The sequence below is a fragment of the Notolepis coatsorum genome (assembly GCF_963971535.1).
Source record: "Notolepis coatsorum genome assembly, chromosome: 14".
NCBI classification, from domain to species: Eukaryota; Metazoa; Chordata; class Actinopteri; order Aulopiformes; family Paralepididae; genus Notolepis; species Notolepis coatsorum.
In genome coordinates, this window is record NC_140178.1 from 78,390,226 (window position 1) to 78,462,314 (window position 72,089).

Here is a 72,089-nt window from a genome sequence, read left to right on the forward strand (position 1 = left end):
ATGGTCTCCAGACCAAGGCCTTCTGTCGCCTAGGCGGCTAAACAAAGGACCCTAGCCTGGGGCCGGTTTCCATAAACTTTGTCAAGTAGCCCCCATAGCACTAACAGACAAGTGGAGCCCGCCAGCAAACACTAGTCACCCAACCTGGAACGCACCGCTTCTCACAACAGCGGCATATCCGACAGTTCAGCTGTGGCCTGACAGGTTTCACCCCAACAAACACAGCAAGGAACTGCAGTTGAGAAGCATGCAGCGGCGTGCTCCCAATACGAAAACCGGTGGAGGGTTTTTAGAATGATCATCATCTTCCAGACACTCCAGTACGAAGACAATATCGCCGTATTTTCTCGAAAATAGTGAGAGAGAAAATAAAGATATGATGTCAACGTATCCTTGTTTCCCAAAGCTGCTCCTAAACCTTTCTTCCATCATGGTGTCAAGTGTGGGGATCTACCGAGGCACTTCTTCCTTGTGGTGAAAGCGAGAAGGAGGAGAGCAGGTGACCACACACCTGCTTATGAAGGTAAGCTGATGAGGGGTGTGGTCAGACTAATACTGGTATTAGAGGTACATTTGTGGTTTATTCAGTACGCGTGCACGTACGCGAGATAGTGCAGTGTGATGCCAAGCTAAGCCACTAACGATACAGAACTATTACCAGTATGGTATTATTAGAAGAGACAGAAGGCAGCTCTGTGACCTAAACTATTTAATCATTTTAATAAACAACAACAATAATAATAGCCTAATAATAATAATATGATGACAACGCCGACGACGATGGCGACGATGAAGAATAAGAAAGTGATTTTCATAGTTTCTTCTTCGTCATCATAATCATCATCACCATCACCACCACCCACTGGCATCAGTAGCCTCCCTCTGTTTATCCCTGTGTCTGCTATAGTGCCGGGTGCTCAGTGTCCACAGCAGAGTTACAAGTGGTGCCGTGACATGCTGTGATCAGTGCTTTCAGCTGCTACGCCCCAAAACTGTGGAACACTCTCCTGCAGGTCATTAGGACAGCACACTCGGTTGGCACTTTTTAAAACCAGGTCAAAACGTACCTTTTTAAACTAGCTTTTAAATAAATTATTATCTTTATTTTATTGTCTTATTTTTCTTTATTTCTATTATTTTTACTTAAATATTTTATTATAATTTGTATCATTATTTTATGTCATTTTTTATTATTTTATTTGTTATTCACCAATGTCTTATTTAAAAAAAAAATCTTATTGTTTACTATCTAATTTAGCTATGTTATTATTATAACTATTAAATTTTTCGGTCTTTATTATTATTTTATTTGTAATTATTTGTATTGTCTTATGTTATTGTCTTATGTTATTGTCTTACTTTTCGTCTTATTTTAGCTATTTTTACTATCTTATCTAGTTGTTTTATTCCCGTTTTTATCATTTTAATGTCTTTATTATTTAATTCATCTTTTTTTTTATGTATCCTTTTGTTTTTCATTTTTTCTGTAAAGCACTTTGAGCTGCAATCTGTAGGACTGATGCTATATAAATAAAGCTATTATTATTTTACATTTATTTTAATTTAAATTAAATGTATTTAATTTTAAGACTTTAAAGAATGTCATATTATTCAAATGGGAGCTAAATATATTATACTTTATTATTACATTACATTATATTATAATATATAACACTACATTACATTATATTATATCATACATATTATTTATATTATTCAAATGGACCTCAAACAGGTTCCGTTGTGATGTATGATTTCATAATCAAACATTCTACAACATTTGTTTATCTATTCAACAATTCTCTCAGAAGATCTCAGATCTCAGAAGACATGTTTAGGAAGCAAAATATAACTAAATCTCAAAATCAACAAAAAAAGTATATTTGCCTATTCACCTGGGGTGTCTCGCCTTAAACAAGAACTGGAGAGCATGGACTGGTCAGATGAGCTCAGTGGTACACAGGTTTAAGAAACATGGCTTGGATTCAAAACCAAATTCACAACAATACTTAACAACATGGCACCACTAAGAACCACCAGGGTTCAAAATCGCGCTGAGCCATGGATGCACACTGAAATACTAACCACTATGAAAACCAGAGACAAAAAATTCATAAAAGTCAGACAAAGCTTTCCAAAAGCTCAAACAGTGAACTCCAAGCCCACATGGCTGAACTAAAAATGCAAAGAAACAGACTAAGAAATGACGTAAACACCATGATCAAAACCGCAAAAAATAACAAGGCCACTGGCCATGACAACATCCCCTCCAAATTCCTCAGAGACTCAGCAGCCGCCATCACCCCAGTCATCACACACATAATAAACCTCTCCATAAAACAGGGACATGTCCCCAAGGACTTCAAAATTGCGAGAGTGACCCCTCTGCACAAAAAGGGCAGCAAATTAGACCCAGGCAACTACCGTCCTGTTTCTATTCTTACCTCCATCTCGAAAGTCATGGAAAAGATAGTCTATGAACAGGTCGAAAAGTACCTAGCGGAAAAAAATCTAATCTACAAATTCCAATCTGGCTTCAGAACATCCCACTCCACTGACACATGCCTTCTCTGTTTGAACGACCACACAAGAGGTGGACGCAAGCAAATACTGCGGCATGGTCCCGCGGGGGGGCGGGGACGCTCTCTCATTGATGGTACACAGTGTGAGAAGAGCATTTATGCAGGTGAACACCAGAAAGGCTGCTGGCCCAGATGGAATAACAGGACGCATACTTATCAAATCAAATCAAATCAAATTTATTTATAAGGCCCGACAACACACGTTAATGTCCCCATGGGCCGTACATGTCTTCTTTAAACAAGTCAAGAAGAAAACATAACAATAAGTCAAGAACAGAACAAGAACACCATAAGGTCCAACAAATTTAAAATAAATGCAAATAAATGAAAGAATGCAAGCACTCCCAAACATACCCCACGAGAAGGTAAGGAAAAACTCACTAAAACCTAACAATAGGGAAAAATGCTCCACAGGCAGTGTGGAGGAGAGAAACCTTAGAACGGCCATTCAAGGGGGGATCTCCCTTCTTAGATGTCGGTGATAGTAGTGTTGCAGACTAACAGTTTGTAAGCATGCACTCAAGTGTGTAGTGAAACACAGAGTCCTGTGCTAACCAGCTAGCCCCTGTGTTCACCACCATATTTAATCGATCCCTGGCGGAGTCAGTGGTCCCTGCCTGCTTCAAGATGTCTACCATTATCCCGGTACCAAAGAAATCCTCCCCAACAGGTCTCAATGACTACAGACCGGTGGCACTCACCTCTGTGGCCATGAAATGTTTTGAGAGGCTGGTCAAGGATCACATAAAGTGCCTCCCTCCCCAGTGATATGGACCCATGCATTTGCATACAGGCCAAACAGGTCCACTGATGATGCGGTCTCCCAAGTACTGCACAGCACCCTCTCTCACCTAGACCACCAGAAGGGGGGCTATGTGAGACTGTTGTTCATTGACTACAGCTCAGCGTTCAACACCATAGTCCCCACCAGACTGGTGGACAAGCTGATCGAGCTGGGTCTGAGCTCCGCTCTGAGCGCCTGGATACTGGACTTTCTGAGTGAAAGGCCCCAGGCGGTCAGGGTGGGGGGTCAGACCTCCAACACCATCACCCTGAGCATCGGGTCCCCCCAGGGCTGTGTTCTGAGCCCCCTGCTGTACTCACTATACACACATGACTGTGTGGCCAAGTTCAGCTCCAACTCCATAGTGAAGTTTGCGGACAACACAGTGGTGGTGGGGCTGATCTCGGACAACGACGAGAAGGCCTACCGGGAGGAGGTTGAGGTACTGGAACGTTGGTGCCAGGACAACAGCCTGCTCCTGAACATTGGTAAAACCAAGGAACTGATCGTGGATTTTTAGGAGAAGACAGCAGGAGACACACACACCACTGAGGATAAACGGGGCTACCGTGGACAGGGTGAGCAGCTTTAAGTACCTGGGGGTCCACATCTCAGAGGATCTGACATGGACAACACACATAGACTCAGTCGTAAAAAAAGGTGAAGCAGCGCCTCTACCACCTGAGACAGTTAAGGAAGTTCAGAGTATCTGGGAAGATACTCCAGTCTTTCTACTCCGGAGCTGTAGAGAGCATCTTGACTGGAAACATCACTGCCTGGTATGGAAACAGCACGGCACAGGACAAGAAGGCCCTACAGAGAGTGGTGCGCTCAGCCGAGCGTACCACGGGTATTGCACTACCACCCCTGCAGGTTCTATACAACAAGAGGTGCAAATCCAGAGACTGCAGAATAATGAAAGACCCTCACCACCCCAACAACAGCCTGTTCATGCTGATTGATTGATTGAAAAGTTTATTAACAGATTGCAGAATGGGTACAGTACAGTACAGCTCAATACATACAATTGTTAAGGGGATGCAGACCAGAGAAAGACTTTCGTCTTGTTTACATCAGGGTCCCCCATTTTCAATTCATCATATGACACACACGACATACAGATAGACAGTACTGCTACATCTATACATTTATGACATACCAGATTTGCAAATAGAGTACTGTTTGTGATACATACAAAATCCAGAAACAGAGTGTATATACATTTGGCATAGAAACTGTACATTGGAGGAGGTTGGGTAGGTGGGGTGGGGTTGGGTGGGGCTGTACATTGGAGGTGGGGGGGGGACACTGTACACTGTACATTGGAATACTGACATACATTTGACATAGTAACTGTACATTGGAGGAGGTTGGGTAGGTGGGGTTGGGTGGGGCTGTACATTGGAGGTGGGGGGAGGGGACTGTACATTGGAATACTGACAAAGCCATACTTGGTCATTACTGTACAACTGGGTTAGGACATTTGTAGGGGCCAGTTTCGAATTGCAGTCTCCCGTAGGTGTTCTTTGAGAGTGTTTTTGAAAGTGGGTAGTGATTCACATTCCTTTACAGCTTTGGGTAGGGCGTTCCACATTGATGTGGCATAATTGCGAAACGTGTTTAGTCCCTTGTTTGAGCCGAATCTGGGTTTTACATGATTTGTGGAGCTCCCTCTGGTGTTGTGATCGTGGTATTCACTGACCTTTGGGAAGTATTTTGACATGTACATGGGTACCTTGGTCGTGTGTATCTTGTAGACCAGGCCCATTGCAAGTTGCTGTACTCTGTCGTCTACTCTAAGCCATCCTAGGTTGGCAAAGTGGGCAGGGGTGAGGTGGGTTCTAGGAGTCAGGTCAAGCAGTAGTCTGACTAGTTTGTTTTGAGGTGTTTGTAATTTGGTTTTTAGTGCCTTTGAGGTGCTTTGGTACCATGCGGTGCAAGCATAGTCGTAGTACCCTTGAATGAGTGCTCCTGCCAGAGTCTTCAGGGTATTCTTGTTTACCAGAGAGGAGATCCGGTACAAGAATTGAGTTCGTTGGTTGACTTTTTTTATTACATTGGATGCCATTTTGTCACAGGAAAGATTAGCCTCTAGGATGGAACCCAGGTAGGTAATTTCATCTTTCCTTGTGACAATATTGTCACCCACTGTAACTGAGAAGCCGTCGGTCTTGCTGAGTTTGTTATTTGAACCGAAGAGAATGGACTCTGTTTTGCCCATGTGTAATGATAGTTTGTTGTTGGCGAGCCATATGCAGATTTTGCCTAGTTCCGAGCTGAGGGTTTTTTCAACCTGTAACTTGTTCTTGTCAGAGACCAGCAGGGCTGAGTCGTCCGCAAACAGGAACAAGTTGCAGTTCCTGCTGCGGTCAGGCAGACGCCTGCAAACACCAGCTACTAGGACAGAGAGACGTCGGCTCAGCTTCTTCCCCCAGGCCATCAGAGCCTTGAACACACACAAGCACACATGAGCACACACACGACACACACACTGTACACGCTCACACACTAGCAGCCACTTTAACATGAGCAAACACACACTCATGCTGCACACGCTCACACTTATGGTCACTTTACAAAAGGAAAGGTCACTTTAAGAATAGTATAGTATAACTTGAGATTGTATAATATAGCATTGTATAGCAGTGTACATAAAGACCCAGTGCCATGATCATCCGTAGCTAACAGTGTATTGCACTACCACAGGACCTAGCATGTCCTACCATGCTCTGTAAATAACTCATGTACATATACCGATATGCCCTACTTTGTTTACTTGTTTTATTGCACAATGTCGTTCTATTGGATTCTATTATATATTACTATTGTATTATGCACATAGTTGCGGGCAAGACCCCCCGCATTTCATTGTATACTTGTATGCCATGACAAATACAACTCTTGACTTGACTATGGTCATGCTGGACCTACAAAAGGCCTTTGACACTGTCAATCACTCCATTCTGATTGACAAGCTAAAAGCAATGAGCTGGATGCAATCCTACCTTGAGGGGAGAGAACAGATGGTGGAGGTAAACGGTACTCAACCCCCCCCCCCCCCCCTCACAGTGAGCTGTGGTGTTCCACAAGGAAGCATACTAGTGTAGAAGGGTGGATTATCCCTGCTTGTGGGAGTATAGTAGTACACAGACACTGGGTAGTAGGATACTATAGTATTGGACCTATATATGTACCCCCGTCTTTGGCCCGGAACGTCGTTCTGGAGGGCTTGCAGTTGGAGTGGATGGGGCCCAGGATTTACTAACCTGGGGATTGGTACTCTGGTCTCCCTCGCCTTCCAAGGCGGTCAGCAGTAACTCCCCACACACCCTCACTCCCTCAGTACCTCCGACAGCCCTCCCACACCCAGTGACTGTCAGTTCAATAGTATCATTGGGCTTCCCTTTAAGCAGTACCCTTCCTTGACCACCTGTATAGACCCTTCAAATGCTATTCTGTAAATGGGGTGTAAGGGTTAAATAATTATGCAGTCACAATATTTACCCAGAGGTTAGAATAGCAAATGGAACTCAAAGAAAGAGACCCACACAATGATCCCAATTAGGTCTACTTTAGTGAAGCCTGGGCAGGTTATACATTACAACGTTAACTCTTAATATATGGCACCGGGTGCTCTTGTTATCAATGTAGGGGAAGCTCTTCCCACCATAAGCACCGAGTGCTCAATACATTAAACCACCCCGCTTGTACTGGGGGAACCCAGGCATAGAATGTAGACACATTGGGCATTCAAGAATCAAATAAACAATTAACAAAATAAACCAATAAATGTGGGCCCACGTTACCAAAGAAAACCTAACCTAAGCCGGCTTAAATTGTTTGGGGTACCCCTTAGACACTGGTTGTTAGCGTTCACTTCAATGGACGTTGCTGTTGATACACGTGGTACTGTTAGTACTTGGCCAAGATGGCGGACCCACTCTTGTCACCGCTAGTCCGGATGACAAGATGGCGTCGGCGATCCGCGAGCACAGCCAGCAGGCTGGGCGAACAGCAGGCAGTGGTTAGCTGGCAGAGCTTGCTGTATGGCGTCCTCTGCTGGTGGGAAGAGGCGTCCTCTGTACCGTCTGGGAAACGTCCACCGCTGCTGTTGCTGGCTTGCTTCTGTCGCGCGAGCTAATACTTTGGCTACCTTAAACACAGCTAAGCTTTGGGTCTCGACGCACCCTCCTGCTATTCGGTTACACTGCTAACGCAACGTGGCTGGCTATACCACCGGTCTCTTCAGCGCCTCGCGCCCGGTAGTCTACTCAAGTCAGACGGAGCCGTTAGCAGCATACTACTATACCGCACACAGTAACTACTATAACCCGATAACGTTAGACGTTAGTCTCGTTAGCTCTAGAGACGTTAGTCCTTGGGTTCGGTTTCTCTTACTCACACACTATTGCTGATACTTCTAGGATAACCCGTCACTAGCAAGTATGTCTCATCACCCGCCGCTCGCTCCGACGGGGCTCTCCTTCACTGACTTCTTCAATGGGGCTATTCCAAAGCACACGCCCGTTGTGGCTGCGACCGTTCACGGCCAAGTCCAATGCCGAAGAGAACTTCCTGTTCCCCTCGCCTCCAGGTAATTCCCTCTTCCTCGTTGCTTGCTTCTCTCCACTGCTCCACCTGCCACCACTGCCACTCCGCCCCCTGCTGGCAACCTCCACTGGTCCCACGCAAGGACCGCTCCAGAAAGGGAAAAAGGGCTCAATGTTATTGCTAGTAATCCATACTGCATCTGGAGAAGAGTAGTTCAAGTTTCTTTAATAGTTGTCATACAGAAGTACAGAATACTTTTATACAAAATGCTTCTTACTGTTACGCTCCAGAGACTGTGCTAGACAAGATAAGTATGAAATAAAATAGTATAGCATGTAAAATAGAAGTAAAAATAGAGGTCACAGTGTTCAGTATAGACATATGTACAATGTTCGATGCAGAATAGAAGTAACTGAGTTACCATACAATATACAATATACTATGCAATGTACTAATATACAATACTATATAGTGCAAAGCAGAAATGGGATGCGGTACAATTTAGGTACAATTTACAGTAAGGTGTACGAGTTGTAGTGCAAATCCTTTACCAATCAATATAAAGTGTGTTTAGGTGATCTAGAGAGTGGGTGCTGCCGTGTGTTGTTTGTTTAAAGTGAGTGTGTGCGTGTGTGTGCTGTGTGCATTTGATGGTTGTTGCTTAGTGTTTATTGTTCGTTGAGCAGCCTGATGGCCTGGGGATAGAAGCTTCTTCTGAGTCTTTCTGTGCTCGCCTTAAGACTCCGGTATCGCTTGCCTGACCGCAGCAGTTCAAAGAGGCAGTTGTTCGGGTGGCTGGAGTCCTTGATGATTCTCTTAGCCTTACCCCTGCACCGCTTGTTGTAAATGTTCTGGAGGGTGGGAAGCCCCCCTCCAATTGTGCGTTCGGCTGAACGTGTCACTCTTTGTAGTCTGCTACGGTCTTGTGCAGTGCTATTCCCAAACCAGGAGGTGATGTTGCCCGTCAGGATGCTCTCTATTGTACATGAGTAGAAGTTCTTTTTTTTTTATATTTTTTTTATTATTGCAAAACAAAAATTATTAAAAGTCAGTACTCAACACATAATGCATAATGAAACTATCAGTCAAGGTGGTTAAAATTACATGCAAGTACAGAAACAAGATAAAACAAAAAGAGTCTATAATAACATTTTAACCGTATACAGTGTATATCCAGCGAAATTACAATTATATAAATGTTTATATAGAACATACCCCTAATACCTATTTTCTAAACCCCTACACACATATGCTCCAGCTCGAACCCCCCCCTCCCGGACCCCTCCTTGGATAGTACCTCCATTATCCCTCACTCCTAACCAGACACTACCATTATAAGCTAGCTTTTATTCTCTCCACCACTTCTACCCACATTGACATTTTGGATTCATTGAGACCCAGAATTCTTGCTGTAGATATTTCTTGATATATCACATCGAGATATGTAAGAAACCAAACTTTCCGGCACATTTTTTCCGGTTGAAACCAGCGTGATGCGATCAGCTTTTTAGCTACTGTGATACCCGATAAAACCAATCTCTTTAGCTGTGGATTCACTGCAAACTCAAAAACATCATTCAATAGTAATACCGAGGGGTGTACAGGTATATTCCAAGATACGAGTTTTGATAATTGTTGGGACACATCTTTCCAGAATGCCTTAACTGGTGGGCAGTCCCAATACATGTGCATAAATGTCCCTTCGTCCCCATTTGTACATTGGGAGCATTTGGAGTCTTGTTTAAGCCCCATTCTGCACAGTCTTATAGGAGTCAAGTATGTCCTGTGAATATAGTTCAGATTGATTTGTTGATGATCCGGGTTCCTTGATGTAAGTCGGACATTTGCCCAGGCTCCTTGCCAATCAAAGTCATTTTCCAGGTCTGGTATATCCCTCCTCCAGACAGTGTCTAGTTGAAGGGTTTCATACGAGGACGTTAGTAATTGATAATAAAAACCTGATACAAAACCTCCCAATGTTTCACTTTCATAGAAAAATTTGTGGTATCTGTGGTGTTCAACTGGTATGTGTAATGGAACACTGTGAGACCTCAAACATAGTCGTAACTGTATGTAAAAAAGCCATGTGGACTTGGTGAGGTTAAACTTTGTGCATATTTCGCCATAACTACAGATGCCCTGGTTATTAAAAATATCCCCTAATGAGTGTATGCCTTGCTCTTCCCATATAGGGAATCTTATAGGGCGTTTTCTCATTAAGAGTGCATTGTTATTGAATATGGGAGTGTGATTATGCCATTTTTGAGGGTTAGGATATTTTTTTTGTGTTTCCCGCCATGTTCTGATTGCATGGGTAATTATGGGGCCAAATTCCCGCTCACAATGCTTGATTGAAAGTTTAGTGTGTGCTATGTCTTTCAGTCTCTGTGGGGCTACTATGTTTTCTTCCAATTCTCTCCAAGATACCAAAGCCTGGGGATCAAACCATATTTTCAATGGTCTTAATGTGAAAGCCTTAAAATATTGTAAAAAATCTGGAACTGCCATGCCACCGTCTGCTTTATTTCTCTGTGCGGTGGATCTTTTTATGCGAGGTGGTTTGTTATTCCAAATAAATTTGTATGTGGAGGATTGTAATCTTTTCCAGTAGCCCTCTGGAGGAGGTAACGGTAGCATTGAGCTGATGAAGTTGATTCTTGGTAATACATCCATCTTAACTATTGATACCCTTGCCTGTACTGAGTTTTTAAGTTTTGCCCACCTGTCCAGGTCGTCTTTGATTTTGTTCTGTATTTTTGTGTAATTGTGCTTCACCGTTTGTCTTATGGTGGGAAATATTTCCACACCCAAGCATCTAAAATGTTTAACCATGGGTATCGCACCTGGGAGGGTTGTGTCTTTTTTTGCACGGATGTTAATAGGAAGGAAAGCCGACTTCGGCCAATTTATTTTAAATCCAGATAAATCACCAAAGTTCTCTATCAACTTGAGTAGATGCGGCAATGTGGTGTTCTTAAGGATCTTCTGACTGACTTGGAACTTCCTTAGGCGCCTGAGGAAGTAGAGGTGTTGTCGTGCCTTCTTCACAACACTGTCAATGTGTGTGGTCCATGTCAAGTCCTCGGATATGTGGGCTCCGAGGTACTTGAAACTGTTCACTCTCTCAACCGGTGCCCCGTCGATGCTGCGGGGGCTGTAGTCCTTGACCCCCGACCTCCTGAAGTCCACAATCATCTCTTTTGTTTTGCTAACGTTCAGGGAGAGGCAGTTCTCCTGACACCACTGTGACAGATTCTCTACCTCTTCCAGGTAGGCCCTCTCGTCGTTGGCAGAGATCAGGCCCACCACTACTACAATTTGATGATTGTGTTGTTGTTCCGCTGTGCCACGCAGTCATGTGTGTACAGGGAGTAGAGGAGGGGGCTCAGAGCACAGCCCTGGGGGGCCCCTATGTTGAGCGTGATGGATGAGGAGGTGCAGTTGCCTGCTCTTACCACCTGGGGTCTGCCCGTCAGGAAGTCCAAGACCCACTGGCAGAGGTCATAGTTCAGTTTGGAGGGGACTATGGTATTGAATGCTGAGCTGTAGTCGATGAACAGCATTCTCACATAGTTCCCCTGCCTCTTGTCCAGGTGTGATGCTGCTGTGTGCAGCACATGGGCTATGGCGTCCTCCGTGGACCTGTTAGGGCGGTATGCAAATTGCAGGGGGTCCAGGTTGATGGGGAGGGAGGAACAGATGTAGCCCTTCACTAGCTTCTCAAAGCACTTCATGGCTATGGAGGTGAGAGCTACAGGGCGGTAGTCGTTGAGGCAAGCGGGCGTAGATTTTTTGGGTACAGGGATGATGGTGGACTTCTTCAGACAGGTGGGGATGACAGCCTGTTCTAAGGACAGGTTAAAGATGTCAGTGAATACCGGGGCCAGTTGGTCGGCACAGACTTTTAGGACGCGGCCGGGGATGCCGTCCGGTCTTGCTGCCTTCCTGATATTCACTTTTTTAAAGGTCCGCCTCACCTCATGCTCTGTTACCCTGAACACTGAGTCTCCATCAGCAGACCCCCCCCCCCCCCCATTGCCGTGGCTTGTAGGCTGGTGTTGTTATTCACAGCCTCAAACCTCACATAGAAGGTATTGAGATCATTTGCTAGGGAGATGTCACTGTTCAGTTTGAGGGAGGTGCCTTTGTAATCTGTCATTGTTCTGAGGCCCTGCCACATACCTCTAGAGTCAGCCTGTTCAAACTGAAGTTCAACTTTATCCCTATAATGCCGTTTTGCCTCTATTACTGATTGATTGATTGATTGAAAACTTTATTAACAGATTGCAGAATGGGTACAATACAGTACAGCTCAATACACACAATTGTTAAGGGGATGCAGACCAGAGAAAGACTTTCGTCTTGTTTACATCAGGGTCCCCCATTTTCAATTCATCAGGACATATATGACATACATGACATACAGATAGTCAGTACTGCTACATCTATACATTTATGACATACCAGATTTGCAAATACAGTACTGTTTGTGATACAGAAGGAGTCAAGAAAAGGGAGTATATACATTTGACGTAGAAACTGTACATTGGAGGAGGTTGGGTGGGGGGGGTTGGGTACATTGGGATATTGACAACCATACTGGGTAATTTACATTGGAGGTGGTTGTGGGGGGGGGGGGCACACTGTATAAACAAGCAAAACTGTACATTGAGGGGGGGGGGGGGGGGGGGAGACACTGTACAAACAAACAAAATTGTACATTGGACTATTGACAAAACCATACTAGGTAAATGACTGTACATTGGAGGGGGTTGGGTTCGGATATTTACAGGGGCCAGTGTTGAATTGCAGTCTCCCGTAGGTGTCCCTTGAGAGAGGTTTTGAAAGTGGGTAGTGATCCACATTCCTTTACAGCTTTGGGTAGGGCGTTCCACATTGATGTGGCATAATTGCGAAACGTGTTTAGTCCCTTATTTGAGCCGAATCTGGGTTTAACATGATTTGTGGAGCTCCCTCTGGTGTTGTGATCGTGGTATTCACTGACCTTTGGGAAGTATTTTGACATGTACATGGGTACCTTGGTCGTGTAGTGTATCTTGTAGACCAGGCCCATTGCAAGTTGCTGTACTCTGTCGTCTACTCTAAGCCATCCTAGGTTGTCAAAGTGGGCAGGGGTGAGGTGGGTTCTAGGAGTAAGGTCACTTACACACATACTTTCAAAACCACTCAAAGAACACCTACGGGAGACTGCAATTCGAAACTGGCCCCTGTAAATGTCCCAACCCCCCCACCCCCTCCTAATAGACAGTCTCCTCCCCCACCGTATGTATATATTCTGTTAGGATCTATGGGTAACAGTACTGTATATTTGCATATCGTATGTCACAAATGTAACAGTACTATATACCTGTATGTCATGTATGTCCCTATGCCATGATGTCATATATGTTGTGTATGTCATAAATGTCACTATGAATTGAAAATGGGGGACCCTGATGTAAACAAGACAAACGTCTTTCTCTGGTCTGCATCCCCTTAACAATTGTGTGTATTGAGCCGTACTGTATTGTACCCATTCTGCAATCTGTTAAATAAAGTTTTCATTCATTCGTTCAGAACATGAACTTGTCATGTGTCCTCCCAACCACTGCAACACGAGACAACAGAACATGAACTTGTCCGCCCTCTTGTTGCAGTGGTTGGGAGGACATGACAAGTTAATGTTGAGACAACAGAACAAAAGATGTGACAGACTATGTTATGTGCGTCCTTTCACAGGCGTTGCTACTTCTCTGGCTACTTAGGCGAAAAACGCAAATCGTTTTGAGAAGTGATAAAACCTTTATTTAGTAAAAAATAAGTTTCCACTGCGATTGATGGGTTTACAAAAATGTGCGCTTTATTTGAACAGTAGCTAGTCTATCTCTGATGGACAATTTGAACAGAATGAAGAAAGATCCTGAATAGGACAGGACCGAAGTTTGACAATATTTTAATCAGCCTTCATAAAATGTTTACAAGTGTATTTTACATGTTAATCTTACAAAACGTTTAGACATGACACATTCTAGCACAAATAAGCATAAAAAAAACCAACACACAAATCACAATTCTATACCGTTTTATATTACAAATGCATATTAACAAATCATTCTTTCAAAGCACCAGAAGAATATGCTGTACAAAAAAACAAATGTTAGTCAGTTAAAGGACAATGCCCGTTTTTGACATGTGGGTCCCAAGTCATTCTCGTCTCGATAGAAATTGTATTTCTTCAAAATCTTTTACCACCCCCTCATGATTCTCTACTGCCGTTTGCTTCCTGTGCATCTGAAAATCTATATTGAACACCAAATAAACCCACAAAAATCATACTAGTAAAATGCTATGTTGATACATTTGGCAATGGTGAGAAGAACAAAAGAAAAAAGCTACCACATATCAGTAATATACAAAACTATAAAAATTATGAAAAGAATATGACATCAATTTTACATCAAGAATGACCTGGTATCCACGTATCAAAAACACTGGTATTGTCTTTTACATTTTAAACTAAATCTTCAATTATGCATTTGTGCCTGCTCGTCAGTACACATTCTATGCTTATTGATGCCATTATTTCCGAAGCTGGCAAACTTGATTATGCTTTGGGATAAACCACTTGAATCCATGCACCTCGCTACCCAACTACACATCTATCCTGCCAGCTCGTGTCATTCCTAAATCATGACATCGAGAAGCCTAATATGGCAGCAGTGATTCAGGTTGCAGCCAGATGCCCCATTCCCGTGCCCTGCATACACTCAGCCACTTTCCCAAAGGGCAGTGAATGCTGTTTTACACACCAATTCAAGACAAGAGAGTTTTTGACTGGGTTTAAGGTTTGGTGGTGCTGCGGGGAAGTCATGGTAGCTTCTGGGTGGCGGTGCTGCAGGAGAAGTCATGGTAGCTTCTGGGTGGTGGTGCTGTGAGGAGAAGTCATGGTAGCTTCTGGGTGGTGGTGCTGCAGGAGAAGTCATGGTAGCTTCTGGGTGGTGGTGCCGAGGAGAAGTCATGGTAGCTTCTGGGTGGTGGTGCCGAGGAGAAGTCATGGTAGCTTCTGGGTGGTGGTGCTGTGAGGAGAAGTCAAGGTAGCTTCTGGGTGGTGGTGCTGTGAGGAGAAGTCATGGTAGCTTCTGGGTGGTGGTGCTGTGAGGAGAAGTCATGGTAACGTTGTGGTTTAGGGGAAATCTTCAGCCAGGCGTTGCAACATACTTTTGGGGAGGCTCAAGTGAATGGCATCCAGGTAGTGGAGGAACCTTGGGAGGAAACAAAATGTCTCATTACAGATACATTTTAGGACACACTAAACATCACCTTCTACGTATCTACATAATCTCCACCAGACTCTTGACAGAAATGGTGCTAAATAGCAACAAATATCCCTAACCTTATCTCCTTAATGATATCTCTCTCCCTCAGTCTCTGGAGCTTTGTCGGTTAGGTCAAAGGCGTTTCAGAATCTTTAGTGAATATAATTTTCTATAATGTCACTGCTCCAACTGGCTCCACTTCATTGATTTATTTTCTTTTTGAGCGTCGATGGGGTGCTATCTGCATTGTCCAGGCAACTAAAATCGACCTGTAAGTAGAACTAAGCTAACGCTAACTTCACTAGCGTTATAACCAGACAGAATTGGCTGTCAGCTACTGACTCTCTACAGTACAAACGATTATTTATTAGTAACCCAACACATCTAAAATTGAGGAGAATGAGGTGGTGGTTATGTGAACCAAAGACATACTGAAATACCTTTGGTCTAACCAAGTGTTATGTCACACAAAGAAATTTGACTATTTATTTAGGAAATGAATACGTTAATTTCACATACTTCTCCAACCGTACCCAGGAACCCTGCAGCATTCAAAGCCCCATAAACATTTTTTATTGACTAAGGTTGCATGCATGCATTAGGTCACTGGCATGCACTGCAAAGTCCTTGTTGCATTTTAACACATAAAAGGGTGCAACACATTACTGCACACCGCAAACCACACAAGTTTCTAGATGCTTATAGCCATGCATTTATGAGTCAGCTAGTGGGTGCAACATCTTATCCTTCTAGTCTCCGTGTCTAACAACGGCAAACTGGTTTGGTTTCCATCTACTCACCTCCGCTTGATCTTGCCCTGCTCCTTGAGCTGCTCTGATCTGCAGATGGTGCGTAGGGTGGGGAGGTAGTCCAGGGCCACTGCAGGCCTGTTCCCCCACACTCCTCTGGACAGCAAGGTCTCCACCACCTCCCTCCTTCTCTGGAGCAGTCTGGGACAGAGAGAGCCAAAACCTCCGGTCAAACTCCAGTCCGGGACTGAATGACACTTTTACATACTGTAATTACGAGTCATAAATCGACATGATATGATATATATATATATATATATATTATTTTTTTTGTAGCATTTTTACAGCTTTATTGGTCACGCAGGACCGACAGAGGAGAGGGCGAACGGGAGGAGAGGTGGGGAGGACATGCGACAAATAACGACGGGAGCTGGGATCGAACCCGGGTCGGCCGCGTAGGTGCGCGAGGCACTATGGTATGCGCCACGAGGGCGCCCCGATAAATGATATTTTAACAAATTGATTATTCTTTTCATGCAAGTCATCAGAATAACTTTAGTAACTGGACAAGGTTAAAAATGTATGCACAATTGTTCAAAGTTCCACCATGTAATCTATGAGTACTCCCATCACAGAATGTGAATGAATACAAAAGGCCTTTTCTAGTGTATCCTGGTGATTTCTAAGATGGCCTCTATAGAACCTTGATCATTGTTGGAAATGAGCAGTGCGTTTGGTGTGTAGACTGTGCACAAGACACAGCTGCCACAGGGAGGTTCAGCTTTGCCACATTGGTTTCTGAGTCTTACACTCAACAATGGTGTTCACACAGATGAACATAAAATCTAAATGTTCTACCGCAGCAATTTTAAGGTGTACCTGCCAAAGTGACCACTCAGGCATGTAGCCCGAGTGGTTTTAAAAATGGGAATTGACCATATTCACACGGTAGCCACTTTGCTCTTATGTTATGCACAGGTTGCAAATATGGTCAATGGCCCCTCTATCGAGACATAATCTGTGGCTTCCAGTGTGAGGAGATCAAAACTCACTTTGGTTGACAGGGGCCGTCCTGAGTGAGACTGAAGCCTTCTATGTGTGGAGCCACAGGGAGGGTCAGTTCTGCCACTGCCTCCTTCCCCACCTCCCCCTCTAGTTCCTGGGCTTTGCTCCAGGCCTCCTCCACCGTCGCCCTACACCTGCGGAACCCCAGCGCCTCCACACCAGCCTGGATCTCCACCGCCAGCTCCCCCACCGCCCAACTCCCTCTGCCGAACTCCACCCTGGGCTCGTCCGCCATCCCATCTCTCACTTCTGCGCCACCCGAGAGGCAGAATGTCCTGTGTGGGTCGCCCCCTGGAGGGGACGTTGTGCGGAGGAGTAAGTTGGAGTCCAGGTAGGACATGTGGTCCAGGAAGTCGGCTATGGAGCCGAGACAGAGAGAGACTGGGACACTCTTCTGCCTCTGCTCAGGGGTCAACGGTTCCCTCTTTATCTTCACCGGAGCTGGAGCCACCTCCACATCTTCACCCTGAGGCCCTTTGACCACCACCTCCTCCTCCTCCTCCTCCTCCTCCTGAGGAGCACTCTGTGGTTCTTTCAGAGAAAGGAAGCAGTCCTCAGAGTCTGACAGGGTGTCCTGGTCTTGTAGACAGTGCCTCCTCTTCTTCATCCTCTTGGACACTTTGACAGGACTCTCGGCATCAGAGTCCTCGGTCACCTCTGCTTCCTGCGGCTCCCTGGTGTGGGGTTTCAGGGCGTCGGGCGTCAGGCCTGTAGAAGGCAGCTCCCTGGTGTGGGGCTGTGGGCCTGTAGAGGGCAGCTCTTCTGGCTGGACACTAGGCCGGTCTTGTGGTGTGGGGGTTGGGGTGGTTAGCTTTGTGAGCGGTAAAGGTAGAAGTGTCTCCATGTTAGAGTAGAGCAGGTCCACTCCTCTTCTCCTGCTGGCTTTCAGTAGTTCCCAGTTTGCCGCCTCCTGAACTGGACACTGGCTCTGGAAACGCAACACATTACGGTTATGGCTTTGTGACACACAAGTATAGCCCACATATATTCACCAGGACATGACATGTCTTTTATTGGACTTGGATTCCAACACACTAACCGTTTAACAGCCAAGTCATGAAGCTACTTGTTTGTCCCCTCAGCTACCTTAAATTCACCCCGTCAACCCCAAGCTGTCATGCTAAATATCATCAATGAAAAACTAAATATTCTCTTTTCTCTGGTAAATGAATTCCAAAAGTGCCCTTTTCTTGCATTTGGGCTTCAGGATGGCATTCTCGTGACGTTACCTTTCTACATAATCGTTCTGTGGTCTTAGAAAGACCGCTCTCATAAAGTAGTCTAGGACAGCACTCAATTTGACTTTTTACTGTGACAAGTAGTAGTTAAATTAGGGCTGTCAGTTTATCACTTTAATTAGATTGATTAATTAATTACACAGCAAATTATCGCATTATGAAAATGAACGCAAAATTAATAAAAACATTTTATTAAATTGTAATCTCATTCATTCCATAAGAACGTAGAATAAACATTTATACTTTTTTTTTATGGTCCATTTGCATGTTCTTGGTATCTGATTCTAGGGACATCTATGGATCTCAGGGAATGTATTCCCAGTGTCAGAAATACTGTGTCTGTTACTAGGCGTAAGTAATTTTTTTTTATCTTTGACTGTGAATAACACCATGCTAAAATTGACCAGACCTGAGAAATCTAAGCAAATTAATAAAGGGAAGATGATTAAACAAAATGTTTTGTAGATACAGTACTGAATTCTGCCATCCGGACACATGCAATTTGAAATATGCATGTATGCATAGAATATAGATTAATTCATTACAAATCCTGTAATTAATTAGATAAATTTTTTAATCACCCGACAGCACTGGTCTAAATGTGAGTTTGATAGAGAGCCTAGCGTTACCTTGAGCAGGTCCTGCATTTCCTTCTCAGGGTCTACATTCAGCAGGCCAAGCATGCTCTCAGTGCAGCCGCTGTCACAGGGAGGTAACGTCACTTCACACACAGACCTGTCTGCTGCCTCTCCAGACTCCTCTGCTTTTGGTTTAGTGTCTGGGGCTGAATGAAGGAAATGGGAGGGAAAAAAATAATGATTTGGTTATTATATTCCATAAAAGTCCCTGGCAGCTGGTGGCTTCGTTAAGGTTAAGTCCTGCAGTCCCTTGTTAAGGTTAACGTTAACGAGGGCCTGCAGGACTTTACATCACAAGAGCCTGCAGGACTTTACATCACGAGGGCCTGCAGGACTTTACATCACGAGGGCCTGCAGGACTTTACATCACGAGGGCCTGCAGGACTTTACATCACGAGGGCCTGCAGGACTTTACATCACGAGGGCCTGCAGGACTTTACATCACAAGAGCCTGCAGGACTTTACATCACGAGGGCCTGCAGGACTTTACATCACAAGAGCCTGCAGGACTTTACATCACAAGGTACTGCAGGACTTTACATCACAAGAGCCTGCAGGACTTTACATCACAAGAGCCTGCAGGACTTTCCATCACGAGGGCCTGCAGGACTTTACATCACGAGGGCCTGCAGCACTTTACATCACGAGGGCCTGCAGGACTTTACATCACGAGGGCCTGCAGGACTTTCCATCACGAGGGCCTGCAGGACTTTACATCACGAGGGCCTGCAGGACTTTACATCACGAGGGCCTGCAGGACTTTACATCACGAGGGCCTGCAGGACTTTACATCACGAGGGCCTGCAGGACTTTACATCACGAGGGCCTGCAGGACTTTCCATCACGAGGGCCTGCAGGACTTTACATCACGAGGGCCTGCAGGACTTTACATCACGAGGGCCTGCAGCACTTTACATCACGAGAGCCTGCAGGACTTTCCATCACGAGGGCCTGCAGGACTTTACATCACGAGGGCCTGCAGGACTTTCCATCACGAGGGCCTGCAGGACTTTCCATCACGAGGGCCTGCAGGACTTTCCATCACGAGAGCCTGCAGCACTTTACATCACGAGGGCCTGCATGACTTTACATCACAAGAGCCTGCAGGACTTTACATCACGAGGGCCTGCAGCACTTTACATCACGAGAGCCTGCAGGACTTTACATCACAAGGGCCTGCAGCACTTTACATCACGAGGTACTGCAGCACTTTACATCACGAGAGCCTGCAGGACTTTACATCACGAGGTACTGCAGCACTTTACATCATGAGGGCCTGCAGGACTTTACATCATGAGGGCCTGCAGGACTTTACATCATGAGGGCCTGCAGGACTTTACATCATGAGGGCCTGCAGGACTTTCCATCACGAGGGCCTGCAGGACTTTACATCACGAGGGCCTGCAGGACTTTACATCACGAGGGCCTGCAGGACTTTACATCACGAGGGCCTGCAGGACTTTCCATCACGAGGGCCTGCAGGACTTTACATCACGAGGGCCTGCAGGACTTTACATCACGAGGGCCTGCAGCACTTTACATCACGAGAGCCTGCAGGACTTTCCATCACGAGGGCCTGCAGGACTTTACATCACGAGGGCCTGCAGGACTTTACATCACGAGGGCCAGCAGGACTTTCCATCACGAGGGCCTGCAGGACTTTCCATCACGAGAGCCTGCAGCACTTTACATCACGAGGGCCTGCATGACTTTACATCACAAGAGCCTGCAGGACTTTACATCACGAGGGCCTGCAGCACTTTACATCACGAGAGCCTGCAGGACTTTACATCACAAGGGCCTGCAGCACTTTACATCACGAGGTACTGCAGCACTTTACATCACGAGAGCCTGCAGGACTTTACATCACGAGGTACTGCAGCACTTTACATCATGAGGGCCTGCAGGACTTTACATCATGAGGGCCTGCAGGACTTTACATCATGAGGGCCTGCAGGACTTTACATCATGAGGGCCTGCAGGACTTTACATCACGAGGGCCTGTAGGACTTTACATCATGAGGGCCTGCAGGACTTTACATCACGAGGGACTTGATTTGAACATCAGCCAAAAGTAAGAGCGTAACTGGGAGTGACATTGATGTTAGCTTTCACTCTATTTACATTTAGTCATTTAGCTGACGCTTTTATCCAAAGCGACTTACAAGTTCTGTATGACAAGTCAGCAGGAAGGGCACAACTCTATCAGCTGAGTAACAATGTTCATCAAGGTGTTGCATGTTACAGTGTAGGTTAGTTTATTAGGTGCATGACAGTAAGGTTAGTTGGGGTTAGATTAAAGGGGAACTATTTTACTATTTCTTTCACTATTTGGGCACTTTTACACAATTCCTGTGAGTTTATGAAACACCTCTGTAATTATATATATTTTTTAATTCATTGTTTTGTATTTCTAATCAAGTCCTCAAAAACAGCATTTTTCTACCTCAAGATCTCAAGCCGTTTTGAGGCTGGGCTCCTAAACCACTGTGTGGCCTTCGCGGCATCTGGGACATTAACATGCAGCGGTGTCTCTCTGACATCACAAATCATCACATTTTCAGATGACTCAGTTCAGTGAGGGTGAATATTGTGAGAGGAGAATTGGAAGAATGCGCCAATATGAGAATTAGAGACATAGATCATATTAATATAAGTCCATATAGCTAGGAAACAATGCTAAACACTGAAAAAGGCCATTTATAAGATAGTTCCCCTTTAAAAAAATTATAATAATAATTCCATTATTTCAGATAATGGTTGAAGAAGTACGTCTTTAGTCGACGGCGAAAGATTGGACGGGATTCGGCTGTCCTAACTGGGGTGGGTAGTTCATTCCACCATTGTGGGGCAAGGACTGAGAATAGGCGGCTTCTCTTTGATGACCCTCCCGGAGCTTGGATAGGAGTAGGTCTGAGGCGGCCAGAAGATGCAGAGCGTAGGGGTCTTAGTAGAGACCATTGACCGGAGGTAGGCAGGAGCGGTTCCCTTTGGCGCACGGTATGCTAGGTCGAGGGCCTTCAAGCAGATACGTGCAGCAATGGGGAGCCAGTGCAGGTCCCTAAGAAGTGGGGTGACATGGGCCGACTTCGGTAGGTTTGAGATCAATTCAACTCTATTGTTGAGCACCAATGGGAATCAAGTTTTATATGACTGGAGAGAGAAGTGGAATGTAAAATAAAAATATGGATGATCAGATGGATGATTTTATGGAATTTCTATTCAGTGCAGGAGTGGTCAAAAGGGACAAAGGTGGCGTGGGATTTTGAATACAAAAACAATTAAAGAAAATTGTTGTTGTAGCATGTTGGTACATATGCATGTATTTATCAAGCATCTCAAAGTATGAGTGCTTATCGGAGATCAGTCACAGTGAGGTGTAACCTCAGCAGGGCTCTACGCTAACCTTTTTCACTAGGGGCACAGGTGCTCCTAAATGAAAAAATTTAGGAGCACACAAAGAAATTTAGGAGCACCCAAAAATATTTAGGAGCACAGTGAAAATATGTCAAGTAACAGATTTTTTTTTTTTTTTTCAAAAATAAATGTATATTTGTACTGTGCGTGCATGTGCAAACGGGAACGGGACACATCTGTGCAATAGCACATACCACCAAAGTCACTGGCCCACTGTGTGCGTGTGTGTGTATCATCTGCGTGTGCAAACGGGAACGGGACACAGACATTTGAACTATTAATTAAGTGATTAATGCCTACTATGGCAAAGTTGTAGCCAACAACTAGGCCTGATAAGAAAGGCAGTGACATTGAACAAAAAGGAGACACTGGCTTTACAACCAGGGCCATCAGTAGAGGGGGGAGCTAGTGTTGCTCTTTTAGAAAAATAATCCTTTCAGGGTTGCCTATTGAAATACTGTACACCTCCAGTACAGAAACATTGTTTATGAGTTTGCGTGTCAGGTAGACCATTGATTGACAGTCGATTCTGCCAATTACGACGTCACACCGTTGCACTCTGGCCGTCCGATGCTGTAGCTAGACCCTATTGCCACACCGCTTGCACTCTGGCCATCCGGTGCCCACCTCTGCGGTTGATAACGCTAGCCAAGTTAGCTGTACACACATACACAGTGGGCCAGTTGTAGGGGTGTAACAATGCATAGCAATGCATCGATCCTACTTTGCAATATTTACAAAACATGACATCGTTTTCTAACTCTAGCCATGGGGAAATGTTTAGCCAATTCACGTTAAATTTGTATGTCTTCCCTCCGGCTCCAGTGGGTGTAGCTTCGCTAGCTACAGTTGGTGTAGCCTCGCTAGCTTGGCCAACTTCGCTAGCATGCTGGCTAGCGTCAGTATCTTGGTTAACGTTAACCATCACCTCTGTAACATGAGCTGCCTCGCCTGACTTCTCATTCTCCGGTATCTTTCGCGCAAAATAAAATTGAATGGGCTTCGACATGGCTGTATTGTCTGACTCAGAGACAGACAGTGACGCTGATCGTTACTTTCGGTTTCCAGTCACGTGACCACAGGAAACTCTACTGTGATTGGAACGTTTATGCGGCTGTGAACTGTGGGACTTGTAGTTTTTTAACGATTCTCGCAGCCGAGAAAAAAAAGGACGAATGAGGCTGTACTCTGCACTCGCCGGCCCCACTCGCACGCCGTGCGAGCAGGGAGCGAAATTAACTTTTTGACTCACCGGCCAGTGGCGGGTAGATGGGAAGAGTCTACCCGCCAAGCATATTTCTTACCTGCCAAAATTTTTTTGATTAAAAAAAAATATATATATATATTTTATATAAAAAAAAATTTTTTTAATAAAATATATATTATATAATCATACTTGTAGTTGTATTATCTGCGAGACATCGCCACCACGCAATAAGTCAAAATGCTTGCTATCTGCAAACAGCTCCACTGTCTGTGTGTATACTTGAGTAGCCTCCAGCTCCAGCAAGGATTCTCCGGCCCTGCAGCTAGACCCTATATTCAGCTAGACCCTACATTCAGCATGCAAGGATTCTCCGGCGATGCAGCTGGACCCCATTTTAACGTTACGGTTCTTTTGTCAAATCACATTCAACATGCCCTCAGCTAGAATACGCATTCAATCAATGTTATAAGACATTGATATCAGGAGCTATCTGTAGCTACTGCTAGCCCGGTAGATAACGTTAAGACAATTTAGTTTACTGGGACAGATGGATCTAACGCGAGCTAGCTAAGCTAGCTAACGAGGGACCGGAGGTATTATGCACTCGAGTAGACTATTGCTGGAGCATTTGTTGATATCAGCAGCTATCAGTAGCTAGCCAGCTAGATACCGTTAGACAATGCCTCGTCATGTATTAAACTAAAAGTGAATAGTTGACTGGGTCATTGTTTAAACAGTAACGTTAGTTCATGGAGGTCCGATATAGACTAGAGCAGACGGAAGTAAACAAGCCAAATGATAGCTTCCGATTGGTCATTTGCTTTTTTTTCTCATGAAACCAGTCACGTCACTCTACTGTGATTGGACCGTTGACTTGAGTGCGATGTGGGACTTGTAGTTTTTTAACAATCTCGCGGCGGAGAAAAAAAAGACGAGCGGCTATAATCTGTACTCGCACAAGAGTATCGTTATGATTTATGAACTACACGTCTACACGCCACACGGCGGGCAGCCCTCTAAGTGTCATGCGCCAAAGGTAAAAACAGACCGCCCCTGGCGGGCGGCGGGCTTTAGTTTCGGTCCCTGCGTGCGAGTACTTGATTTTGCAGGTTCGCACGCACATATGTTTAGGGGCATATGTGAGCAATATGGTCGCACTGTAGAGCCCTGCTCAGCAGTCTGATCCTAGGTCAGTACTCCTATTCTTAAAAGCTTGATAAATATGGCCGTAGTGTACAACGCATTCAGGGCTATGAAGTAGCAGTAAAACAGAACCAAGTGATCTCAGTCAGGGTTTCCGTTAGAATTTTTTTTTGCAGGTCTGAGTGTCCGGTAGATTTCAATATACCGGACAAATGGGATAAATTCCGGTCAGAGTTTATTGAGCTTAAAAACAATTGATAGGCCTATATAAAGAATGACATCATCAAGGCATTTATAATATTTTAACTTAAAACTAGACTACTTTTGCGTATATACAGTCATTAATATATTCCAAATAAAATAAGTCCCTCGAGATTGCGTGCTGCTGCCGACTTGAGGTGTCGGTGGGCAGTCTGCCCGACCTTAATAAACAGCAGTCTGTTATAATCACATTTTTATGAGCTAACGAATTCCGTTATATTGGACATTTGTATTAATTATATCAAGCGAAGAACTGAGAAATTTGGCAGAGAGACGGCAACATTATCGTGGGTTTGCGCCGTGATGTATATCTCCACCTCCCAACGACTTGGTGCTGCTGCTCATAATGTCCGGTGAAAATAATTCCCTCTAAGCACAATTTGATTATTTGAATTGTATTAAAATAGGCTAAAATTAAATAGCCTATGCGATGAACGAAACAATCATTACATTTGTCGTTGCTTCACCAAGCAGCCGGTCAATGACATCCTGTGTCAGCGAGCTGGCAGCTGATATATTTACGTGAAGCATGGAGCAGGAGCAGACAGAGCAGAGCAGCGGTGTCAGCAGCGCCCCCACCCAACAGCTGAATTGCCAATGGCTGAATTGGAGTACTGCACCCTGCCAAGCCATGCTTCACGTAAATATATCAGCTGCCAGCTCGCTGACACAGGATGTCATTGACCGGCTGCTTGGTGAAGCAACGACAAATGTAATGATTGTTTCGTTCATCGCATAGGCTATTTAATTTTAGCCTATTTTAATACAATTCAAATAATCTAATTGTGTTTAGAGGGAATTATTTTCACCGGACATTATGACCGGAGAGATTAGATATGTCGGACTTCACCAGATTTTGCCGGTCAAATACCGGTAATTACCGGCTAACGGAAACGCTGATCTCAGTAGCAGTAAAACACAACCAGGTGATCTCAGTAGCAGTACAACACAACCAGGTGATCTCAGTAGCAGTACAACACAACCAGGTGATCTCAGTAGCAGTACAACACAACCAGGTGAGCTCAGTAGCAGTACAACACAACCAGGTGATCTCAGTAGCAGTACAACACAACCAGGTGATCTCAGTAGCAGTACAACACAACCAGGTGATCTCAGTAGCAGTACAGCACAACCAGGTGATCTCAGTAGCAGTACAACACAACCAGGTGAGCTCAAAAGAATAAACGAATGATCAGCCACTGCCAATATTTCCATCCATCAATGGATATTATTATTCAAACTCTCCTCTCCCTCCTCTCCCCCTCCCCCCCCCCCAAAATAGTGTCTTGGCCATCTCTTTACCAGTGTGTTCTGTGTGTGTCAGTGGCCTGGTTATGTGGCGGCCCCCGGAGCTGCGTGTCCAGAACTGCAGCTGCAGCAGGCTCTGTCTGACGTCGCAGCGGTTGAGGCGGAGCAGAGAGGCGACGTCCCGGGGGTCAGTCCTCATGTCCTCAGCCAGACACAGCAGCCGCAGGTAGCTGTTCACATGCAGCTGCACCAGACGGAGTTAACAAACACCATCAATTACACATGACTGGGTTAGTGATATTGAGGTTTAACGGTTTAGAAAGAAACCATTTATTTCTTTATTTTGTTTACTACGCCGTTTAGGGGGAACTTGTGTCATAACAATGTGTATGTGACAAATAAACATTGCCTTCAGTGAGATTTATTTTTGCCATCGTCTGTAGTTCATTGGATAGATTTGAATTCCTAAAACCCTTAATTAACAACAAGTATATAAAACAACTTACATACATTTTATGATTTGGTTTATTATAAAATTATGCAAATAATGTACAAAGCTAAAGCAAAGTTACTCCCGGACGGTGTGCAAAGGTCTTTTTCAATACATGAAAGAAAATATGATTTGAGAGACATTTGTAAATGTACTGTTCAAAAAGATAAGAAAGGGATTAAAAGGAGATGTATTTCTATTGTTGGGGTTAACTTGTGGAACAATGCTGATATACATTTAAGAATGAGTAATTGGCTTTTGGTTTTTAAGAAAATAGTTTGTATGTAGCTATTTTTGAAGATTACAAATGTGAATAATTCTTTTGTTATTTTCTTTTAGAATACTGAGTCTTAATTTAGTTAAGAATATAGGACAGGCATGTATAAGCATTATGCTTCAGTCTGTACCTTTTCAATCACTGCCAAATCAAAGATTGTTGAATGATATTGTATTGTGTGTATATTGTATTGTGTGTGATGACTGAATAAAACTACTACTACTAAAAGCTAATACTACTAATTGGAAAATATGTCTTCCCCATAGTATCCTAACCAATGAAGCTTCAGGCTGGGCCCCCACATCATGTAACTGAGCTGTATTCAACACTACATGGACTAATCCTCCTACAGATTATTCAAGACAAAATCTAACTCAACAGCTCCAACAGCAGATTGTTCATAGTTTTCTATGTTTCTATGTTTGGGATTACGTGCATAATAAATCAGCTTTATTTTACAGCAAAATGCCCTTTTAAAAAGGGCCACATCAACATTCAGTCAAGAAGATAAGATACCACTTTCCTCTATGTGTTCAGTAGAGAGCTATCCGGCTGCAAGCTAGCCTAGTTTAGCACAAATGAATGGAAGCGGATACAGATCAGCTAGCATAGCTGTTGGTCAAAAACACCTTTCTTTGAGTTTTAAAATAGGCTAGCTGATCTGTATGCGCTTCCATTAATTTGTGCTAAGCTAGGCTAGCTTGCAGCCGGACAGCTTTCTACTGAACGCAGTAGAAGCAAAGAGGAAATTGGTATCCATCTTCTTGTCCGACTATGGAGAAGACGGAAAGCGTATTTCCCATAATGTTGGTGTGTTCCTTTAGGCAAGAGAAACTGAGAACATAGGCTCCTTTAAAGCTCAGGGTTCCTCCACTTACCTCTGAGGGCGTTTTGAAATGGATCTCTTCAAAGCTGCCGTCAAACATGCTGCTGAAATTAGGATCTAAAAAGAAAAAGGGGAATCTTTTGAGTTAACCCTTTCACTGCCGCACTACCAAACTGTTAACCCTTTCACTGCCACACGACAGCAGGTTAACCCTTTCCCTACCACACTACAGAAGGTTAACCGTCTGTAGTGTGATAGTAAAGGGTTAACCTTCTGTAGTGTGGTAGTGAAAGGGTTACAAGGGTGCGACAGTAACATGTGTGCCAACAACATAACAACAGCAGCACTCCACTGACCGCTGGTGGTGAGGATGACGGGTCTCTTAGTGGTGGTCATGAAGGTCTTGATGGCAGCCAGGAAGCCTTGATCATCATCCAAGACAACATCCACCTCCTCGAACAGGATGAGCGAGGTAGCAGTCTTCTTGTTCTGCTCCTCCGTGGGGGTCTGCTTGCAGGTGGAGGTGGAGTTGGGTGGGGTTTTCACTGGAAGCTCCTTATGCTTATTGGCAGCCTCCTTTGCTTTTGTTGATTTCTTTGGAGCGGCTATGATGATGAAGATAGAATAGAATAGAAGTACTTTATTGATCCAGAGGGAAATTCAACACTACAGATCGCTCACAATAAACATTTAGGTAGTCAAAAATCTAAAATAATAAAGATTATATGAAGGGGAAATTACGAACAGGTTCTTCCTATGTAAGGTTTCACCAAAGCAATGTTTGCATTTTGAAAAAGGGTAATTCCACCTTATTTGACCTCCAGGCTGCAATTCTGCAAAAAGTTGACATTTTCTGCTATTTGGTTACTTAGTTAGTTTTTAGGACTCAAAATAAGGAACATGTGATGTGATGACATCATGGAATGGCATTGCCCAAGATGGCAGAAAGAAAATCTTAACAGCAATATTCCTGTATAGATATAAAACATCTAAAAAAATTACATTTTATTCTACATGTTTTATATACAGCGCAGTCTGCAAATCAGAGTCCAGCAAAGGTTGTTATAGTTTTGACTCTATCCTCTACATTAAAACATTGGATTTGAAATGGAACATTGGGCCTTTGATTGATTGATTGAAAAGTTTATTAACAGATTGCAGAATGGGTACAGTACAGCTCAATACATACAATTGTTAAGGGGATGCAGACCAGAGAAAGACTTTAGTCTTGTTTACATCAGGGTCCCCCATTTTCAATTCATCATATGACACACATGACATACAAATAGACAGTACTGCTACATCTATACATTTATGACATACCAGATTTGCAAATACAGTACTGTTTGTGATACATACAAAATCCAGAAACAGAGTGTATATACATTTGGCATAGAAACTGTACATTGGAGGAGGTTGGGTAGGTGGGGTGGGGTTGGGTGGGGCTGTACATTGGAGGTGGGGGGGGGGTTGGGTAGGGGGACACACTGTACATTGGAATACTGACAAAGCCATACTTGGTCTTTACTGTACAACTGGGTTAGGACATTTGTAGGGGCCAGTTTCGAATTGCAGTCTCCCGTAGGTGTTCTTTGAGTGTTTTTGAAAGTGGGTAGTGATTCACATTCCTTTACAGCTTTGGGTAGGGCGTTCCACATTGATGTGGCATAATTGCGAAACGTGTTTAGTCCCTTGTTTGAGCCAAATCTGGGTTTTACATGATTTGTGGAGCTCCCTCTGGTGTTGTGATCGTGGTATTCACTGACCTTTGGGAAGTATTTTGACTGTATATTGGTACCTTGGTCGTGTAGTGTATCTTGTAGACCAGGCCCATTGCAAGTTGCTGTACTCTGTCGTCTACTCTAAGCCATCCTAGGTTGGCAAAGTGGGCAGGGGTGAGGTGGGTTCTAGGAGTCAGGTCAAGCAGTAGTCCGACTACCGGTAGTTTGTTTTGAGATGTTTGTAATTTAGTTTTTAGTGCCTTTGAGGTGCTTTGGTACCATGAGGTGCAAGCATAGTCGTAGTACCCTTGAATGAGTGCTCCTGCCAGAGTCTTCAGGGTATTCTTGTTTACCAGAGAGGAGATCCGGTACAAGAATCGAGTTCGTTGGTTGACTTTTTATTACATTGGATGCCATTTTGTCACAGGAAAGATTAGCCTCTAGGATGGAACCCAGGTAGGTAATTTCATCTTTCCTTGTGACAATATTGTCACCCACTGTAACTGAGAAGCCGTCGGTCTTGCCGAGTTTGTTATTTGAACCGAAGAGAATGGACTCCGTTTTGCCCATGTGTAATGATAGTTTGTTGTCGGCGAGCCATATGCAGATTTTGCCTAGTTCCGAGCTGAGGGTTTTTTCAACCTGTAACTTGTTCTTGTCAGAGACCAGCAGGGCTGAGTCGTCCGCAAACAGGAACAAGTTGCAGTCACAAGCTGACGACATGTCATTTGCATAAATTAGGAACAGTAACGGTCCTAGTATGCTTGCTTCCTTGTGGAACACCGCAGTTCACTGTGCAAGAACTGTACATACATACGCAGATATGATCTTAAATTGTGCGTACAAACTATTTAAGCAATTCTTCATTCACAAATGTTCTATTATTTTGAATTTGTTCATTGGTATGATCCAATATTTGAGCGGCTCAACACTGCTGTTAAATAATTTCTTGCCTTTGGAAACACTGGTTTTAATATTGGTGAACTTAAAAAAAGATATCATTCATTACAAATAGATATGGTGCATAATTTGCATATCAACACTGAATTTAGATTATGTTAGTGATGCAAACAAGAAAGACACAATATAGGCTTGTGATTGATAACGTGATAGTAGTGGCTTAAATTCAGAATGAAAACAAGGGAGGGAGAAACCATACATGTGTTTTATAGGCCACTTTATATATATACCTTTGGGAATAAGGTACAAAGGGATAATAATAATAAAACTTTATTTCGATGCTTGATTTTAGAATATATTACCATCAAAGATGCGGGTGGAGCTGTTGGTCGACTCTTAGTTATGACAGTGCTATTTCTATGTGACAACAGGGTGATGATTTATACTTTCTTTGAAGTTTGAAGAACCCTCAGGGACAACATAATACTCAGAAATCAACGACATATCTGTGTTTTAGTATTCTGATGGAGTGTCCAATTTATACCTACAATTCTAGGGCTGACCTTCGAAGCTTTTTTTGGCAATGAAAGCTTCGGGGCCGAGCTTCGATTTTAATTCGAAGCTTCGAAAAAAAGAAAAAAAATTCGTTAAATTTTTTTTTTAATCTTATGTTGTGGGACTTGTACAGCACTTTCATAAACTTTGTTGTTTTTAAATGTGCTCTATAAATAAAGTGGGTTGGATTAATTAATTAAGTAGCCCCTTTCGTGACTGAGCCAACAAGGTTTCACTCGGCTGTGTGATTTAATTCAAGGTGGATCGCTGTTGTCGTTTGAACAACATCAGATTTCATGGGAACTAACAATCCCCCAAATCAAGAATGTTTAAGATGAATGAAGTAAGATTTTGATTATTTGAAATATGGCCTGTGTAGACTAAACTATGCACAGAATTATGTCAGTCTACAAGGTCCGGATTCTACATGGTCCGGCAATGTAGACCTTGTAGACTCCACTACAGACCAATTATCAGTGAATGTTCATGCATTTTTAAGAAGGGCAACTTCCACAAAAAAACAAAGAACTCACCAAAACATCTCAGTAGCACCTTATCTACATTTTATTTCCTATTTTGTTTATTCATCCCAGTATCTTTCTTTCTTATGTGTGGAATTCTACAAGGCATGTAGGTGTATATGTATTTGAGGATGATATCCTTCAAACAGGCAATAGTGATGATATAATTTGGGCAGTGCTGAGCTGGGTTACTTTCCTCCAGTGTATTTGTCCCCCCCCGTCATTTAGCTGACGCTTTTATCCAAAACGACTTACAAGTTCTGTACGACAAGACAGCAAGAAGGGTACAACTCTATCAGCTGAGTAACAATGTTTATCAAAGTGTTGCGTGTTACAGTGTAGGTTCGTTTATTAGGAAAAGTGCATGACAGTAAGGTTAGTCACGGTTAGATTTTTTTTTTTTTTTATCATTTCAGATAATGGTTGAAGAAGTGAGTCTTTAGTCGACGGCGAAAGATTGGACGGGATTCGGCTGTCCTAACAGGGATGGGTAGTTCTCACACACACAAATCGAAGTAAAAAAAGAAAATTTGATTTTTTTTTAATGTTCGAAGCTTGTGCCATCGAACGAAGCTTCGAAGTATTTAAGACAGCCCTATACAATTCCATTAAGTCTGTGCTTTGCTAGCAGTAAAGACAAAATCATTTCATGATGACCCACTTAAAGGTTGCAGACTTCAGGCAGTCATTGATTATTTTTTATTATTATTGTTTATGGTAATTTATCCAATTATTTTTGGTCCCCTAAGGTGGGGGGGGGGGGGGGGACTATGAATATAAAAAGGCCTACAATTCTTAAATATAAGCACCCTCAAATTATAGCTGAAGTCATTGTTCCAGTTCAAATCCAATATGAAACACAACAAAATATTTCACTCAACACATGGCATGGAAACATGGCTGTCAATCATCTCAATGCAGGGCTATCACGACACCGTCAACCATCTCAATGCAAGGATGTCACCGTCAGTGTCAACCATCTCAATGCAAGGATGTCACCGTCATCTAGGGCTGTCTTAAATACTCCGAAGCTTCGTTCGATGGGCATGGGATACAAACAATGTTCCGCGACAACACAGATAATATTAATGACTACACGGAAACAGTGCTGGACTTTGTTTGTACTTTGGTATAGGGCTGGGCGATATGGCCTCTAAATGATTGTGATATTTTTTGGCCATATCACGATATATATCGCGATATTTTGACATTTCCTCTAAAGCACTTAATAATGCTTGATTTAACCCTTTGATGCATACAGTCACGCCAATATGATGATTATAATAAGTCCCTGCAACATATGTTTGCATTATTAAACCATGAAGATGCTTTAAAAAATAATTAAATGAAAATGTACTAAGAGTAGTCTACTAAGACTTTTGCACAGTACTGTGTTTTCTATCCACTTTAGCCAAACACACACACACGTATATATCCCCACCTGTCTGAAGAAGTCCACCATTATCCCTGTACCCAAAAAATCCAAGCCTGCTTGCCTCAACGACTACCGCCCTGTAGCTCTCACCTCCATAGCCATGAAGTGCTTTGAGAAGCTAGTGAAGGGCTACATCTGTTCCTCCCTCCCCATCAACCTGGACCCCCTGCAATTTGCATACCGCCCTAACAGGTCCACGAAGGACGCCATAGCCCATGTGCTGCACACAGCAGCATCACACCTGTACAAGAGGCAGGGGAATTATGTGAGAATGCTATTCATCGACTACAGCTCAGCATTCAATACCATAGTCCCCTCCAAACTCATAGCCAAGCTCAGGGACCTGGGCTTGAACTATGACCTCTGCCAGTGGGTCATGGACTTCCTGACGGGCAGACCCCAGGTGGTGAGAGCAGGCAACTGCACCTCCTCATCCATCACTCTCAACATAGGGGCCCCCCAGGGCTGTGTCCTCCTGAGTCCCCTCCTCTACTCCCTGTACACACATGACTGTGTGGCACAGCGGAACAACAACACAATCATCAAATTTGCTGACGACACAGTAGTGGTGGGTCTGATCTCTGCAAACGACGAGAGGGCCTACCTGGAAGAGGTAAAGGTTCTAGCGGGATGGTGTCAAGAGAACAGCCTCTCCCTGAACGTCAGCTAAACAAAGGAGATGATTGTGGACTTTAGGAGGTCAGAGACTACAGCCCCCTCAGCATCGACGGGGCACCGGTTGAGAGAGTGAACAGTTTTAAGTACCTCGGAGTCCACATATCCGAGGATTTGACATGGACCACACACATTGACAGTGTTATCAAGAAGGCACGACAACACCTCTACTTCCTTAGGCGCTTAACACTTTGAGTGCCACGGCCGAGAATTCTCGTTATTTCATGCCGACCGTTGAGTGCCACGGACGAGAAATCTCGTATTTTTTTATTAGCGATTTGAATTCATATTTCATCAATCTAGCCTCACGTTAGTGCTGCAAACTCTCTCTGAGCTTAGGGCTGGGCGATATGGCCTAAATATGATATCACGATATTTTCTGACCTTTCGGCGATACACGATACACATCACGATGTTTTTCTTTTTTTCCCCAAACAATTCATTATGAGGCTTACCAAGACACTGAAGACAGTATTTGAGTTTGCAAGCTAACATTAAAGACTAAATAAAATACCCATGCATTTAGCATTTTTATATTATATATTAGATTTAGATTATTGGATTATTAGATTATATATTGCATATATTTAGCAATGAGATATTATATGATTTAGATATGAAATATGATTAATTGAAAATGGGGGACCCTGATGTAAACAAGACGAAAGACTTTCTCTGGTCTGCATCCCCTTAACAATTGTATGTATTGAGCTGTACTGTACCCATTCTGCAATATGTTAATAAAGTTTTAAATCAATCAATCAATCAATAAATAGCATTTTAGCATTTTTATGAAACTACTGTATATTTGTATGTCTCTAAATGTTTTGATGAATTGAAAATGGAGGACCCTTATGTAAAAAAGCCGAACGTCTTTTTCTGGTCTTCATCCCCCAGTCCACTGTTGTTGTATTGAGCTGTACTGTATTGTACCCATTCTGCAATCGTTAATAACGTTTTCATTCATTCGATCATTCAGCCGGCAACAGCATAATTTTGATTGACAGTCGAGTCTGCCAATTACGTCACACCGATTGAACCCGCCCTGCTGTTCTTAGCACCAATCGGCAAGCTCTATGCGTTTTTTACTTCCGCAATTGATTTTGACGAGAGCTGAGCTCAGCTCAACGACAACAACAGCTCCCTGCGGCAGACGAGTGATTACCAGCGCACCGCAGCATGACTAAACAAGCCATAATGATTTTATTGCAACGAATGTTATAATAAAAGCCTTTCCATACATCTGTCTGATTGAAAACTTTATTAACAGACCGCAGAATGGGCATGCACAACTCCGCACGGGCTGAGATATGAACAGTAACGCTTGCTATCTATGTCGTCATCGGACGTTGCTATGTTTGGGTAAATACGCTAATGTTATTGAACGTGTAACTAACTATATAACGTTAATGCCACAAAACGAATGCCTTTGTTAATAATAATTAGTAACTTTGATGCAGTAGTGTGTGTGGGGGCGGCGTTGTTCAAAAGTTTGAACGGGTGTGGACCAGATTGACGCGACACAATCCTCTTGGGCAAAACATCACGATATCCACAATACGTTAAAAAAGTGTATCGTTAATGAACTGTACCCGATATTTATATAATATCGTCATATCGCCCAGCCCTATCTGAGCTCCATTGGGAAAATGCCGCCCCCTATCGTCTCTCCCTGTGGTACTGCACCCCTTTGGAATGGATTGAATGAAACGCATGGGGGGGGGAAATCCTGCTTCCTCATTTTACTTCAGGCAAGTCACCCGAGACGATCGGATTCATTGCCGAACCCCAGAACAGCGTGGAATACATATTTCCAGTACCCAGCGTTGGATCAATAAACGCGATCGATATTTGGAATGGCGATCAGGAATTGGAATAATCTTTTTGGAGAACATCTGATCTGAGGTAAGGAATCTATTTTACCAGTCTTAGGATAATCAGAGCTTTTTTCACAGAGATATCAACGTGTGCCCTATGTGTGTGTATGCGTGTGTGCTGATCAGGAAATGAGATTTTTCAGCCCGCTTCTCTACACATACTATCGATAATCGAACGATTCATAAATAGGCCGAAAAATTACAGTTTTTTGTGTATTCCAGAATATTCCAGTAAAGGGAGTTTGTCACAGAATCTTTATATTTTCCTGAAACTTTAAAAAAAACGAGTTTTTCAAAATGGTATAAAACGGAAATTAACCGATTAAAAAACAATCCCGTTTCGACAATGTTGACTGCAAGCAAGTCATTGATAAGCGACGGCCAGATTATACACATAGCCATAATTTAAGATCTAGTTTATGCGTTCGCAAATATGAGAGCGCCATCATTGAAGTGGGTGGTGGCACTCAAGCGCTAAATCGTGCGCCCCCTGCTGGCACTCAAAGTGTTAAGGAAGTTCAACGTGAGTCAGAAGATCCTCAAAAACTTCTACTCATGCACAATAGAGAGCATCCTGACTGGCAATATCACCTCCTGGTTTGGGAATAGCACTGCACAAGAACGCAGCAGACTACAGAGAGTGGCCCGTTCAGCCGAACGCACAATTGGAGGTGGGCTTCCCACTCTCCAAGACATTTACAAGAAGCGGTGCATGGGCAAGGCTAAGATAATAATCAAAGACTCCAGCCACCGAAACAACTGCCTCTTTGAACTGCTGCGGTCAGGCAAGCGATACCGGAGTCTCATGGCAAGCACAGAGAGACTCAGAAGGAGCTTCTATCCCCAGGCCATCAGGATGCTCAATGAACAATAAGCAAACCATCAACACACCCACAGCACACATACACTCACTTTAAATAAACAACACACTGTAGCACCCATTTTACCACTTTAGACACACTTTACACTTTATATTATTGGTAAGGAAATTGCACATCATTCTCATTCCTTATTGCACCTCACCACTACAAGGTGGCACCACAAGCTAAGCTATACCTCAAAATGTTTTGTACCAGCTGTACATACTGTATATATAGATACACTGAACAATTTTGTCGTTTACACTTGTTTACGTACTTGACTTTCTATTTTATACTTATTATACTTATTTTATACTATCTTGTTATTATCTAGCACACTCTCAGGAGCAACACAGAAAGAAACATTTCATGCAAAGTATTCTGTATTCTGTATGACAACTAATAAAGAAACTTGAACTTGAACGGGGAAAAGAAAAAAAGAACAATTCTATATATATATATATGAATTTTTTGTGTGCAAAATCAACTCTGCCTCTTTGTTAACTACAACAAGCAATGCTGTTTGTTATTTAAGATGAGGTCGGACTCGGCACTGACAGATTTGTGTTCATTGTGCTGCTTTTATAAAGCCTCAAATGACTGCTTACAATATTTCATGAAAGCAAACAGCAAAGTGTTTCGTTTGTCTAAGATTTAAAAAGGTTTAAACTTTACAGCACTGACAAAGTTGAACAGACAAAGTTGAACAAAGTGCTGTACAAGTCTCAAAAGAAAAAATTTAAAGAAAAAAAGAAAATTATCTCGAAGCTTCGAATTAAAAACGAATCTCGGCCCCCGAAGCTTCAAATGCCAAAAAAATATTCGAAGATCAGCCCTACAGTCATCCATCTCAATGCAAGGATGTCATGGTCATCCATCTCAATACAAGGATGTCACTGTCAACCATCTCAATGCAGGGATGTCACTGCATTGAATTTTCCTCATTTCGAGAGCTCACTACTCAAAACTAAGCTACTAAAACGTTGCCATAAATAGAAATACAACCTAGAAGTTCATCTCTAAGAAATAAGAAGGGATTCCCCATAACGAGGAAACACTGGAATTCTATAAATGTGAGAGTATAAATGGTACCTGTTTGCGGAGTCTTTTCAGTGGCAGCAAGCTCCTTGGTGTGTCGGCCTACTTTGAAGAAGGTAGCTAAGGCGGTCGGGGCCAGTCTCCCTCTCTTAGTGCTTCTTGGGGACTGAGGTCGTTTCCTGGGGGAAGAGAACAACCTGCGAGGAGAGTTCACCTTCTCTGTCGAATCGGAGAAGAAAAGTTCACTTTAAAAATGTTTCCATATTTATCTTGTAATAAGCCCATATATATTGACCCACAACAATCCACATAAGTTCATCTAATCGCTCACAACTGGTCAGAAACACAGGACGTTCCCGAGAATGTGGCGTGTACGTACTGGGAGAAGGCCCAAGCCTGGTGCTCCCTGCGCTGCTGCCGTAGCTGTTGAAGTAGGAGGGCTTGTGGGCGTTGACCCCCTGGATGTCCACCTGGTGGGACTGGGTGGCCTCCTTCAGCTGAGACAGGATGAGACGGCCACTCCGCTGGGATGAGGCGTTCACCTCGAACACCTGGAGAGAGAGGAGGAAGAGGAGGTAGACGCATGTAGAGGAGTTATATTCTTTACATTCAACAGGGATACCGTGTGGAACTGGGAAAGTCCCTTTTGAGTCATGCAGCTATCATTAAAAAGGAACACGACACAACAGCTAGGCTAGCTGATCCGTATCCGCTTCCATTCATTTGTACTAAGATAGGCTAGCTTGGAGCCAGATAGTTTTCTACTGGAAAGTGGTATCCATCTTCTGACTCTGGAGTGCATTTCTCAGAATGGTGTGTTCCTTTAAGGGTTATACAAATTAAGTGTGATTAAGGGTTATACAAATTAACTGTGATTGAGGGTTATACAAAGGACTTGACTTTGATGGAACAAGAGACACAAAATAGAGGTTAGGAGAGGCATGAGAAAAGAATATGACTCATAGGAATGAATGAGATGTAGGCATGTCCAAAAAGGAAAGAAATAATAATGGTAAATAATCCTATCCTAAACAAAGCATCCCTGATGGAAGCTAGTTTACACCAAGTCACTCGTCTCCTACAAGTCACTGTGTGTCTGGCAGGCTGGGACCACCAGTACCTTGAAGCCTAGCTCCTGGGCGCAGGCGTAGACAGCGGCGGTCTTGCCCACTCCGGTGGGTCCGGTGATGAGCAGCGTGTTGCACATCATGTCCTCTCCGTCCAGCGAGTCCTCCTCAACACCACAGTCCCAGTCAGAGTCTGGACAGAGACAGAGGTCTGAGGTCAGAGATGTTGTCTGCGTCAAACAAAAAGGAATACAGGGTCTTACTGGTCCAATGAAAAGAGTTCTTCACTCACCGTTGCCGCCTTCCTCCTGCTTCTTCTCCTGCTTTTTCCTCTCTTCTCGGTCAGCACGGAGCTTCCACTCCTTCAACCAACTGTATTCACAATGAATGAGTCTCTTTATACAGTGTGTCAAATCCAACGGAGCACCACAGGGATCTCACAATGGACCCTCAACTTGAAGACATTAATGTCACACAGCTACTGGTCATGTTCCGTTACCAAAGCTCCTTCAAGAACTACGATAAAATACTGTGGGCTAAAAACAGGGTAGACCTTTGTCGGACTAACCGGCGTAATATTAAGTACTTGCCAGTAGTGTAATCGATGCATAGCCATTAACTGACTTATCAAATCCTGTGGTCCAAGTTATGGCTGTGGTCCAAGCGAGACAGGCTGCTGCAGACAGGCAGAACTGGGGGTCCCGTAACAAAAAGGTTTTAAGCCATACCACAGCATGCAAACTAAAGTCTTAATCATCCACAATAGAATACAACATTCCTTTTCTATTTCCGACATTTGATTCTTGTCTCAGACCGTTGTGATATCTTGGAACCATTTTGTTTCTTGAAGAAGCCAGTGTAACAATGCACTGGGGCTGCCTAGCCAACTAGTTCCGGCATAGAGCGTCGGTCTGAGAGAAGAATCAAGCATCTGAAATACACAAGGACGGTTGTATTCTGTTGCGGAGGGTCAAAACATGCGTTTGTATGTTGTGGTGTGGATTAAAACCTTTTAGTTATCAATATCGTATGAAGCTGCCCGGCTCGCTCAGAACACGGCTAGAACTTGGACCATGGGACACTACTAGGTCTGCTAATGGCTATCATAGGCTATGCATCGATTACACTGGCAAGTATTTCATACCACTTGATGAATGTATAACAAAAAACAACAGTACTGTCCCATTAACCCTTTCACTGCCACACTACAGACGGTTAACCCTTTGTGAAAGGGTTAAAGCCAGCCAAGTGCCCGTTATGGCCTTCAGTTCCAGCAGCCCCTTTACCTGTGCAACCTCTTGACTGAGGAGGCGTTGCCGATGACGTCACTGGAGTGCTGAGGCTGATACTTCTCCGTCCACAGCACATCCTCCTTCACCACTGTGCCTGATAAGACCAACAGCCGAGTAGGTTAGTTCAGTTACCATGCAGGGAGATCGCTTGCAGGCTCATTGTGCAATGGAATGGTGGAGGAACAGGAACTGCTAACTGTCCCTGTACGGGTTCTCAATTGGCACGGTGGGGCGGGGGTGGTTAGCACTGTTTCCCAACAGCGAGAAGGTGCTGCGTTCAAACCCCAGCAGGGGGCCTTTCTGTGTGGAGTTGGCATGTTCTCGCCACGTTTCCTCCCACAAAACAAAAATGTTATGTAAAATCTGTAAGCAAAGCACACGATTCGGGCGCTCTTTATTTTTGGGCAAGTTATTATAAAAAAGTAATTAGTTACAGTTACTAGTTACTTCTTCCAAAAAGTAACTAAATTACTTACTCATTTACAAATTATAAAAGTAACTAGTTACTTCAGAAAGTAACTATTGCGTTACTTTCAAGTACATTTTTAAATGCTCAAATGTGACCCCACCTCCACCCCTCTTTAACACTTTGAGTGCCCACCACGACATAACGTCTTATCAGCCCGCCCCCTGAATGCCCACCACGACAATTAGCGTGTGATTTTTTTATTAGCGATCTGAATTCACATTTCATCAACCGAGTCTCATTGGGAAACCAGCCCCATCAGGAGCTCAGATGTGAAAAAAGCGCCCCCTATCGTCTCCCAGATGGTAATGCACCCTTTTGGAATGGACTCAATGAAAATGGATGAGAAAAGAAAAATCCGGAATCCACATTTTACTTCTCAGGCATGTAACCCGAGCCGATTGCAGTCATTCTGGTCCCTCAGAACAGCGTGGAATATGTGTTTCGAGCACCCAGCGTTGGATCAATAAAAGCGATCGATTTTTGGAATGGCGATCAGGAATTGGAATGATCTTTTTGGAGAACATCTGATCTGAGGTAAGGAATCTATTTTACAAGTCTTGGGATAATCAGAGTTGTATTTGCTGAGCTCTCAGCGTTCGCCCTATGTGTGTGTGTGTGTGTGTGTGTGTGTGTGGGCGATGGCTTTGAGGAAATCAGAGAATAGATTTTTCAGATCGCCTATATAGCGTGCATACGTACACATATACTATCGATAATCTAGCGTTTATTTGAAAACTATTCATAAATAGGCCGAAAGATTACAGCGGTTTTGTGTATTCTAGAATATTCCAGTACAGGGCGTTTATTATAGAATCTTTTTATTTTCCTTGAAAACGAGGGCTTTTTAAAATGCTATAAAACAAGAATTAACCGATAAAAAAACAATCCGCTTCAACAATGTTGACTGGAAAACGAGTCATTGATAAGCGACGGGCAGATTAGACACAGCCATAATTTAAAACATAGATTAGGCGTTATTAACGCTAACATTGAAGTGGATGGTGGGCATTCAAGCACTAAATCGTGCGCCCCCTGCTGGCACTGAAAGTGTTAACGGAACATAAAATACATGTGCATGTTCAATTATTTATGATAAATCTGAATATTATAATGAAATGGACACTTAATACAATACATTACTAACATAAACAATGTACACAAATCTAAACTATTTTAATGTTGCTGTGGGACAAAGTGAGACTAGCCTCCAATCAAATGCCATGTATGTAGATATTATAATTACTATGTTTATATAGTGGATCGATACAAATAACACAATAGATGTTTTGGAACTTTTGATATTTATTGCCCCTCAACAGGCCACAACTGGGCAAAATAAAATTATGCTCGTTAACACATTCGTGGCCAACCACGTATATATACGTGTTTCGGATCCAACGCTTGAGGGCCAACCACGCATATATACGTGGTTAGGGATGGGTACCGAATTCAGTACTTTTAAAGGTAGTTACAGAAACACGTCGGTACTACCGAGTATCGATTCACGTGAGATACCGTTGTCGGTATAAAAAATAAAAACTTTTTTTTATGATTATTATTATTGTTCTTAAAAAAACAAGAATTCTTTTTTATACAAAAAAAAAGTATATATATATATGTTAAGTCCGATGACGTCAAGGTTTCGTTTATCGCTAAACAAAACCGCACAAACGCCATGTGTTGCGCACAATACATGTTTACCTAGGATTTGACTATAAGTAAAGCAGTTGGGGCAATATGGCAAGTCGAAAACGGTCGCAAGTGTGGTTACACATTATGAAAATAGATGCCGACAACGCTCTCTGCAACATTTGTAACGCGACGTGCAAAGCAGGGAAGGGTAATACAAGCAACTTGAGGAAACACTTGGTCAAACACAGCATCTTTTTGAAAGCTGAAGATTGTAGCATCTTTGATGCAAAGAAATGCAAGCCTAATGAGCCTCTCTTTGGGTGTTTGCTATTCATATTGGGGACTGGAGAGTAGGTCTCTGATATCTTGGTAGTGGGCAGGTTGTTAGAAAGTGTAGCTCAGTTTCCACATCTGCTCTGTCTGACATGGCTGTTAGCCTAGCCACAGAGCGTCTTTAGAGGAGAGGAGATTGAATCCGGGACACTCTCCTCTACAAAGGGTGGGCGATACTGCCACCTAGCAGGATTCGGCCGGCATTGCAATCTCGGCGTCTCAGAATGAGTCCCAATGATACACAGAGGTCCGTGAGACTATATAGAATAAAAAAATCGAAAAAACGATAGAAAACCCGACTATACTCGGGTTCTGGCGCTCAACGGTATTGGTATTACAACTCTGTACATACATCCGATTAGCACTACACTCAGTAGTACTAATTTATATATTTTATACTCAGTTGAATCAACTATACATTGTATATTACTATTGCACTTTACTGTTACATTTACACTCTGGTTGGATGCCAAACGTATTTTCTTTGAACTGTACTTGTGCTGTACAATGACAAAAAAATGTAATCTAATCTAATCGAAATAGTTAGGATGTGTCAAATCCAGAGAAGGTAGTTCCCCAAGTGGATATATAAAAGGTTCAACTTAACTTAATATTGTCCCGAGGAGTTCTCAAGACAACACTTTGATCAAAATAAAAGATCAGTAAGATCACAACATTCTACAACTGAATAAAGAATAACAGAAATAGGTGAAGTGAGGGGCGGCTAGGTGGCGCAGTGGGCAAGGCACTCGCCACCAACGCAGGAGATGCTAGCTCTCGGCGTTGCTAGCAGCTTGGCTGGTCGTTCATACTAATACAATTGGCAGTGTTAGGGGGTGGGAAGCTGGTGGGTGGGGATCGGACGTTGTGGACAGCGACTCCTACAGGTCGGTTGGTGCGCCTGCGCAGTAGAATCAGGAAGCGACGAGGGCGGCGTGTCCCTCCCACGCAGACCCTCGCCGCTGAGAGATCGCGCTGTGCAGGTGAAAATGATGCGACGGCTGCCTCCTCGAGTACCGGAGGGGACACGTGATGCAAGGCTTCGTCCACATTGCAGCTGACCAGTGGGAGGCATGGCCTAACAACGTTCGAGACAGGGGAGGGTAGAATTGGACAATGCGAAATTGGAGACAAAAAGAGAAAAAGTAGATAAAAAAAAAGAAATAGGTGAAGTGGTTCAGGAGAGTTGGTTCCTCACCTTCCTTCACTCCCAAGGGAGAGTCGTCCAGCACCACGATACAGTCACTCTGTGAGGGGAGAGGAGTGGTCTCTACCGAAGGTTTAGTCTTCTCCCTCTCCTCTTCCTCCAGTTTGCGTCTCTGGGCACGGCTCAAACGCCCTCCCCGTTTAGGAGGCTCGGGGGTGGAGTCCTGCTCCTCCTTCTCCGACCCTCTGGACCTCTGCTTCTTCGCCACCTTCCCAGTCGGCTCTCCCTCCTCCTCCCTCTTCCTCTTCCCTCCTACTGGCTCTGCGGACGCTGTGGCGGCACACAGTCCGGCCTCCACCTCTGAACGGCAAAGACGGGAGAGTTCAGAATGAAAGCTAAACTCCTTGCTGCTCCCAGCAGTTGGAATGACAATCACATGCAAAAGACAAATTGATCCCGCTCACTACACTACAGGACTCTAATCGCAGAGTTGTTTACAACTGTCACCCAATGGCGGAGATATTTACATTATAAAAAAGTAACTGTACTTACAGTAAATTTCATTCATGGTTTTTGCTGCCCTGTCAGGGGCGCCTGGTGGTACCGATACTGAATCCAGATTGAACTCTGCCATTGGAAAGGGGAGATTTGGCCCGGTCCATAGATGTGACTTGGCCATAATAAGGTAATTTATAGGCCTGATATTCTATAGTCTATATTCATATTTCAAATTGAACATGGAATTGGATACTCTGTACTGTAAACCATCTGCCCTTTATTCACTTGCTTAGATTTTTTATACACGTTATCTCAAGAAGGTGCTGAATGAGCTCAGTGGCAATTTTTCACGTCTGGTCAATGTTAGCATGGTGTTATTCACCGTCAAAGATGAAAGAAATATATATATATATTAGGGATGTCCGATATTATCGGCCGACCGATATTATCGGCCGATATCAGCAGTAAAATGTGATATCGGAAAATATCGGTATCGGTTTAAAAAAAATAAAAAAACAACAATATTATATATATCCAGTGAAATTATTAGTTACCTGAAATTATTCAGTTTTTTGGACGGGGAAACCCTGCATATATCGGTATCGGTTGATATCGGTTGATATCGGTATCGGAAATTAAGAGGTGGACAATATCGGAATATCGGTATCGGTAAAAAAGCCAATATCGAGCATCCCTAATATATATTGATGTTATCCTTTGGTTCATTACAATTTACTCAAGCCTAGTAACAGACAATATTTCTGACACTGGAAAACAGAAAGTGACGGCCCTAGTTGCTGATCAAGGTCAACGTTTTAGCCGCTGATGTAGAGATTACTAAGCTTTCTGGCTGAGGGATGAGGTTGTAAAATCAGCAGGCTGATTCCAGACTGATGCCTGGCGTCCGCTTGGCAGTCTGACCTGAGGCTGTGTTCTGCTGGAGGTGGTCTGCGCGCCTCTTCAGGAAGCGAGTGAGGAACCTCTGGACGGGGAAGGGAGGGTTACAGGCACTGATCTCCTCCATGAGGACCTGACGGACACATTCGGAGAACTCCTCTCTCCAGCCAGAACCCTGAGACAGGACAAGACGCTGTTAAGTCCCTCCAGTTAACAACAATTACATATTGAAATAAAAGTAACTTTGTCTATTTCTCGTGAAGCCATTCAAACCTACCCTTTCACAAAGCGCTCTGGAGGCTGGTTTGGTCTTGCAGCAGAAGGAGCCGCTGAGAGGTGGGAGGGGGTTAGGTGTTGTGCAGTAAAGCTCCTTCAGACAGCATAAGAGAGACGACTCGGGCCAGACGGGACTCCAGAGAGGACAGTCTGTCAAAAGGAGCACAAATGGCAACCATTCAGTGGGGGGAAATACTGGTGCTTATTTGTCCACTAATCGTTGCTAGGGTCTTTTGGTCGATTAATTGTCATCAATTATTAATGTCATGTTATTCCTGAGAAATTACACACACCGTTAATTGCACAAGAACTCTCACATATAAGCTTTGATCAACACTAAATGTCTTTTAACATCTACATTCAAAGACAACAATAAAAACAATGTCACAGATTTGTCAAAGATTAGATTGATTAGCTGATTAGTCAAGAAGCAGATCTTACCCTGTGGTGTTTGAACATAACACGGATATCATTTACATTTATCGGACGCTTTTATCCAAAGTGACTTACAAGTTCTGTACTGCAAGTCAGCAGGAAGGGTACAACTCTGGCAGCTAAGTAACATTGTTCATCAAACAGTGTCGAACTTGAGTGCTACAGTCTTGAGTGCATAGTAATAAAGACATATTAGCATAGTAGGTAGTAATATAGGCATGGTAGATTCCTAAGTAGCAGAGTACATACTAGTAAAAGACAGTACGAAGGTTTTATTATCATTATTATTTTTATATAACAGCTTGCCCTGTGGTGTTTGAACATAATTGATATACAACTATAAGTGAACAGCTTACCCTGTGGTGTTTGAACCCACAACTCTGATATACCACTATAAGTGAACAGCTTACCCTGTGGTGTTTGAACACAACTCTGATATACAGCTATACGTGAACAGCTTACCCTGTGGTGTTTGCAACACATGTACAACAGTCTGGAAGGAGGCGCAGGAGAGGGAGTAAGCCTCATTGGTAGCAGCAGTCTTGGCGATCTGCTTCTTGAAGGACTCTGGAAGGCCACTCTTGAGGAAGTCTCTGCGCGCTCTGGACTGCTCCCCGTCCTGAGAGTTCTCAGAGCCCTCTTGGCTGCTCTCATCAAAGATGGACACCACCGCCGATGACCTCTGACCTTTCTTCCCCAAGGAGGAGGCTACTGGAAACATACAACACTATTAGTGTTCTTCTATAAAGTAGAAATAAACACAATACACCTTTTCATAGCAGGTGATAACGACAATAGCCTATATACTGAAAACCATCCGATTTCCCCTTGTGGATAATAAAATGACCAGATTACTCAGCATTAACAGCTCCTGACTAAATATATGAACAATGCAGGTAACCAAATCAAATTCTTATGTATACCACCATTGGAGGGGGGAAAAAATCTCATTAACCCATTCTCTGCCGGGCATTGTACCCATCATTGTACCCTCTCTGCCAGCGCTATAAGTCTATGGAGATGTTCACCTTCTTTGCAGGGCTATAACTTTTTTAATTGTATTGCTAAATTGACATTACTATGGCCCATTCAACATCAATTATCTATCGTTCAGGATGTAGGAACGTTTTACTTTTTCATTCACATTCATACTAAAATACCGTCTAGAGTATAAATATGTTTTTATCGTTTTCTGCAGTATTTCATAGAACGTGAGATAAAATGCATATATTAGATGATCAAATGCAGTTGGATACCGATCAACGTTATATTAAGAATTTCAACTGTACATGGTCCTAAACGTCATGACTGGTCATCTGCGGGTGAACGGAGGGGGGGGGTCGTTTATAATTCAATGACCGACGTTAAATGATTCATGTAGTATGGGTGATATATTGATCAGAGCAGTTTGTATCGAAAATGGTAAAGAAAAACGCTGAAACTCACCCCAGTCTCCTCGTAGCGTTGGGCGATGAGAGTGGAGCAAACAGATCCCAATTATGGGATGTTGATTGATGCGATCCATTTCCGGTTTGTATATTACTAATACACGTCCAAATCATGTTGATTATAATATATTGAGCCCCGGGACGATAAGCGAGTGGCCGGACGAAAATAGGGGACGGACCGATCTACAATGGGCACTTCCGGTTTGGCAACTCGCAGATCGGCCACCAGGTGGCGGTATTGAAGCGTTGCAGAGTTGTGATGGCTCAGACAGCATCACCCAAGACTCCGTGGGTGAAATATGAATACCATGACGAAAATATGAAATATTGATCTCAAAAACGCCTTACGGAGTTATTGGCAGACAACGCATGGCGGAGAAACCCGCCTTAACACGTGATTGGCGGAGAATGGGTTAAAAAAATGTAGCTAAAGGTTCATTTCTGATTGTGACTTAAACCTGCAGAATTCAGGGGGAACCACTACAGAGGTTCTCTCTCATGAAAACGGGACAAATGATCTCAAAATGTATAATCTTGTTGCAGATGTTATTGCCCAGTCAGGAATAAAAGTGACATGCTACCTTGTGGAGTTTTGGTCTCTTTGCTGACAGGCGACGGTTTCCCCAAGACGTCGTGAAGACTGCGTAAATGTTTCTGGGCTTTGCCTTCTTTCTGAGCAGGACTCTGCACATCCTCCAGGCAAATGATTGAATCCTGATGAAAACAAACCATGTCCCGTCAGAACGGATGATGTGATGGTTTAAACCAGCAGTTCTCAAACTACGGGTCGTGACCCAAAGTGGAGTCGTTGGTACTGGTAGGTGACAGCGCATTGGCAAGTAAAAATAAAAATCTATAATTTATGTTCTGGCAACATATTTTGGCTAAATATGCCTTGTTTTATAAATGTGTATTGATAACAGTGCTGTAATTAAATGTTCTAATAAGTATGCTTGAGCAAGTTCAACGTGTGCTTTTATTTTGATATTCCTTAATTCCACATTGAAATTACGCAATACATTAAGTGTGGGGTCACCAAAAAAAATCCTAAATTAAATGGGGTTGTGGTATAAAAAGGTTTTTGAGAATCCCTGGTTTAAACAAAGCTCAGTCTCTCCACACACAACAAGCAAATTACCATATACACATAATATACACAAGAGCAAAATGGCCGGCGTGTGAATATGGTGGATAAAACATACAGGCAGATAGGAAGGGAACGCAGGGTGTTGTTACAGTACCTCGTCTTCGCAGTAACTCCGCTGGGTGGAGGCCTGAGGGCGCGAGGAGCGTCGCACTGGGGCCTTGTCCTCAGCAGCAGCTTTCTTACTCTGCTGGATGGCTTTAGCTTTCTCCACCAATCTCTTAGCTCGCTTCCTCCTCTTTGAGGCGTCCGACGTCTGAAAGAGAGGGCGTTTTCCATCGTCAAATGACCCGACCTCAAGAACAAACTCTTCTTAGGGAAGAAATACAGTCTGTACTTACGTTAGAGGCTAAAGGACTAAGTATTTCAACATCACTCCCACCCTCAGACGCAGGCGTATTTCGTTGGACTCTGGTAAATTTCATCCTAAGGATAAAAACAGAAACTTATTGCGATATTTTAACAAACACAATATTGAGAATTTGTGAGATTAAATATTCTATGTTTCTATTCTATTCATGCAGATTCTATTTTTAATTATAGGGTCATGTTCATCTTTCATGTCATTGTGTTTTGTGCCTCTACATTTCATGCCATTGTTGTGTTTCATGCATATGGCTGCCACATGAATTTCCCCTCTAAATAAAGTTAAATATTAATTAAATAGAATACAATTCAGAGAGCATGACTAGCACTAGATCACACCATCGATCATGCATGTCTCACCTAATTGGACTCTCTTTCGCGTCAGCTGGACAAACCACCTCTGCCTTAAACACTCTGCGTTTGGACTTGTGTGTCTTCGGGGTGGCCATCAGGAAAGGGCTGTCCTGGGTTACGGAGACATCCTTTGATCTCTCTTCGCTCCTGGTTTTCCGGACAGGGGTAGAAGCGTCATCCACAGGTGGCGGCTTGCGGGAGGAGGCCTCTCTCCTGGACCTCCTGACAGCTGGGACGGAGGCGGACTGCTCCTCCTCCGTTTTAGCATCAGACCCCTCCGTGGCAACTGGCGTTTCTTGACCAGCGGCAGCAGATGAGGAGTCTTCCTCCTCGTCCGTCTTTAGGACCTTCTTCTTCCTACCTTTTCTCGCCGGTTTCTTCCCGCTTCCCTTCTTCTCCGAGTCAGCAGTAGTGGGTTGCTCCTCGGATGGTCCCACTACAATGTCCTTCTCCGCTGCCTGGTCCCCAGTCTCCGACGTGGTCTCTGCAGGCTGCTTCAGCTTGGCTTGGCTCTTACCAGGCTTGGTCTTGGCCCCGTCCAGGCCGGGCCGCTTGAAGGCAGCCATGAACTGCTTCCTCTCCACCTGGCTACATTTAGACACGGACTCACTCTCGACCACAGCAAGCTCCAGATCTTCCTCTTGGAGAACCACGTTGGATTTCCGCTTGGGCATTACAGAGGCAGGGAGAAGCTCTGGTGTGACCTGGGAGCTAGGGGACACTCCCGTATTCCCCTCTGATGGGCTGCCTGCCCCTTTCCCCTTGGTGAAGATGGAGGCCATCTTTCCCATGGCTTTGGCTGGTTCCCGTTTGGCAGAGATGGCATGCACCTCTGCCTGGAAAGTGAGGGTTCGGGGCGAGACCTGCTGGGTAGGTGGTTCCTCCAAAGCCTGCTTTTCACCAGCTTTAGGAAAATCCAATCGGTCTGTCTCCTCTGTCGTAATTTGACACTCCTCCTCATCCTCCTCCTGACTCTGCAGGAAATCCTCAAATGAGATGGTGACCGTGCTGGAGTTTAGCTGAGAGACATTGACCTCCATACTGACATCCCCCAGAGGCTCCGCCTCTTCCACCTCCGCCTCAGGCTGCGCAGGCTTAGATTTGGTCTTCCTGGGGTTTCTCGCAGCAGGTTTGACCCGCTTCACCTTATCTTTAGAAGGTGCCGTCGGAGATGAGCCGTTACATTTCAATTTGGGCTTAAGCTTCATGTGGCCCCCGCCTTCTTCGCAGTGTTCAACGTCCTGGTCCCGCTCGACAACAGTGACAGTGTCTGTATCGTTCCCCCGTGAGGTCTCTTCAAACATGCACACCTCAGCGCTAAGCCTGGCCAGCAGAGCTGCTGTGTCACTACCCAGGTAACCACAGCTGGTGACAGACTGTCCTGTCAGCTGCTCCATAATCAGAGAGTCGTCGTCCTCCTCCGTGGGGCTAGTGGCCTCGGGCTCCTGCAGCCTCCTGGCAGCCTTACTAGGCTTCCTTCCCCGTTTCTGGGGAGGCTTGCCGGGCTGTTTCACTACCGCCTCTGGGCTGGGTTGTTTCTCTGCAGATTGAGGCCTGTGGCGGTTCTCCTTTGCCAGTTCTGGAGTGGCTGTCCTCTCCTTTGCCAGTTCTGGAGTGGCGGCCCTCTCCTTGGACAACAGGGTCTTCCTACTGAAGTAGTCCATGATGTTGTTGGAGCGAGGAGGAGAGAAGGGCTTCTCCATGGGCTTGGGCACGGGGGAAAAGTAGCTTGTGATTGTTTTGACAACAGGGACATCACCATCTTTGCGTGATTTCTTACAAGGCTGTGAAAATAGTGGGGGTTGTCAAATATGAAGAAGCGTGTGAATGGAACAGATTATCATAAAGCATTTATACTACTTCACAGACATAAACATGGAATACTGATATACATATCTAGTCAACACAGTGCAACCTTAACATACCTGAGTCTCAAAGTCCTCAATGACAGCTGCCATAGCAACAACGCCAGCCATATTAACTGACCTGATGGAGAGAAACACGTTGTTTAAATAAGTGACAGCCTAATGATGACAGGACTAGACAAACAGTGACAAGAGTGGCAATGCACCACTTTGTGATTTTTCTGAATCACAAAGTACGTTCAAATATAAAATCAGCCAAATCAACATCCTAAACCTTTCACTTTGGCACTGGCAAGACGTAACGTTACCAAACCCCTGAGAATAAATATCACAAGGACCTGACATTTATGTAACTAAAGGACCCACCCACCCCCTGCTAATGTACAGTCCCCTCCCCATCATATGTATATACTCTGTCAGGATCTATGGGTAACAGTACTGTATATTTGCATATCGTATATGTCACAAATGTAACAGTACTAAATACCTGTATGTCATGTATGTCCCTATGCCATAAATGTCATGTATGTTGAGTATGTCATAAATGTCACTATGAATTGAAAATGGGGGACCCTGATGTAAACAAGACGAAAGTCTCTCTCTGGTCTGCATCCCCTTAACAATTGTGTGTATTGAGCCGTACTGTATTGTACACATTCTGCAATCTGTTAAATAAAGTTTAATTCACTCAAAGGCAAGAACAAGCCACAAAGCAAACGATAGATTGGTGTCCCGTAAGGACATTAATTGTAAGAGAAATCACCAGGCCAGCCAAGAACATTGAACCCTCTCGCGGGCAAAATAACAAGTCAGACAAAAGTAGAGACTAAAAAACAAAAAGGAAAACAAACTTGCCAAGTCGAGCTGCTGAAACTCCAGAGCACGTCTTGCTGGCTTCTTATTCACGTCGCGGTATGTGTAAAACAACGACAATTGCAATGTTCATTGTATAAGAAGCCACAGTAGCTCCCTATAGCTACGCTGTTCCCAGGAAAACAATGTTAAACAACGAACTAGCATCACTTGCTAGGTGCTAACGTTACTTCCATAGCAGCTGACTTGTTCATGTTTGCTCTTCTTGGCACCGCTACACGAGTAAAGTGGTGCAAACATTGTCCACGTGTAACCGACAGGCAAATAAACGAAACGTGGAAAATGTTACACGTATAGATATATAAAATAGATATAAAATCCCCGTAGCTTGGTTATTCTTGCGAAAACGCGCCAGGCTAGACCGTACAAAAAGCGCGAAATATACGTAACCTCTAACTTCCACCAATCACGGAAGAGTCAATCCCTGGCGTCACTACCGGTCACTGCCTTGCGTCAGAAACGTAACTTACTTATTTATTTATATAAATTTTACAGCTGTAGTGGTAGCTGGTTTACAGCAGATATGACAGCAGTCCCGTCAGTTGCTGCTCCAGTAGGATGGGCGGAAATGCACTCAAAAAGGTTAAATATGTGAGGTAGCCTACATTCATGTTTTGTCTGACTCCCACGTCCCACCTAAACGGACAATATAACGTATGAAGTATATCGCGGCATACATGCATACTGCACCTTATGTGTATACTGTATACTACTTCATCAGAGCATACATTTAGTATTTTTAGATTAGATATTAGATTAGATATGAGCAGTGATGGGCATATATATTGTAACTATATTTATTGTAGGGCAAATATAACTGAGAGGGCATACATACCCTCATCTTGCACCTTGACCTTTTTACACTGCCTACTTGCCCATATGCGCATGTCCAGAGTAAATTATATTTTTATATTGTTTACAGGCCTATTTTTATTCTATTTGTATTTGTACTTCTCTCCACTGTACTATAATTCTATTGATTGATTGAAAACTTTATTAACAGATTGCAGAATGGGTACAATACAGTACAGCTCAATACCTGTATCATGTCTTCTACTACCTGTGTACCTCCCCTCCCCCTCCCCATGCTGCTATGATGCCTGCATTTCCCCAAGGGGATCAATAAAAAAAATCTTATCTTATCTTATCTTATTTGAAGAGCTTTATTTCTAAATTGAAAATAAGCTATTTGAAACGTTCTTAACCCATACGTAGAACTACCATATAAATCTGCTTTGTTCCAGTGTTTACAAGCATTACCAATATAAATGTAGCACCCTGAAAATATGGCTATTATTCAGAAGTGCTGACTTGCCTTTTATCTCCCCTTGGTGCACCAAGACATAGTAACTAGTTTCCATTGATATTCCCTCGAACAATGACACAGGTTTCTCCTTCTCCTACTGGCTGGAATGTGGATTATAAACAGTAACACTGGATCATATTCTTCCACCCAGTGCTTCTTCTGTGGGGCTAGTTGGCGATACCAGCAGGGGGCAGCGGTGGCAGGCGGAGTGTACAAGAGAGACGGGGAAGGAAGCAAGTCAACTGAGATGGAAGTGGGAGGAACCAGCCTCTTCGACATTGGACTTGGATGTGATCGGTCATGTCTAGACAGAGCCCCGTAGTGGACCACACGGGTGAACGTATTGAACTTGAGTATATTACGGGTTATCCTAGAAAAGTAAACGTAGTAGCGTGTTGCATGTTTCCCCAATGAATAACCCTAGTGATACAACGAGTTATCCTAGAAGAAATGCGGTATAGCCAAGTGTGGCTTATGTTAACGATATTCCCTCTAGTGAGGTGCCCCGCCAGCGTGGCTTGAAGAGGACCGGTGTTTAGAGACACCCTGCGTCATTATATATTGCGGCTAGCAGGAGGGCTGTTTGGGACCCAATGAGTAGCTTCAGTAAAGGTAGGGCTAGAGTATTGCTGCGCGTCTACCCAGCACCGGCCTTCAACAACCAGTCTTCGCCGGCGTTCGACGTCTGCTCTGCCCCGGCTGTCTTCAGCCCAGCACGGGAGTTCTTCCCGTCCAGCAGAGGTCGCCATCACCCAGCATGCGCTCTCAGCTCGCTACTGCTTCCTCTGCTCCAGCCACGCTGGCTAGCGCCCGCGACGAGAGCGTTCGACGCCATCTTGCTACCCGGACAGTGGTGGCGCGGCGAGGACGCCATCTTGGTTGAGTACATTAGAGCGTCAGTGCTCCGGATCTTATTGCACAGTACACAGTGTGATGCGGCCTACGGGTGAAGCTAACGTTGCTAACTACAGTTCATAGGGGTACCCCATAAACATTATATGCCGGCATTAGTATAGGACTCTTGTTTTGGTAAAGTGGGCCCACCTTTTTGATTTCCTTTGAGTGTGATAACGTGTTGGTTCTTTAATAATAATTTCCCATCTAATTAACCCTTTCCCTGTGGGGAGGTTACAGACCTGTGATCTCATAAGTAAAGCCTTAGAGAGGTATTATTCCTACCATATAATTAAAGCCTGAGAGAGGTATTATCCATGGTACTAACCCAGACGTGGGTGATGAGTCAAGCACATTGAAGTATATTATCCCTGGTACTGACGCAGAGGTGGGTGTATAATATAAGTGTCTATAAGGTATTGAGTTACAAACTGAGTAATAGTAGGACTTCATTCTATTTGACCATTCCTATTAAATCTTTGTAACTGAACAGTACAAATTAATATAAAGCATTAGATGGGGTTCTGTGTGCGTGTCCATTCCTGTGCCCAGTAGTAATCATTTTGGTGTGGGTAACGTTCATGCAATTAACCCCTTCCTATTCAACCTTTCCCTTCTTACTGTAAGGTTTCTAGTGTCACTGAGGGAGGGTACTGCTTGCGGGGGGAACCAAGTTATTTATTTACCATTCAGTCACTGGGTGTGGGAGGGTTAAAGGAGTAATTGGGGGAAGTGAGAGCGAGTTGGGGAGTACTGCTGACCGCCCTGGAAGGGAGAGGAAGACCAGAGTACCAGACCAGGTTGGTAAATCCAGGGCCCCATCCACCCTCACTGCCAGCCTCCAGTTGATGCTCCAGACCCAAAGACGGAGGTGCAGTCAGACAGAGATCTACTGTGTCTCGCTACCCAGTGGCTGTGCACACCCGTTCCCACGAAGCAGGGATAATCCACCCTGCTACATAAACAATCCCTTTACAGGCACAGGATTATACTTTTATTTTTTTTTGCCTCACATTCACCCATTCACTCACATGGATGGCGGAGGCAACCATGCAAGGTGCCAACCTGTTCATCAGGAGCAGTTAGGGGGTTAAGTGTCTTGCTCAAGGACACTCGACACACTGCCAGGAGGAGCCGGAATCGAACTGGAAACCTTCCAATTACCAGACGACCACTCTACCTACGATCGCCCCTGGCTACCCATTCGTTTACATTTGGATCACTGATTGACCTTTTAAAATGTCCACTTAGGGCCAGTAGACCAGAGGTTCTTTTCTGTTCTACTTTCAGGTCCAGACATGACTTTTTCATACATTTTGATAATTTTATTAGGCCTACTATAAATGATTGTAAAACGAACACTCAAAAAGTACATGATTAACCAATGGATGTAAAATTCCATACTATAAATTTGTCCTGGTTCGGGCGGCTACGTGGTGTAGTGGGCAAGGCGCTCGCCACGAATGCGGAGACGCTGGGCTCGCCTGTTCGAGCCCAGCGCTCCACATTGCTTTCAGTTTAGCTGGTCGTTCATACTAATACACATTGGCCGTATTAGGGGGTGGGAAACTGATGGGTGGGGATCGGGCGTTGTGGACAACGACTCCTACAGGTCGGTTGGTGCGCCTGCGCAGTAGAATTAGGAAGTGTCGGGGGCAGCGTGAGCCTCCCACGCGTTACTCCTCGCCACTGAGAGATCGAGCTGCGCAGGTGAAAAGATGCGACTGCTGTTACCTCAAGTACCGGAGGGGACTTGTGCTATGTATGACTTAGTCCACATTGCAGCCGGCTTGTGGGAGGCAAGAAACAGCGTTCGTGACAGGGGAGGGTTGAATTGGATGATACGAAATTGGGATGGGAGAAAATATAGAAAATGGGAGAAAAAGTGGATCAAAAAGAAGAAAAAAAATTGTCCTGGTTCCACCTATTGTATTCATGGATAAGGCTGATAGATGGTTTTCAGTTACTGTAAAATGTTACAGGTTGACAGAATTATTTTGTATTTTTCCCTGAGTGTTTTTGTGAGGTTTCTGTCCTTGCTCACTCACTCGTTCTGTTCCTTTAAACCACCTCGCTCTGTTTTCATTTGTTTCTGTTAATCATTCAATTCCCCCATTCACACGCTTCTTCCCAGTGACGTCGTCAGAGACGTCGTTGATTGGTTCTCTCCCGTCCGCACGCTTTTCAATCACATTCCCCAGCTGTCACTGCTTGTCAATCAATCAATCCCGTATTATTTATACCCCGTTTCTCCACTCTAGTTTTGTTGGATCGTTTTGATATTTCTCTGTTTGCATTCTCCGTTCCTGCTGCTGCTGCTGTTTGCTCTCTGTGCTTTACCTCCAGGATATTCCAAGAAGCCTTCCTCTTGGACACCTTTTCCCCGTGGCGACGCGCTCGCTCTGCTGCTGTTCCAGCACTCATTACGCACTACGTCTGGGTGAGTTTTTTTTTGTCTTGATCAAATTCCGTTTTCGTGTGTTTCTATAACACTGAAGATTACCACCTTTTTTTATCAGACAGTCACTCACCCAGCGATCGCCTTTTTGTTGTTCTCACTGGGATAATATTTTTGGGACTTTACATCTCCCACTGTGTGTTGTTCACACCGAAGATATTATTCACATTGGATTGTTTTTTGGACTTCACTCTCAGTGTCTATTTTGCACCGAAGATATTCACTTGGGATTGTGTTTTGGAACAGTGCTCACTGTGTGTATTTACACGAAGATATTCACTTGGGATTGTGTTTTGGAACAGTGCTCACTGTGTGTATTTACACGAAGAGATTCACTTGGGATTGTGTTTTGGAACTTTGCTCACTGTGTGTATTTACACGAAGATTAGTTCACTTGGATAACTTTTGTATTTGGGTACAAGTCACCTCTCCTGTTCTCCTGCTCGTTCCACCTGCACCCTTGTTGACTCGCTCCCTCTCTCTCTCTCTCGGTCCCGCAACACTTCGGAGATTCTGCCGAGAGAAGTCTGCAGAGCGGCTCAGACGTCAGCATCTGCTACCCCCTACTACCACCACGGGAGAAGCTGCAGAGCAGCAGAACATTTCCCCCTTGCTTGTGTACCTGTCTTGTTTGACTTGACTATTCTGTGCTCATTAATTAGTCTCAATAAACAAGCCCTTGTTTTTGGCAACTCTGAATTCCTACTCTCTTGTGTCGTGCGTTTGGGGTCGGTGTCAAACCATAACATTACGATCCAACCAAAATGACGACCCCAGCCGACACAGAGAGGGTCAGAACCGCACTTGCTAATCAAGTCGAGTTGACCAGGGATCACAGTCTCCAATTAGAGCGGGCTGCGGCTGCGGTGCAGAGTCTCAGGGATCAGGTCCTGCCTATGCAAGGGTCAATGGCCGCTATGGCGGGACAACAGTCCGACATTCTCGCTCAGCTTCACTCGCTGGGCGACACCGTTAATGCTTTTCATCTCTCACAACCTTCAGGAGCATTCCCCGCAGCCCCAGCAGATCCCGCACCTCGGGAACCCCATCTCTCCGTCCCACGGCTGTTCGACGGCAATCCCGAGGAGTGTGCCACATTCATCATGCAATGTGAGTTGGTTTTCCGTCATCAACCAAGCCGTTTTTCTGCTCGTGGGTCCCAAGTGGCTTATATGACGAACTTGCTTTCAGGCCATGCTGCCCAGTGGGTCACTTCCTCCTGGGCAATGGAAGCAGATTTTGTGTTTTCCTATCCAGACTTCGTGGCGGAGCTCCGCAGAGTGTTCCACCATCCAGCCCGAGGTCTGGACCCTGGAGCCCGGTTGGGGACTTTCCGACAGGGGAGCGGCAGGGTGACGGACTATGTCTTGGAGTTTCGTCTGGCGGCGGTGGAGAGTGGATGGAACGAACCTGCTCTTCGCCTAACCTTCTTGAGGGGGCTCAGTGACGCAGTCCGGGACCAGCTCGCTACCCGGGAGTTGCCCGACTCCCTCGAGGATCTGTTTAGCCTCGTCATCCGTATTGACGGACGCCTCCTGGAGAGAAGGCGCGAGAGGACCCGACTGTTACCTCCTGAGGCACCCCGGATTCCCCGGACGCATGACGTCACTCCTGGACGCCCTGTCCTCAACACTACTGGTGGTAGCAGGCCCCCCCGTTCGGTTCGCGAGGAGGAACCCATGCAGCTGGGACGCTCTCATCTGAGCCAGGCGGAGCGTGAGGCAAGGCTCAGGTCCGGTCTCTGCCTCTACTGCGGAGGTGCGGGACACCGAATCGCCGACTGCCCCACCCGGCCAAAAGATCAGGCTCACCGAGACCCCGGGAGATCCTGGTGAGCCGTTTTTCCCATTCCCAGCGCCGCGCACCACCTGACCATCTGATGAGCGTCACCCTGGCCTGGGGGGACCAACGTGCCACGGTGGAGGCCCTCATCGACTCAGGGGCAGACGAGAATTTCCTCGACTTCGAGTTCGCCACCCGAGCCAACATTCCACTTGAGGACCTTGTGAGGCCCTTGGAGATCTTTTCGTTGGACCAACACCGCCTGGCCGACATCTCTCAACGCACCGGCCCAGTCGTGCTGACCATCGCTGGGAACCACGTCGAGAGAATCCAGTTCCTCATCACCCAATCCCCCCTTGTCCCGGTGGTCCTGGGTAGGCCCTGGCTCGCGCTGCACGAGCCCCACATCGCCTGGTCCTCCGGTACCATCAGGGGCTGGAGCCCCTCCTGTCACGCCCTGTGTCTGCAGGCGGCGTCCTGTCCGCCGCCCCGGAGGCCCGCTGGTGAGTTGCCTCCGGACCTCTCGTCCATACCTCCCGAGTACCACAACCTCTTGGAGGTTTTCAGTAAGACCAGGGCTCAGGCCCTTCCACCTCACCGCCCCTATGACTGCGCCATCGACCTCCGCCAAGGGGCTCCCCTTCCCGGCAGCCGCCTCTACAGTCTGACTGTCCCGGAGAAGAAGGCGATGGATCTCTACATCTCTGAGTCATTGGAAGCAGGACTCATTCGGCCTTCCTCCTCCCCGGTGGCGGCCGGGTTCTTCTTTGTTGGTAAGAAGGATGGGGACCTGCGACCCTGCATCGACTATCGTCAGCTCAACGAGATCACCATCAAGAACAAATACCCTCTACCTCTCATGAGCTCCACCTTCGAGCCACTGACCCAGGCCTCGTTCTTCACCAAGCTGGACCTCCGGAGTGCCTACCATCTTGTCCGTATCCGTGAGGGCGATGAATGGAAGACCGCCTTCAAGACCCCCAGGGGCCACTACGAGTACCTAGTAATGCCGTTCGGCCTCACCAACGCCCCGGCGGTATTCCAGTAGGGCGGGCCATACTTTATTTTTTTTGGAAAATCAATCGAGTGGGGTGTCTAAAATACGTGTTTTTTTGTGGGGAATTCAAATATGGGATTATTTTTACAATTGGATAACTCCTACCTACATTGTTTTGGATTTCAAAATGGCCGATTTGACCATTTTTCACCCCTTGGCCATACATGGATGCCAACATGAATCTTAAGGAAATCCTAACATGCAAGGTGTCTAAATGATGTGTTTCTTAATGGGGAATTCAAATATGAGTTCATTTTTGGGATAGGATAACTCTAACCTACATCATTTTGGATTTCAAAATGGCCGATTTTACCATTTTTCACCCCTTGGCCATACATGGATGATAACATGAATCTGAAGGAATTCCTAACATGCAATATGTCTAAATGATGTGTTTCTTAATGGGGAATTCAAATATGAGGTCATTTTTGGGATAGGATAAATATAACCTGCATAATCTTGGATTTCAAAATGGCTGATTTTACCATTTGAACCCATTGGTATTGTATTACAAAATTGCAAAGATAAAAAATATATGGGAAATCATTTATAATGACAAAGCCATCAAATTTATTAACAAGTGAACTGTATATAACTGGATACAACTCCAAAGATCAATAATAATAATAATACTAACAATAATAAATTGTATTTGTAATGCACACAAACACCTAAGTGCTAAATCTCGATTTCCTGACTTCTTGAACTTTGCCAGGTTCCAATATCAAGTTCAAGTTCAAGTTCAAGTTCAAGTTCTTTAATAGTTGTCATACAGAAGTACAGAATACTTTCATACAAAATGCTTCTTACTGTTACGCTCCAGAGACTGTGCTAGACAAGATAGTATCAAATAACATAATAACATAATATAGCATGAATTTAGAAGAAGAGAATGAGGTCACAGTGTTCGGTATAGACATATGTACAATGTTCTGAGTTACCATATAATATACAATACACAATACTATGCAGTGTACTAATGTACAGTACTATCTAGTGCAAAGCAGAAATGGGATGAGGTACAATTTTAGGTACAATTTACAGTAAGGTGTACGAGTTGTAGTGCAATCCTTCGTCCATAAATATAAAGTGTGGGGAGTGGGTGCTACAGTGTGTTTGTTTAAAGTGGGTGTGTGCTATAAAGTGTGTGGAGTGGGTGCTACAGTGTGTTTGTTTAAAGTGAGTGTGTGCGTGTGGATGTGTGTGCTATGTGCGTTTGGTGGTTGTTGTTGTGTAGTGTTCATTCATTGTTCGTTTAGCAGCCTGATGGCCTGGGGATAGAAGCTACTTCTGAGTCTTTCTGTGCTCGCCTTGAGACTCCGGTATCGCTTGCCTGACCGCAGCAGTTCAAAGAGGCAGTTGTTCGGGTGACTGGAGTCTTTAATGATTCTCTTAGCCTTGCCCTTGCAACGCTTGTAGTAAATGTTCTGGAGGGTGGGGAGCCCCACTCCAATTGTGCGTTCGGCTGCACGTGTCACTCTTTGTAGTCTGCTTCGGTCTTTTGCAGTGCTATTCCCAAACCAGGAGGTGATGTTGCCGGTCAAGATGCTCTCTATTGTACATGAGTAGAAGTTCTTAAGGATCTTCTGGCTGACTTGGAACTTCCTTAGGCGCCTGAGGAAGTAGAGGCGTTGTCGTGCCTTCTTCACCACACTGTTAATGTGTGTGGTCCATGTCAAGTCCTCGGATATGTAGGCTCCGAGGTACTTGAAGCTGTTGACTCTCTCAACCGGTGCCCCGTCGATGCTGAGGGGGCTGTAGTCCTTGACCCCCGACCTCCTGAAGTCCACAATCATCTCCTTTGTTTTGCTGACGTTCAGGGAGAGGCTGTTTTCCTGGCACCATCCCGCCAGGACCTTGACCTCTTCCAGGTAGGCCCTCTCGTCGTTGGCAGAGATCAGGCCCACCACCACTGTGTCGTCAGCAAATTTGACGATTGTATTGCTACTCCGCTGAGCCACACAGTCGTGTGTGTACAGGGAGTAGAGGAGGGGACTCAGAACACAGCCCTGGGGGGCCCCTATGTTGAGGGTGATGGATGAGGAGGTGCAGTTGCCTGCTCTCACCACCTGGGGTCTGCCAGTCAGGAAGTCCAAGACCCACTGGCAGAGGTCATAGCCCAATGTGTCCAATATCTTGATTGGACTCATTCTTGGATGGCAAGATCTCCTACTGTACTGCTTTAGCCACCAACCTACAAACACAAACTTAAAGTCAACGTCAGCCATAAATAGGTGAGCTCTTTCCAGAACTACTCAGCAGAAACCTCTGTAACCATTTTAACAAACGTCTCAATGTAGCCTATTGAGAAAATCCATGGGGCTCCATCAATCATCTATCTTCTTAAATTTGATCAGGTTGCACAAGTCCTGCTTGGATTCATTCTTGGACATCAGCCTCCTGCTGGTCTCCTGAGCCCTGATCCCTCCATCCCTTTTTTCTTATGAAAAGTACTTAGCAGAGGCCTCAGTCACCATTTTAACAACCCTCTCGATGCTTTGTGTGTGGCAAGGCCAGTCGAGAACCTCCATGGGGGTGTTGATGAAGTTCTTCACCTCGGAGGTGCTTAGGGAGCAGGTGAGAGGTGGCTCTGACACATCTTCTGACCAGCTGATTAAGCCACCAATGCTGGAAGCGTCACTATTGATGTGAGGTGTTCTTCTGATCCTGACACAGGAGTCTCCCAGCTGAGTGTCTGGATCCCCCTCTCCCCTGATGGCCAGGATTCTCTCCACCCCCTCAATTCTCTCTTTTTGATCCTCAGAGCACAGCAGTGTTTGGAGGATGGCTTCACTGTGGGCATACCAAGCAGATCTTCTCACAGTTGGCATCACAACATCCAGCACCTCCTTCCTCTGAGACTTGAGGCAGTCCAGCTGAAACAGGATGTGCCTAGGCCCTTCGATCCAGGAGTGCTTGACCTTCATGTTGAACCAACATGGATAATACACTCCAATGATGAATTCCACAATGCATTGTAGATTATTCAGGTTCTTTCTTTTAAGTTGATGCTTCGACACCCAGAGCCTGAGGAGTCTGTTTGCTGTGGTGAGCCAGCGGCTGTGGTTTACCGGTCCAATCTCCAGCAGAGCCAGCCTTGCAGAAAGCACTCCATCCCTGATTGCACAGACCAGCTTATAGCCATAGTGTTGATCAGTTGAGAGATCTTGAATGATCTTCTCAGGCAGCTTGATCAGCGGAGGGCCAAGAAAGATCCTGGTGAAGTTAGGATTGATCTCCAAGTCTGTAACAGAATCAAGGAGCTGTCCTATTGGCCCAGACAATTTGTTGTCTGACAGAGTAGCCCCATCAACTTCAACAATGAGACGGCGCAGTGGAAGTTCACCAGTGTGCAGGTTGCACAACAACCAGACCAGCTTTCTCCCCAGGTGCAGCTCCAGCTTCCGCATTACACCTGCCTTCACTCCAGTGTTGACATTGGTCGAGTCTCCTCCAATGGCCCACAAGGTCTTATCAGAACCTCTCTCTTTCAGCCAGGCAAACAGGACCTTAGCAATCTTCTCTGCATGGGACTCCTCTTTAGTTGCTTTCTCTGGTGTAAAGTGGAACAGATAGTTGCTGCCAGGCTCACTAGCAACACTATAGTGTTCTTCCTTGATCTTTGCAGGAAAAGATTGGTCACTGCCCTCAGCTTCCATCATCACATTGGTCATGTCAATCCGCCCATCAAAGAGGATACAGGAGATCCCCCCCTCCTCCCTGCACTTCTCCTCAAACTCTTCCCCCAGCTCTTGCATCAACTTTTCTTGTGCTCTCTTAACCTTGTTCTTATCAATCACTTTACTTGTGTCATCTTCTAAGATGAGTTCTGCATCAATCAGAGCTGCAGTTGCTATAGCTGCAGTTGGCCTTAGACCTATGCCATACCTTACACTAGCAAGGGCGATGTTTGGAATCTCATCATAATTTTTCCGTAGCTTTGCTGAAGCTGCAGGGTCAGTTTCAGGAATGAGCTCAACTTCAGGGACTGTAAGGAAGCTCTCAAAATCCTTCCTGGCAACCTTGTCTGCTGCTGCAAAGCTTTCTTCTTTGCCCCTTCTCCTTTTCTCTGCCTTCTTTTCCATCCCCTGCCTTTCCAATGTTTTCACCTGTCTCTTGTGCTCAGGCAGATCAGCTCCAGCCATTTGGTGTGGTCCTTTACTTCCAACCTTTTCCCTCTGTCCCTTGATGTAGGCAATATCTTTCACAGGAATCTTTTTGTCTTTGCTGCAGCAACAGTTAATGTTCAGATTCATGTTGGCATCCATGTATGGCCAAGGGGTGAAAAATGGTAAAATCGGCCATTTTGAAATAAAAAATTATGCAGGTTAGAGTTATCCTATCCCAAAAATGACCTCATATTTGAATTCCCCATTAAGAAACACATCATTTAGACACCTTGCATGTTAGGATTTCCTTCAGATTCATGTTGGCATCCATGTATGGCCAAGGGGTGAAAAATGGTAAAATCGGCCATTTTGAAATCCAAAATTATGTAGGTTAGAGTTATTCTATCCCAAAAATGAACTCATATTTGAATTCCCCATTAAGAAACACATCATTTAGACACCTTGCATGTTATGATTTCCTTCAAATTCATGTTGGCATCCATGTATGGCCAAGGGGTGAAAAATGGTCAAATCGGCCATTTTGAAATCCAAAACAATGTAGGTAGGAGTTATCCGATTAGAAAAATAATCCCATATTTGAATTCCCCACAAAAAAACACGTATTTTAGACACCCCACTCGATTGATTTTCCAAAAAAAAAAAAAGTATGGCCCGCCCTAGTATTCCAGGCACTCATGAACGACGTCCTTCGTGACATGCTGGAGGTGTTCGTGGTGGTGTACCTGGACGACATTCTCATCTTTTCCAGGACCCTCGAGGAACACATCCAGCATGTCCGCCGTGTGCTGGAGCGCCTCCTCCACAATCGGCTCTTCGTCAAGGCGGAGAAGTGCCGTTTCCACTCCAACTCCGTCGACTACCTGGGCTTCATCGTTGAGAAGGGCTTGACCCGAGCGGATCCTCGCAAGATCCAGGCTGTGGAGGATTGGCCAGAACCCACCACTCGGAAGGAGTTACAGAGTTTCCTCGGGTTCGCCAACTTCTACCGAAGGTTCATCCGGAACTACAGTCAAGTGGCGGAGCCACTTACCAAGCTGACCTCCCCCGCTCTGCCGTTCGACTGGTCCCCAGCGGCATGCGCTGCGTTCGTATCCCTCAAGAGAAGGTTCACTTCCGCCCCTATCCTGCTCCACCCTGACCCCAAGAGACAGTTCATCGTGGAGGTGGACGCCTCGGATTCTGGCCTAGGCGCTGTCCTATCCCAACGTTCTCTTTCAGACCAGAAGGTGCATCCTTGCGCCTTCTACTCGCGTCGCTTCCTCCCTGCCGAGAGGAACTACGACACCGGCAATCGGGAGCTGCTGGCGGTCGTGGCTGCGCTGGAGGAGTGGCGTCATTGGCTAGAGGGTGCCGAGGAGCCTTTTACCATCTGGACGGACCACAAGAACCTGACGTTCATCCGCGCTTCCAGGCGCCTCAACGGTCGGCAGGCGAGATGGGCCAGTTTCCTCAGTCGGTTCGACTTCTCGCTAACCTTCCGCCCCGGTTCTCGCAACACGAAGGCCGACTCCCTGTCCCGGATGCACTCCAAGGGGGCTCCACCCTCTGAGGACCCTACTCCCATCCTCCCGGAGGCCCGAGTGGTTGGAGCCATCACCTTGGGCATCGAGGGTGTGGTAAGGCGTGCCCTACGCTTCCAACGTGCTCCTAGCAACGTCCCTAGGAGTCGTCTCTTCGTCCCCGACTCTGTCCGGTCCCAGGTACTGCTGTGGGGCCATACCAGCCGGTTCGCCTGCCACCCTGGCGTCCATCGCACGTTCTCCTTCCTGGCTCGTCGTTTCTGGTGGCCCACCATGCGGAACGACGTCAAGGAGTTCGTATTGGCCTGCACGGTCTGTGCCCGCAGCAAGGCCTCTCACCAGGCACCCTCCGGGCTCTTGCAGCCACTTCCCGTTCCGAGCCGTCCGTGGTCACATGTGGCGCTGGACTTCGTCACTGGTCTGCCCTCCTCCCAGGGGAACACCTGCCTTCTGACCGTGGTGGATCGATTCAGCAAGGGGGTTCACCTCGTGGCCCTCTCCAAGCTTCCCTCGGCGGCCGAGACGGCGGACCTCCTGACGCACCACGTGTTCCGCCTTCATGGGTTTCCCCAGGACATCGTCTCTGACCGGGGGCCCCAGTTCACCTCCCAGGTATGGCGGGCCTTTTGCAAGGGATTGGGGGCAACGGTCAGTCTTTCCTCTGGTTATCATCCCCAGACTAACGGGCAGACGGAGAGGATGAACCAGAGCGTGGAGTCTGCTCTTCGGTGTGTGGCAGCCGAGAGACCAGCATCCTGGAGCCGTTTCCTTCCCTGGGTTGAATACTCCATCAATTCTATGGTCAGTTCCGCCACCGGCCTCTCCCCCTTTGAGGTCTCCCTGGGCTACCAGCCCCCTCTTTTCCCCGCACAGGAGACGGAAGTGGCAGTTCCCTCCGTGCAGGTCCACCTCGACCGCTGCCGACGAGTTTGGGAGATCACCAGGACCGCGCTGCTCCGGACATCTGAGCGCGCCTGTCGTGGTGCCGACCGGCGCCGGGTTCCTGCGCCGACTTACCGCCCTGGGCAGAGGGTGTGGCTCTCCGCAAAGGACCTCCCGCTACGGTCCTCGGCCAAGAAGCTCAACCCCCGTTTCGTCGGACCTTTCGAGGTCCTGAAGGTACTCAGTCCGGCGGCCCTGCGCCTGAAACTTCCTGCATCCATGCACATCCACCCCGTGTTCCATGTCTCCCGGGTTAAGCCCGTCTCCCTCAGTCCCCTTATGCCTCCAGCTCCTGATCCGCCGCCTCCCGTGTTGGTGGATGGTCACCCCCAGTGGCAGGTCCGCCGGTTGATGGGCGTTCGTCGGCGGGGCCGGGGGTTCCAATACCTGGTGGACTGGGAGGGTTACGGCCCTGAGGAGCGTAGCTGGGTCTCCCGGCAGCTCATCGTGGATCCCGGCTTGATCACTGACTTCCATCGTGCCCATCCTGACGAGCCGGGTCGGCCTGGTCGCCGGGTGGCTCCCGTGGAGGGGGGGGTACTGTGAGGTTTCTGTCCTTGCTCACTCACTCGTTCTGTTCCTTTAAACCACCTCGCTCTGTTTTCATTTGTTTCTGTTAATCATTCAATTCCCCCATTCACACGCTTCTTCCCAGTGACGTCGTCAGAGACGTCGTTGATTGGTTCTCTCCCGTCCGCACGCTTTTCAATCACATTCCCCAGCTGTCACTGCTTGTCAATCAATCAATCCCGTATTATTTATACCCCGTTTCTCCACTCTAGTTTTGTTGGATCGTTTTGATATTTCTCTGTTTGCATTCTCCGTTCCTGCTGCTGCTGCTGTTTGCTCTCTGTGCTTTACCTCCAGGATATTCCAAGAAGCCTTCCTCTTGGACACCTTTTCCCCGTGGCGACGCGCTCGCTCCGCTGCTGTTCCAGCACTCATTACGCACTACGTCTGGGTGAGTTTTTTACTGACTGTCTTGATCAAATTCCGTTTTCGTGTGTTTCTATAACACTGAAGATTACCACCTTTTTTTATCAGACAGTCACTCACCCAGCGATCGCCTTTTTGTTGTTCTCACTGGGATAATATTTTTGGGACTTTACATCTCCCACTGTGTGTTGTTCACACCGAAGATATTATTCACATTGGATTGTTTTTTGGACTTCACTCTCAGTGTCTATTTTGCACCGAAGATATTCACTTGGGATTGTGTTTTGGAACAGTGCTCACTGTGTGTATTTACACGAAGATATTCACTTGGGATTGTGTTTTGGAACAGTGCTCACTGTGTGTATTTACACGAAGAGATTCACTTGGGATTGTGTTTTGGAACTTTGCTCACTGTGTGTATTTACACGAAGATTAGTTCACTTGGATAACTTTTGTATTTGGGTACAAGTCACCTCTCCTGTTCTCCTGCTCGTTCCACCTGCACCCTTGTTGACTCGCTCCCTCTCTCTCTCTCTCGGTCCCGCAACACTTCGGAGATTCTGCCGAGAGAAGTCTGCAGAGCGGCTCAGACGTCAGCATCTGCTACCCCCTACTACCACCACGGGAGAAGCTGCAGAGCAGCAGAACATTTCCCCCTTGCTTGTGTACCTGTCTTGTTTGACTTGACTATTCTGTGCTCATTAATTAGTCTCAATAAACAAGCCCTTGTTTTTGGCAACTCTGAATTCCTACTCTCTTGTGTCGTGCGTTTGGGGTCGGTGTCAAACCATAACAGTTTTTACAAGACTGTATTATGATTTTTACCTATTAAATACCTGTTGGATTAACCCTGTGTACAGGACTGTATTGCGAACATTTTGCCTATGGAATACCTGTGGATTCTGTGCTTTATCCCATAGCTGTGACCCAGAACATTGGACAAATTGTCTATTGGTGAATGAGTGGGCGCAGCTGTGGGTGTTTGGACTCCTCATGAGGGGACCTGGGGATATGTAGAGCGATGCACCCCAGTCTCCTCCTATGCCTTTTTGCAGGTCTCTCATAGGAGCATGATGATGTAATGGCAGAACACCTGGGTTTATAACGCCAGCTCAGCATTGAGATGGCAGACTGCTCCAGGGTGGAAGTTTCACGACAGCGTGCTGCTGCTCGTTCTTCATCTACAACGTTGGATCCTTCACCTTCTACCTCTCGACACCCTTCCCTCCAAACCATCTACACTGCTGTAGGTCCAGAGATTGACTGGCTGGGCTCCGCTGCAAATCATCTTCTGCTCAGCTAAGTACTATTCTCTGATTTCCGCATGCATAATGGTTGGATGTTAAACTGAACAACACGCTACTGACCGGGCTTTCCTTTGCTAAGTGGATTTAACCTGTGGCATTGTCCAGACGTGGCCTGAACCATAGTAAGAAGGCATTTTTTTCAACTGAGTACGTGGCCGTAGCAGCACCACCCACTATCCTGACCTAAACCATCATCAGCAAAGCATTCTCTCTGTTCCGGCTTCAACATGGACGGTCGCATTTTACGCAGCTCCCGTTACCAACGCAACAGATCAACAACAAAAAAGTATTTTGCGCATTTTATACTTTCCCTCCTGTGGATTATGGATTTGAACCTGAATTCACAACTCAAGCAGCAAATCCAGGCAGAAGTGGAGGGTAGCGAAAACGCAAATCAGCAGTCCCATTGCGACTTCTACTTATTAACGGGCATGGAGAGGAAACATCCAGCCTTCGGAGCCACGACCATCCACACAGTACTAACTGCAAATCCGGAACGAAAGAAATTACCCCGACAGGCAAGTGTAATAAGAGATCAATGTTTTTTATTATATCTGCTCATGTCGGGTGACATACATCAGAACCCTGGTCCCGTAATGACACGGAACCAGAGACTACAGTTAAATCTGCTGACCCAAGAAGCAGCAGCCAGCTTCGCCAGCACAACTGATCAACTGCTACCCACACAGACGGCGGCTAACGACATGATCAACGGCAACATTCCTCATCTACCGCCTCTGCAAAAGAACCCACGAGAGGCCACAGCGAGAGGAAAGGAACCGGGGTTCACAACCGAGGCGCCCAGCACGTCGCGGGGACAAAACAGCGAGGCATCGCTCCTCACACCGGCACCGGCCGCAACTGACGCTTCAGCCAGCAGCTGCACCAGCCGACCAGCAAGCGGCGACACACCCTCACCGAAGCCCCAGCAGACTTGGCGAGAGGCTAGAGGGAGAGCGGCGCGGGACATCGAGACCACCGAGGACCCGACGGTTAGCTTGGCTGGCCCCGCCATGCCAGCTAGTCTACCCGGGCCCGGGCCAGGACAAAAGGCACCCCCCCTCCCCCACAATGGAGTACAATCAGACACATCTGTAAACAACCAGCCCCCCCCCCCACATCGCTAGCTTTCACACAGAGGAATACAGACTCCAGAAAAGGACAAAGAATCACCCCCTCCCCCCCTCCCCACCCACGGCACAAACAGCAACAACGCCCCCCCTCCCCCCACCACAGGACAGGACACAAATGAACAGAGTTACCTCAAGTGTGACGACGTCAATCTGATTACCAGCAAAAATGGACTTCACATATTTCATCTTAATACAAATAGCCTGAGACCTAAACTGGCTGAAATCAAACAGTTGTTTTTAAACGGTAAGGCTAACATATTGACTTTCACAGAAACAAAATTAGACTCATATGTACAGGATCCAGAGATTGAAATTGAAAACTACTCAATAGTCAGGAGGGATAGGAACCAGTATGGAGGTGGTGTCTGTGTGTATATACACAAGGATACCAAATACATCAACCGTACTGACCTTAACCATGATGAAATTGAAACTGTTTGGATTAAAATCTTATTAGACAGGGCGAAACCAGTACTAGTAGGCACAATCTATAGACCACCAGAACAGAGTGGCTTTTATGACACACTTGATGGGTGTTTAGCTGGGGTGGAGGGGGTAGAAAAAATTCGTATTGGGGACTGGAACATGGATATGCTGCGTAAAGCAGCACCCGTCTTCAAGGCCTTCAGTAGATTTTCTGATCTGCACGGTTTCAGCCAGCTAATCACCCAACCCACAAGGGTATGCGATTCGACACAAACCACCATTGACCTCATTTTGACCTCTGACAAGTCAATGATCTCCAATAAAGGGGTGATAGCATGCGGGTTAAGTGATCATTATATGATTTTCTGTACCCGCAAAAAGCTAAAACAGAAGGCCGGCTGTCACAAAACAGTCACATCTAGAGACCTCAAAACTTACTCTAGAGAGGCCTTTAACCTAGAACTGGGGAGCTTGGACTGGTCAGATGAACTCAGTGGTACACAGGTTGAAGAAACATGGCTTGGATTCAAAACCAAATTCACAGAAATTGCACCCATAAGAACCACCAGGGTTAAAAATCGCGCTGAGGCATGGATGCACACTGAAATACTGGCCGCTATGAAAACCAGAGACAAAAAATGCTCTGAACTTCATAAAAGTCAGACAAAGCTTTCCAAAAGCTCAAACAGTGAACTCCAAGCCCACGTGGTTGAACTAAAAATTCAAAGAAACAGACTAAGAAATGACGTAAACACCATGATCAGAACCGCAAAAAGAAATTTCATCAACGACAAAACTGAGGAAAACAAAAACAAACCCTGCAAACTTTGGAAATTACTCAATAATCAACTAGGCTGCAGTAAAAAACTTAAAACCAGATTCTCAAACATAAACATAAAGACGGACAACACGCTCATCACAGACAAGCTGGATGTTGCCAATTACTTAAACATCTTTTTCACAAACATAGCCACAACACTGGTAAACAAACTACCCTCCCACTCAGGGCATTATGGGGTAGAACACATAGTAGCATACTACAAAAACCTAGGGGTCCACAAAGACGACTTCAAACTTGAAATGGTAACAACCGATGAGGTACTCAAAAAATTGAGCGCCCTCCAACCTAACAAGGCCACTGGCCATGACAACATCCCCTCCAAATTCCTCAGAGACGCAGCAGCCGCCATCACCCCAGTCATCACACACATAATAAACCTCTCTATAAAACAGGGGCACGTCCCCAAGGACTTCAAAATTGCGAGAGTGACCCCTCTGCACAAAAAGGGCAGCAAATTAGACCCAGGCAACTACCGCCCTGTTTCTATTCTTACCTCCATCTCGAAAGTCATGGAGAAAATAGTCTACGAACAGGTCGAAAAGTACCTGGCGGAAAAAAATCTAATCTACGAATTCCAATCTGGCTTCAGAACGTCCCACTCCACTGACACATGCCTCCTCTATTTGAACGACCACATCAAACAAGAGGTGGACGCGGGCAAATACTGCGGCATGGTCATGCTGGACCTACAAAAGGCCTTCGACACTGTCAATCACTCCATTCTAATGGACAAGCTAAAAGCAATTGGTTTTGATAGCTTATCAGTGAGCTGGATGCAATCCTACCTGGAGGGGAGAGAACAGATGGTAGAGGTAAACGGTACTCTATCCCCCCCCCTCACAGTGAGCTGTGGTGTTCCACAAGGAAGCATACTAGGACCGCTACTCTTCCTAATTTATGCAAATGACATGTCGTCAGCCTGTGACTGCAACTTGTTCCTGTTTGCGGACGACTCAGCCCTGCTGGTCTCTGACAAGAACAAGTTGCAGGTTGAAAAAACCCTCAGCACGGAACTAGGCAAAATCTGCATATGGCTCGCTGATAACAAACTATCATTACACATGGGCAAAACAGATTCCATTCTCTTCGGTTCAAATAACAAACTCAGCAAGACCGACGGCTTCTCAGTTACAGTGGGTGACAATATTGTCACAAGGAAAGACGAAATTACCTACCTGGGTTCCATCCTAGAGGCAAATCTTTCCTGTGACAAAATGGCATCCAATGTAATAAAAAAAGTCAACCAACGAACTAGATTCTTGTACCGGATCTCCTCTCTGGTAAACAAGAATACCCTGAAGACTCTGGCAGGAGCACTCATTCAAGGGTACTATGACTATGCGTGCACCTCATGGTACCAAAGCACCTCAAAGGCGCTTAAAACAAAATTACAAACATCACAAAACAAACTGGTCAGACTACTACTTGACCTGAACCCCAGAACCCACCTCACCCCTGCCCACTTTGACAACCTAGGATGGCTTAGAGTAGACGACAGAGTACAGCAACTTGCAATGGGCCTGGTCTACAAGATACACTATACGACTGGGGTGCCCATGTACATGTCAAAATACTTCCCAAAGGTCAGTGAATACCACAACCACTACACCAGAGGAAGCTCAACAAATCATGTTAAACCCAGATTCGGCTCAAACAAGGGACTAAACACGTTTCGCAATTATGCCACAACAATGTGGAACGCCCTACCCAAAGCTGTAAAGGAATGTGAATCCCTGCCCACATTCAAAACCGCTCTTAAAGAGCACCTACGGGAGGCTGCAATTCGAAACTGGCCACCGTAAATGCCCAAAACCCCCACCACCTCCTAATAGACAGTCTCCTCCCCACCGCATGTATATATTCCCTCCCCGCCGTATGTATATTTCC

The 72,089-nt window shown here is 45.3% G+C and overlaps 1 protein-coding gene across 2 annotated transcripts; it reads right to left on the reverse strand.

Annotated features, from left to right (window-relative positions):
• Nucleotides 1-13,794: 13,794 nt before the first annotated feature.
• On the reverse strand, nucleotides 13,795-51,815 carry atad5a (ATPase family AAA domain containing 5a). 2 transcript variants are annotated; one of them, XM_084328426.1, is made up of 22 exons: nucleotides 51,453-51,815; nucleotides 50,658-50,718; nucleotides 48,739-50,516; nucleotides 48,354-48,438; nucleotides 48,110-48,268; nucleotides 47,450-47,582; nucleotides 45,883-46,131; nucleotides 44,987-45,135; nucleotides 44,734-44,884; nucleotides 43,366-43,674; nucleotides 39,728-39,827; nucleotides 38,734-38,813; nucleotides 38,495-38,634; nucleotides 37,754-37,925; nucleotides 37,429-37,593; nucleotides 28,149-28,397; nucleotides 27,845-27,909; nucleotides 26,254-26,443; nucleotides 18,915-19,069; nucleotides 17,035-17,975; nucleotides 16,034-16,183; nucleotides 13,795-15,179 (listed from the first exon to the last, which is right to left on the reverse strand). In XM_084328426.1, the coding sequence occupies exons 2-22, from the start codon at nucleotides 50,706-50,708 to the stop codon at nucleotides 15,101-15,103; spliced, it is 5,550 nt and encodes a 1,849-aa protein (XP_084184552.1). In that variant the 5' UTR covers nucleotides 50,709-50,718; nucleotides 51,453-51,815; the 3' UTR covers nucleotides 13,795-15,100. The 2 variants fall into 2 exon arrangements, with proteins under 2 accessions (XP_084184552.1, XP_084184551.1); XM_084328425.1 differs by having other exon boundaries at nucleotides 38,495-38,652.
• Between the last annotated feature and the right edge of the window lie 20,274 nt (nucleotides 51,816-72,089).

Excerpts from the sequence above, each read along its gene's own strand:
- atad5a (XM_084328425.1), bottom strand. The coding sequence starts at position 50,708 with ATGGCTGGCGTTGTTGCTATGGCAGCTGTCATTGAGGACTTTGAGACT. Across the intron at positions 47,583-48,109 it reads GGAGTTACTGCGAAGACGAG|GATTCAATCATTTGCCTGGA; the intron begins GTACTGTAACAA and ends TGTTTTCATCAG. Across the intron at positions 15,180-16,033 it reads CAGGGCAAGATCAAGCGGAG|GTTCCTCCACTACCTGGATG; the intron begins GTGAGTAGATGG and ends TTTCCTCCCAAG.